At 45.4% G+C, this 68,108-nt stretch overlaps 2 protein-coding genes across 2 annotated transcripts; both read right to left on the bottom strand.

Moving 5' to 3' along the window:
• Positions 1–18,476: 18,476 nt before the first annotated feature.
• On the bottom strand, positions 18,477–21,254 carry LOC104299644 (relaxin-3). Its single transcript, XM_054178932.1, has 2 exons — positions 21,023–21,254; positions 18,477–18,844 (listed from the first exon to the last, which is right to left on the bottom strand). Exons 1-2 carry the CDS (start codon positions 21,252–21,254, stop codon positions 18,477–18,479), a joined length of 600 nt encoding a protein of 199 aa, XP_054034907.1.
• A 6,990-nt stretch (positions 21,255–28,244) lies between these two features.
• On the bottom strand, positions 28,245–66,200 carry PLGRKT (plasminogen receptor with a C-terminal lysine). Its single transcript, XM_054177773.1, is given in 5 exon segments — positions 28,245–28,366; positions 29,247–29,353; positions 34,519–34,553; positions 34,555–34,650; positions 66,120–66,200. Coding segments are annotated over 5 exon segments (441 nt in total).
• Between the last annotated feature and the right edge of the window lie 1,908 nt (positions 66,201–68,108).

Here is a 68,108-nt window from a genome sequence, read left to right as displayed (position 1 = left end):
ATCAGAGCTACCTGAGAAGACAACTTACGCTGCGTGACTCAGCTTTTTAAACAAGTCTAACAAAAATTTATGGACAAGACAACTTTTCGGTTTTGCCTCCAGGCATAAAACTTGGGGATAGTTTTCATATCAAAGCAGTAAGTTGCAGGGTTTGTTTATTTTTAGCTCAAATAATCTCTTTTGGTTGTTTTTACTTATTCCTAAGCATTATTGTTCGTAAAGTAGAATACTTGCTCCTCTTGGACTTTCTCTGAGAGGAGCTCAATTAAGGGGATATACAGCTTGACAAACTGACCTGACATCCAGACTTGTGTTTAAAATTAAATGCTAATTTTTTTCCTTTTTCTTTCTTTTTTTTTTTTGGGGTGGGGGTGGGGTTGGTTGTTTGTTTTTAACTTGTGGCAGTGAGTCAGTGAACAGAGGAGATACTTTCACTGTGGGGCCTCCTTAAGATTTGTGGTTGACCACGTCCAACTTGTCAAAAGTGGCCTCAAGCAAAATTTTTGAAGTCCTTAGTTCATGTAACATGGTGCCAGTACCGCAATGTTGTGTACCACTATGATGTCTCTGTCCCACAGTCACTTGTGTGAAATTGCAATGTTATAACGTGGGAGATTGCTTAAAGAAGGAGGTCAACATCAGCCCTCTTCCTGCCCGCTGCATTTAATAATATTTCTGTTGGTTTTCTTGCCGCCAAGAACTTGCATAGATAATACCTGTAACTAATTTCATAATCAGTTTTTAAGCTGCAAAGAACTTTAAAGTGCTTTGTTCAACTTCAGTGTCTGTTTCCTCCGTTTCTCTACATCACTTTGAAGATCTAAACTTTTGTGCAAAAAAATGTCTTTGCGTTTGTAGTCTCAGTTGTGTGTATGTGGGTTTTGTAACAAAAGAGGACAAAGCTTTAAAGCATTGAAACAGCATTTTTAGCTGGATCACATATGCAGGAACGATGTAAAATTTGCAGTGTATGACAGTAGCTAATTGGTTTCCGATCTGTAGTAGACTAAATATAATTTATGTAAAAAATCTCAGGGAAGTTTGTGAAATGCAATGAAGAAATCTTCCAGTCTGCTATTTTTTCAAGTGAATAAAATGTCTTTTTCTTGTTCTACTAGAGCATGACTGATTGCATAGTCTGTTTGATTGCGGAAATGTGGTGTTGAACGCAGGGATCACTCTTGAGTGTCTCGTGGATTTGATTTTACCTTTTCTGTTTTTAAATGTTGTTAACGTTAACACTTTATGATTTTTGGAGAGACACATATCTTTACACTGCAGTGTGATTTTGTGCTGTTGGTCAAGAACACACAGGGTCTTTTGCAACAAGTCTCTCTGTTTGTCAGGAATGTTCTTAGCTGGGTGAATAGGACCAAGTAATGCCTAGGACGCTCGCACAGTGATTGTCTGTAGCATCAAAGTTTACGTTTGGGAGCAGACCAAATGGTTTTCTCAAAAAGCTGTTGAGGATGCAAATGCAGTGACTTTGCTGAGTTTGCTGCTGCCAGTTTTAATATCCTTAAAAAAAAAAGGGAGGGGGTGGGGGGAGGCAAACACACAACAAACTAACAAGGCAAAAACAAAAAGACCCAAACAACTGCATTTCAGAAGCTCTCAGCAGCGTTGTATAATGCTACATTTTTATATAGCCTTTGTATTAACAGACTCAGTTCTTATACAAACTCTTCAGGTGGCATTGCATTTGTTAGTATTTCAGTGTAATCATTATGCTACCAAAATGTTGTTGGTATTTTTATATATATATAGATTTTATTTTTTTTAAGAAAAAGTGCTGGTTTATGCATTTGTGACTGCTGCTGCTGCTGCAACGTCGAACTCAGACAGTGACTACTGCTTTGCACTTACATTTGAAGTGAAAGAATCTTTCTGTAAGTGCACAATGTGTCTTACGGAACCCCTGTTAACAAGTGTTGTCTGCTATAGAACTGATTTGTTGTCTGTCAGTGTAAATATGTTGTTTCAGCATTAGTCTTTAAATACAGTCCCCAACCTTGCGACAGTCACATAATGAGCCAAAGGAGTAATGAATTTTCAGGAAAAGAAACCAATATTCTTGTCAAGTCCTAGTATTGATTAAAGGCTTCCATAGTTGAGATCATTGTTACTACATATACAGACTAATATAACTGTAAAAATATATTTAAATTATTTTACTTTTCCCAGAGTTGTTTGTAATTGTTGCATTTAGTTGAGATGTTGACCAACTGCCTTGAAGTGTATGGGGAAAATTACTTTATGTTACTTATATGAACTATGAAGAAATGTAACTCGTGTAACGAAGGCAAGCCTTTTAGGAGTGCATGATCAGAAAGACCTGGAGGATAAAGTTCTGAGAATGAAAGCAGAAGCACAGCAAAAGAGAAAGACTGATGAAAAAAAGGCTGATGTTCAACACTGAAGCAGCTTTCTGAAATGTGAAATGCAGAGTGATCTATGAAAAAACTGATGCCTACTGAGAAGGCCATAGCATGACAACTGTGTGCTAACATACTTCTAAACTGTGTATTGTCTGCCTTAAATCTAAAATACAGATACCTAACTTGACTGAAAAAATGTAACTATTACTATACCAAAAGAAACTCCTTCAGGTTGTGCCAGGCCAGGCAGCAGTTGTGAAAAGGTGTTTGGCTAACAAGTTTCTGAATTTTGCTTTTCGAATAAGAGGTTTGTAATACTTTATATTAAAGTAGAAAAAGTCTTTAGAGGGAAGGGTAGGGTAGAAGGCTCCAGCTGCTTATGCCTGGACTGTGAACACTTGAACACAGGGTTTACCGAAGAGAACGTGAATGGGATACTTTTCAGAAAACTGTGTATTGATACCTGGAACTTAACTGTGTGTTTACTTTGAGTTTGGACAGTGGAAATAAAATAACTGAATACAATGAATGGCACATGCCTGCCAAGATTTTGTTTCATACACCCCCTAAAATTAATTACTGCTGTTTAAAATTGCTACTGAAGGAAACTGCTCTGTTTTAAAGGGATAGAATACAGCACATGCAACTTCATGACCTACCCAGAATAGCCACGTGTCGTGTTTATCTTTTGGAAGGAATTTACACGTACCAAAGTAAGCAAAAATTGTTTATTCTCTATTAATTCCTGTGTTCATGCAGGACATAGCTGCCCTCAGAACGCCATACAAGCTGTTTTAACTACACATCTTTCTTGCACTGGTGTGAAGCACACAATATGGTGCACAGTGTTAACTGTAGCAAATAAAAGTTTGAAGGCCAATAGCAGCCTACAAAGCAAAAATTCTCATTTTAAAGCCAAACAACATTGCAAAGCTTGGGGAAACACAGGTTTAATATAACCTTGCACGTGGAATTCACAGACTCAGCTGTTGCTGATACAAGCAGGTCAAAAGAAACAGGACTGAAGATTTAGATCTGGAAAATGTTGCAGTAAGCAGTAGAATCTGGAAGATGTGACTCAATCATAAGCCAGGCCATTTTTTTCACTTTTCCTTCCCAGAGTAAGTGTAAAACCTTAGTGCTACTTAAACATCTTCAAAACTAGTGATAGGACAGCAAGAAATTACTTTAAGTTGTGCTGGGGAAGTTTAGATTGGACATTCAGAAAAACTTCTTTGCTGAGGGGGTGGTGAGGTTGTGCAACAGGATTTCGAGGGAAGTGGTGGAGTCACTATCCCTGGAGATGTTCAAGAAGTGTGTAGATGTGGCACTTCAGGATGTGGTTTAGTGGTTACAGTAGCTGGGCTAAGGTTGGACTTGATGCTCTTAAAGGTCTTTTCCAGCCTTAGTGGTTCTGTGATTTTAAGTGCTTGAACAACACTTGAATTAATGCACATACGGATCCCAAGGCACACAGAGTCTGGCCATGTGGGAGCAAAGCTTGCCGACTCTGACAGGCACAGCTAGGGCTGTAAAGGGGAGAGGATCCCTGAGTCCTTAAGTAGCTGTGTGACAACCAAGCAGGAGCATTGTGCAGGGGCGCTTTCTGCTAGACTTTTGTGAGCCCTGGGGTCATACTTCTGAAGTGCATACTTCTGTGTTATGACTGTGGTGAAGGTTGTGGCATAGATGATAATTTTTTTTAAATGCTATCTAATAACTCAGTAAATACTTGTGCTAAATTGTAATCGCTAAGGAGTTCTAGCAAAATATGTAGAAAGCATATCTGTACTTCTAACCCAAAAATGCATATTAATAGAGCATGAACTGGAGCATCTTCAGCTCATATTCAGGAGCATGAGGTTGTCTTTAGAATGTTTAGTAAATGGGTAGCTGGTATTGAGCCTGCTGCATTTCGCATCCATGAATCATAAATTGAAAGAGGAATGGTCTCTAATATTGCAAGGTCTCCATGAGATTAAATTTCAAACCTCTGGCCAAGATCTTAAAGAAGAGCACCTGTACATCAGCAAGCTCCTGTATGTACCCTGTTTCTCAGGACTAAGCAAGGTTTTACTGTTTTGCTGTAAGCTATATGACTCGAAAGCCACATTGAAGTTGAAATGGTAGTACTATGGCCTCTTCATGAAGGCTCATGTGCCATCCCATGTTACAAGTTTTCTGGACAACCACATGATTACAGGAACAATATGTTATCAAAGAAAGGCTGTCCTAGAGGATCTTCAGCTTCCTGTCTTGGGACTGCTTAGCCCTTAGGAACCTGTGGCTCCAGATCATCTCCCTCCAGCGTGCTTGCTCAATAAGCATGTGAAGATTTAGAGAAGGACAATCAGGACTGTGAATGTGCTGGTGAAGGTGAAGCCTGGCTTTAGCCTGGGAAGGGAGCAGTGCATGGACACACTGTGCTGCAGTGCAATGCAGCACAGAGGCATATGGAAGGGAATGTGAAAATCCAGCTCCCAACAGAGGCAGGGTGTAGCTAACAGGAAGCTGTTCCACATTTGAACTGAGCTGGCATTTAAAAGCTCGACAGCAAAGTAAGTGGGAGGGAATGAGCTGGTCCCCTGGGCTTAATTCTGCTGGCACCTAGGGATGAGAATTGAAGCTGGATGCAGATAACTGTGAAACAAGTGAGTGAAAATCCAGTCCCGTGCTTGGTTTTCTTAATGTCAATGTCAAATGGCTTGGTATTAGCTTCCCCCTCACAAACAGAAGTTTGCTGCTATTTCAGTTCATGTTTTCCATTGCCAGCCTTGTCCACCAGGCTAAGGGCCCACTAACGCAGACCCATCAGGTGCTGTGTAGAATAGCAAGCACTTTCCTGGCATTGAGTTGTGCTTTGCCTTCTGGAACAGCCACCAAGCCACAAACTGAATAAAAGGTTTGGAGCATCAACAAAAGCCACAGGAGTGCATAGACACTTAAGAAATAGGAATGTATATGATACCGAGAAGTCTCAAAAATTTAGATTCATCTAAAAAGGAGTTTTAAGGAGTTTTAATTTATATCATAACAATCTTTTCTAAGTACCTTTCTGAAAGCCATCTAGGTGAAAGTTTTGGATCGCCCCCCAAAAATGTTGGTCTCTTCTCCCAGGCAAGCAGTACCAGAACAAGAGGACACAGTCTCAGGCTGCGCCAGGGGAGATACAGGCTGGATGTTAGAAAAAAGTTCTATACAGAAAGAGTGATTGCACATTGGAATGGGCTGCCTGGGGAGGTGGTGGAGTCACCATCACTGGAGGTTTTTAGGAGAAGACTTGACGGGGTACTTGGTGCTGTGGGTTAGTTGCTTGGGCGGAGTTGGATTGGTTGATGGGTTGGACGCGATGATCTTGAAGGTCTCTTCCAACCTGGTTTATTCTATGTATTCTATGTATGTACCTTGCTTTATTTGTGTGTGTGTGTATTTTCAGAAGTTCAAATTGCATGGTTGAACAGAGAGGAAGATGTCAAATGTGCCCTGCTTGAAAAGCAACTGGTCTAGTAGAAAACAAAGTTTTCAGGCAGTCTTGGGTCTCTAACTAGTGGATCTGTGGAGGTAAAGCTGATTATAGACAAAGCATATCTCAAAGTGTTTCTTTGTAATAATGAGTAGCGAGAAGAATGTTATTATGTTAGATGACTTCAGTAAATACACCTGCCACCTCATAAAACACTCTCAGAACTGGAATTACAATGGTAGCCTGTCGATGATGGAGAACAGAATCAGTATGGATGACCAATATGATCTAGCATTGTTCGTTTATTAAAGCAACCTTTACAGCTTATATAGACTCGGGGAGCATCATTGGCACAGCTTCACTGGTTCCTCTTGAATGACCACACATTGCACTATTAGAGATTATTGGTCAAACTGCTAATAAGACGTGAGGCTGTTGATGGAGGTGTGCGTCCTGTTATTCCCAGTAACTGTGTTTATAGCTACCAGTGTCCTGCTTTAGTTACATGCTGCAGGCACAGCACTGTTTTGCTACACTGCTAGCCACTTCTGCACTTATGCTGAGCATGGCCTACCACCATGTCAGGCTCTAAGCCTATACTGCCAGATTGCTCACACTGCTTATTGCCACCATGGCCACAGTAGCCAAAACTGGATTAAATATGCCAGGAAAGAAAATAAATAAATCCAAGAGTGATATTGCAGAGTTCGATTGGAATTAATGCAAGTCAGACTGTCTTGGAAAAGGACAGGAAAACAAATAAACTCCTGAGTTCAAAGTGTGTGATCAATATATAACTTAGGTACATACAATCAATTTTAGATGGGTGATGTGTGATTGAATGCTGCACAGTGAGAGGAAAACTAACATATTTCATTCTGCTGTAATACTGATTTCTCAAGAAGAAAAAAAATATACTACAAATGTAATAGCTATTAGTAATTTTGCTTTGCCATTATGATCTTGTTTACTGTTTCACTGAACCTAGAAAACTTATTTTAACTTATGATTTTTTGTTACAGACCTTTTGTCAATTTTTATTAAGAAATTAAACATTAACAAACCACATATTTAAATTAGTTAACTATGGTGGAGTATGCAGCTCAAGTCTACTGCAATCCATTTAACAGTGCAGTAATTTCCCCCCAAACAGAAACTCCAGTTAGTGTACCATGAGCTGCATCTAACTTGAACGATGAAGCAACAGAAGCTTAACAATTGCATCAAGAGGAGATGAAAAGAACAGTAGTGATGTCCCATAGCCTCTACAGAAATCATTTACCAGTTGTTACTTTTCCTTGCTCTTCAAAATTCTTTTCAGATTCAAAATTACATTTCTACAGTCTAAACACACTGTGCACTGTCTTACACTAATTGTGTAAAATCCCCCCCCATGACTTCATTGCTGCTTTTATATAGTTGAAGGCTCCTGCAAGGTCTTGCCTCAGTTTTGTTTGGTCTGTATAAAACAACTGCCATTTATACAGTCTTTCTTTGTAAGCCATATTTTTTTATATCTTTAATAATTCTTGTTACAGTTTTACAGAATTCCTCTTTTGTCAATTGTAGTGTCCAAAACTGGGCCTGTCAAAAACTTTCTCCCTGAAGTGCAGCTCAATTTCATGCCTGGTAAATCCGCCTTGAGCAGGAACACTTCAAAAGGTTTGAGATTCCTTACCTGAGATGAAGGGATCTTTTCTTGCCCAGGGTGGAGAGATTCCCTTATCCATGACAGATCCTTAGTGAGCATGCTGAATTAACTCCAAGGAAAGGTTGCTAATTTATGTAGTTACTTATCATGATAAACATTGTGTAGATAATTCCAGGAATAAACCTTTACCCATGTCTGAGACTGAGATTGAATCTAGCCACATCTAGGCTCCACAAGGCCTTTAGAAAGCAAAGGGTTCCACCCTGAATCTCATGAGAAGGTCCTCTCTACTATTTGTGTCTCTTGTCTCTGTGTGAGACTTACACCTTGCCATCATTTGAGGTACTTAACTCTAGCTGTACCACATCTTAACATTGCTTAATGCTTTACGTAAAGAGTTCTGTCAGGTTTTAAACAACGTAATAGCAGGGCACAGAGCTGGAAAACCTATTGTCTATAGTGTTGTGGATTACTCTCATGTCTTTGGGAACTGCTCAGGAGTTCAGTCAGACCTCACTACATTCACAGTAGAAAAAAAAAAAATCCCCAACCCACTCAGAAAAGTCTTTCAGATGCAAGTAGCAGTGCTGGTAGGGGAATGTGCTGATATATCATTTCCTACTCATAAGCTCACACTTCTTAGTAAAATAACTTGGAAACTGGACACTTCCTGTGGGTTAAGACTGCGTCAGTGGGACCGCAATTTCTGTAAGTAGGAGTGCTAAAACAATGCTTTTCTTACCAGCTCATTGCCCTGTGAATGAAACAAGTTGGGGGGGAGGGGAAAGGCGGCTTATTTCTTGTGGGAAAAATACGGGGGTTTTCTGAACAGCTATGATGGTAAACACAGTACGTTGCTTTAAACTGCTGTGCTTATGTTTATGCTGCTGTATACAGATGGTAGGATCACACTACTGGTAGTACTCTTAGAGGAGATTTCAGCTGACAGTCTGGTCTGCTGTTTGGATCAATATGCCATCTTAGACATTTTGAGCTGTCTGCTCCAGTGTGTTTGCTTCCCTCATATAACTAGCTAGACACCTCATTTTATGTAAAATGTTTTCTTCTGGTCTCAAAAAAGTGTGTTTGAATACCGAGTCATGTGAGCAGGAGTAGATGGCATCCTGTAAACCTACGGCAATCAAGCCACACACAACTGTCTCCATAAATAGAACACTATAAAGTATGGCCTACCTACACAGGAAACCATAGAGGCCTTTGAAAACGCCGTCACACCCCACCCCCACCCCCCCCAACCCAAAACCAAACACCCAAAAAATCCCCACCACCTTTGTACAGCTGGTGCACGTGCAGAGTCAAATACTTGTTACCTTTAAACAATGAGTAAACTTCAGTCTGTGCCATGTATCTGTGCCATGGCTGATCTGCTAAAGCTGTTGCAGACTATGATGAGGCCTACTAAGCAGCCAGATGAAAAATACTTCACCATTTTTCTGGGTTATGCTCACTGACACATCATGGCTCATGCCTCTCAAAAATGTCTGTTTACATTAGATAAGGGCTCAGTTCTCTGTTCATAATTCTGTCTTGGCCAGTGTGGTCGTTTGAGGCTGTGCCTTTAAGAACAAACACTGCTGGAACACACTGGCTAATGTTTTTGGTACTAGAACCAAAACATTCTGATATTCTAAACGAATTTCATTGGTTGATAAACAAAAATTCAGCTTTAGATTGTGAAGCGGTTGGAAAATTTTTTCCTCAGTTCAGTTCGGTTTGGGAGTTGGGGGAGTTTGGTGTTTCAGCCTGTTCTCCCTGCCTGCTTCTTCTGCGAACTGCTGGACTTGGCCTTCAGATAAGCAAACACTAATCCTGCATGGGCTTTTGAAGCTTGCTAACAACTCTTTTCCTTAGTAACTTGCCTTTCTCTCTCTCTAACCCCTTTTTGGGGAAAAAGGGAGGTAAGGGGGGGAGAGAGAGGGGGTTCCAAAGAGGGGATCCCTCCTTAAGGGAGGGATTTTTGTTGTGTTATTTGTCTTTGCTGTGTATTTCTGTGTATATATTGTAAATACCTGTATATATTGTGTTATATATAACCTGCTTTCCATATATGCTTGTAAATATATAGCTTTTGCTCTTCGACTGAGTTAGCTGTGGTTTCTTACTCTGTGGAGGAGGGAGAGCTAAGCCCTCTCTCAACCCACCACATTTATTGGCGCCCAACGTGGGGCTTGCTGACAAATTAGTTTGATTTATTGCTTGCTTAAGTCGAACGAGCAAACATGAAGGTGTTTTGGCTTTTTGAGCGTCTGTTCTTCTCGGTCTTTGGTGTATTGATCTACAAGTATTGCCTGGGTATGATTATCGATAAGATAGGTAAATATATAATGCAAAAATTATATTTGTGGTTTAAGTACAAGATTCGGCTTCTGTATGATCAGTGCCTGGAATTCTTTTATGTTAAAAAGTACAGGAATGTTACATCTAGCACACTCCCTATTGAGATAAAAGAGTTTAAGATTCCGCTCGGTGAAAGGGTAATTTTAAGTGATGGCTGGGATCCAAAGCTGATTTTCTTGATGTGTGTAGTCCTGCTGATGATGATAATTAATGTGTATTTGTTGGTAGCACTGTACCGGGAGAAAAAAGTGTCCAAGGCATGTTTTGTTATAAAACGGAGGGTTAAGAGACGAAAACGCCACCCTAGCTCTGTTTCAGGAACATCCAGTGAGGATGATAATGGAGAATCTGTGTCAGTTAAAGATAAAGCTAAAAAGTCAATCGGCAAGGCAGCTCTGAATAGCACTGCTAATGATTCTGGCAAGCAGCCAGGGGCTACAGTAGCCCCAAACATGGCGGCTCCTGTGTCCCAGGCAGCCACCATTAACGAGGCAAAGTCATTTCCTCCTTCTTCCATGGCAGGAGCGGAAGCGTCCTCCAAAGCAACTAATCTGTCTCAAAGCTTATCAGCTTCTGATAATAAGGCAGCTGGAAACCCAAACACAGCTCCAGTAAAGCAAGTAGCAGTTTTAACAACAAGGAAGGGTAAGACTAAAGCTGATTCAGGAGCTGACGGGGATGCACAGCAAGGTTCTTCTGCTGGGGAGGAAGAGAAAATCTGTCTTAAAAATATAGCTGAGTTATTGAGATCATCAGAGGATCGAGATGCATCTCTTGGTAGGACAGCAGCTAGTGGTGGTGCCTCTCAGCTTAAAGGGATCCTTGAGAGAGTGACAGAAAGGTTGTTTGGACAACAAGTTGAGGAACAGGAGGCAGAGGAGCAAGAACAAGATGACATAACCGACTGCTCTTCACCACGGGAGGAGCTTAGAAATGTAAGAAAAGACTATCTCAGAGCAGATAAGGAGCCAGTTCTCGCTTGGCTTGGTAGATGCTATGATACAGGTGCTCCAGCTCTAATGGTTGGAGACAAGTCAGCAGCCCAGCTAGGAACTCTCTCGAAGGATAATGGAATAGATAGACATCTAGGCAAGGCTCTCGGTAAGGTTAATCTGTGGATACGCCTTCTAATGGCGGTTCTCATGAGATACCCTTCCCGAGATGATCTTCCATGGAATCCTAAGCCCTGGACTACCATAGATGAGGGAATCAAGCGTCTGAGAGAATTTGCTGTTAGAGAGGTACTCTATGGTGAACATGAATCTCTGAATCCTGATGATGTTCCTGTAGGAAATGGTCTTACTAAAAAGCTCATCAAGCTTGCTCCTTCTAATTATGCAAACATTCTGGCAAGCAGAATTGTAGCAAGAAATTATGGTGGAGCTCCTCTTACGGTTGGCCAATTCACTGATCAATTGAGACAATTGGATGATAGCATGACACGTGTTTCTTTGGTTTCAGCCATTGAAACTCTGTCTGGAAAACTGGAGAATTGCATGAAAGAGCTGAAGGATGAATTTAAAAACACCATCTCCCAATTGGCACAAAGAGATGATTCCAATTCTTCCTCCAGGTGGGTACAGGTTTCATCTGTGAGGAATAGACATCCTCCAAGGAGGTCATTCCAAAACAGATCAAACCAAAACAGACCACCAAGGCAGTCACGTAGGACTATTTGGATTACCCTGCGTGATCAGTTTGGTGAGAACATGAACAGGTGGGATGGTCAACCAACTTCTAATCTTTTCAGGAGACTGAGAGAACTGCAAAGTGGCAGAACCCGAGGTAGCAATACCAGAAGGGTAGCTGTTACTTCTACAGTTCCCCAGGACAACTCTAGTAGCTCCAACAGTGGCTCCGGTTCTAACACTGCACAGTGTGCTCGTTGCACCTGTGGACATGTTCCCCATAACTAGGGGTGCCCTGCCTCCCGCCAGGGGGAGGAGAGGGGTAATACAGATAACAGAATCTATTGGGATGTGTACATCCAGTGGCCTGGCACTTCACACTTTCAGAAGTACAGGGCCTTGGTTGACACAGGAGCTCAGTGCACCATATTGCCATCAAATTATCAGGGATCAGAGTCCATAACTATTCTGGGAGTCACTGGTGGATCTCAAGAGTTAAGTAAAGTGGAGGTTAATATAAGCTTAACTGGTAAACAATGGAAAAAGCATACAGTTGTGACCGGACCTGATGCACCTTGTATTTTGGGAATTGATTTTCTGAGAGAAGGGCGTTTCAAAGACCCTAAAGGTTACAAATGGGCTTTTGGAGTAGCTTCTGTAGAAATTGATGGACAAAAACTGAAGCTGTCTGCTAGACCTGAGCTTTCTGATGAATCTGCAGTTGTGGGACAACACAAGATTCAGGACGTTAAGTTGCCGGTTGCTTCTCGGACTGTGCATCACAGACAATACAGAACCAACCGTGACTCTTTGTTGCCCATTCAGAATCTGATTCGTCAGTTGGAGAGTCAGAAAGTCATCAGCAAAACTCATTCACCTTTCAACAGTCCAGTGTGGCCTGTGCGAAAGCCGAATGGAGACTGGCGTCTGACAGTGGACTACCGAGCCCTGAATGAAGTAACTCCGCCTATGAGTGCAGCAGTACCAGACATGATGGAACTCCAGTATGAGCTGGAATCCAAAGAGGCCAAATGGTATGCTACCATAGACATTGCTAATGCCTTCTTCTCTATTCCCATAGCAGAGGAATGCAGGCCTCAGTTTGCTTTCACCTGGAGAGGAATCCAGTACACTTTCAACAGACTGCCAATGGGCTGGATCCACAGCTCCAGCATCTGTCATGCAGTAATCCATGATGCTCTGGAGGAAGGTGGTGCTCCAGAACACATCCAGTTCATCGATGATATCATCGTCTGGGGTAAAACTGCTGAGGAAGTCTTTGAGAAAGGCAACAAAATCATGGACATTCTTCTGAATGCAGGTTTTGCCATCAAGAGAGACAAAGTGAAAGGTCCTACCACAGAGATCCAGTTTCTGGGAGTGCAGTGGCAGGATGGACGCCGACACATTCCAGTGGATGTGGTAAATAGAGTCTCTACCATGGCAAATCCCACGAACAAGCAAGAAACTCTACGTTTCTTGGGGATAGTGGGATTTTGGAGACTACACATTCCTGGATACAGTCAGATTGTGAAACCTCTGTATGATGTGACTCGAAAGAGGAACAGTTTCCACTGGGGACCTGAACAACAAGCAGCCTTTGACCAGATAAAGCAAGAAGTAGTCCAAGCAGTGGGTCTGGGACCTGTGCGAGATGGTCCAGACATTAAGAACATTTTGTACACGGCTGCAGGTGACAATGGTCCAACCTGGTGCTTGTGGCAAAAAGCTCCAGGTGAGACACGTGGACGACCTCTTGGTTTCTGGAGTCGAGGTTACAGAGGTTCAGAGGCTAATTACACTCCAACAGAGAAAGAGATTCTAGCTGCCTATGAAGGAGTGAAAGCAGCTTCTGAAGTAATTGGAACTGAGTCACAACTTCTCTTAGCTCCCAGATTGCCAGTTTTGAATTGGATGTTCAAAGGCAAAGGTTCCACACCACATCATGCCACAGATTCCACCTGGTCTAAGTGGATGGCCCTGATAACACAGAGAACCCGAATGGGAAATCTTGAAAGACCTGGTCTGGTGGAGGTGATCTCAAGTTGGCCTGAAGATACCAACTGTGCTAAACCTCCAGAGGAGAGAGTAACTCGTGCTGAGGAAGCTCCTCCTTACAATGACCTTTCAGATGATGAGAAGAAATATGCTTTGTTCACAGACGGTTCCTGTCGTCTCGTCGGGAACAAGCGAAGGTGGAAGTCTGCAGTGTGGAGTCCAACACGCCGAGTTGCAGAGGCGAAGGATGGAGAAGGAGAATCCAGTCAGTTTGCAGAGGTAAAAGCTGTCCAGCTAGCTCTCGACGTAGCTGAACGTGAGAGATGGCCAAAGCTTTATCTCTACACCGACTCATGGATGGTAGCCAATGCTCTATGGGGTTGGCTAAAGAACTGGAAAAAGAATGGCTGGCAGAGGAAAGGAAAACCCATCTGGGCAGCTGAACTGTGGCAAGACATTGCTGATCGAATCGAGAGAATTCCAGTGAAAGTGAGACACATTGATGCTCACATTCCCAAGAGCAAAGCTACTGAGGAACAGCAGCACAACCATCAGGCAGATCTAGCTGCAAGAGTTTCTCAAGTAGACAAGGACTCTGAACTTGATCTCGACTGGAAACACCGAGGTGAGATATTCTTAGCTCGGTGGGCTCACGATTCGTCAGGACATCAAGGCAGAGATGCAACATACCAATGGGCTCGTGACAGATCCATAGACATTTCCATGGATGCCATCACACAAGTCATCCATGACTGTGACATTTGTGCTGCTATTAAGCAGGCAAAGAGAATTAAGCCCTTGTGGTATGGTGACAGATGGTCCAAATACAGGTATGGTGAAGCTTGGCAGATTGACTACATCACTCTACCACGTTCTCGTTCTGGTAAGCAGTACGTGCTTACTATGGTAGAGGCGAACACTGGATGGCTGGAAACTTACGCAGTCCCACATGCAACTGCACGCAACACCATTCTCGGTCTGGAGAGACAGATCCTGTGGAGACACGGAACTCCAGAGAGGATTGAGTCAGACAACGGAACTCACTTCAAGAACAACCTTGTAAAGAGCTGGGCAAAAGAGCACGGTATTGAGTGGATTTTCCATATTCCTTACTATGCACCAGCTGCAGGGAAGATTGAACGCTACAACGGTTTGTTGAAGACCACTCTCAAAGCCATGGGAGGTGGATCTTTGAAAAACTGGGAGAAACATTTAGCACAAGCAACCTGGCTGGTGAACAGTAGAGGTTCAGTGAACCGAGCTGGACCTGCACATTCTGATCTGCTACAGAAAGTAGAAGGTGATAGAGTTCCTGTTGTTAGGGAAAAGAATCTGTTAGGTAAAACTGTTTGGGTATTTTCGCCCTCAGGAGAGGCTAAACCTGTCCGAGGGGTGGTTTCAGCAGAAGGTCCGGGTCACACTTATTGGGTAATGCAAGAGAATGGTGAAATTCAGTGTATTCCACAAAGAGATTTAACTTTAGCTGAGAGAGTTTAATTTCAGAATGTTGTACAGCTACAGCGCGTCCAAAGGAAAGAGTCCCTGAGGAATCTACGGTGCACGAACCCTGAGAACCCTGAGAGCCCTGAGTCAACTGAGAGTCCCTGAGTCCCTGTTTCCCTTTTTCTTCGCTTCGTCTGCGGAGAGACAAACTGTTTTCCATTTTCTTGATTTTGGATTTTCTTGGACTTCTGAATCATCTACATCTGAGTATAGCCGGAATGGACGATGAACTTAACTTACGAACTGTAAATATTGTTCTGGATTGGATGGACAGTACGAACAGCCAATGAAATTGTTTAGAAAGGGGTGGACTGTGGTCGTTTGAGGCTGTGCCTTTAAGAACAAACACTGCTGGAACACACTGGCTAATGTTTTTGGTACTAGAACCAAAACATTCTGATATTCTAAACGAATTTCATTGGTTGATAAACAAAAATTCAGCTTTAGATTGTGAAGCGGTTGGAAAATTTTTTCCTCAGTTCAGTTCGGTTTGGGAGTTGGGGGAGTTTGGTGTTTCAGCCTGTTCTCCCTGCCTGCTTCTTCTGCGAACTGCTGGACTTGGCCTTCAGATAAGCAAACACTAATCCTGCATGGGCTTTTGAAGCTTGCTAACAACTCTTTTCCTTAGTAACTTGCCTTTCTCTCTCTCTAACCCCTTTTTGGGGAAAAAGGGAGGTAAGGGGGGGAGAGAGAGGGGGTTCCAAAGAGGGGATCCCTCCTTAAGGGAGGGATTTTTGTTGTGTTATTTGTCTTTGCTGTGTATTTCTGTGTATATATTGTAAATACCTGTATATATTGTGTTATATATAACCTGCTTTCCATATATGCTTGTAAATATATAGCTTTTGCTCTTCGACTGAGTTAGCTGTGGTTTCTTACTCTGTGGAGGAGGGAGAGCTAAGCCCTCTCTCAACCCACCACAGCCAGTAACAGTTAATCTTGAACAGTAATTTCCACTTAAAGGTGTAGTTAAACCTAATTTGTGATCTTAAATTTTGAACAGAACAACTGGGATTTTCACTTGCCAGGTTACTCCTAGCCTCTTAGTGAAATTGTAAGTAGTCTGTTCCACTCAGGATACTACCCATGCAGACTGGGTACCTGGACAGACCAGTACTACTGGAGCAAGAAAGGAGAACAAACAGCATATTCACTTTTCTCACTATTCCTTTTTAAAAGCTTGGCAGAAGGTTTTCTAGCAAAATTAATGAAGCATAGAGACTAATTTTCTGTTTCATGAAGCATGGTGCTTTTACATTTTCCCTTTTCTTATAGACTCTATGCAGTATTTAGTCTTCACCTTACTAAGGAATTTTAACTCCTAGAGCCCTATATCCTACTCCAAAATATGGAATATTTCCCCTCCTCCTGTGTTCTTCTAGGAAATTCTAATCTAAATTAGGACTCTCTACACCCAAAACTATTTGTGAGGTGAAGTGGTTGGAAGCTAAGTGTCAAAACCCCATCTGAGAGGAAGAGTTTGCAGAATATTGTTTAGAGACACCTTGGGAGTGAGGTAAGGCAAACTGACACCAAAATGGCTGGAATGATTGTAGATTTATTACTTACATGTTCATGCAGTTCACTTTGACCATACAAGTGGCTCTTGGAGCAGGTGAAGCAACTACCTAATATGTGAAAGAGAAAGGAGATAAAACCAGATGTAAGAGGAGGTAAGTATTACCATTTAAAGTTTGAGCTGTATCCTGTGTGGTCAATGTTTTCTTGGTGGTGGGTGCACACTTCATGGTACTGCCTTTTATTCCTACATTTCTCTTCACTCTGTGCCTAGGGGGGTTTGGTAGAGGTGGTCCCACAGCAGGGTGGATGACGCACTGCCTGTGTGAAGGCATAGGTGTATTAGGATCCCAGCTTTAGTTGAGTCACTCTTGGGGCACCTGCACGTCACATTAGGGGGCTGTCACCCCAGTACGCCAGCTGACCACTGCTTCACCTTTGTGCAGGTTCAGTTGTACTGGAAGCAGCAGCTACCTTGAGCTAGCACAGCTGTAGGCACCTGAGCAGTGCCTGAAACACAATGTCCTGTTTCAGGAACAGATGGTCACATTTGCTTGAATCTAAAGAAAAGGGAGCAGAGAAGCAGCCTGAGACAAACCTTTATGGCAACACAGCTTCCACACTAAGCTGCGCAAGTTCAGATGGCTTGTTGCAAAGAAAAGTATAGCAGAACTTCACAGTTACCCTCCAGATTGACAAAAGGCATCTTACAGTCACTGCAACAATGGTGTGGAAGAACAATCAATTCTTGCTAAACATTGTAACAATGACGGAAGAGACGGTGATTTTCCCCAGGAAGATAGCAGCAGTCATAGTGAATGCCCATTCTGCCCCAGCTCTACCAAATAAAATGGTTTAGAAAAAATTAAAAGGATTGGTAAATGCCCAAGTACTGAAATAACAATATCATCTTAGGAAAAGAAATAAACAAGTGATGCAATAATTTCACTAAGCAATATTTAGACTAAAGAACACTTTTTGAAGAATGGAGCCAAAGGTACCAGCTGTGCACTCTGAACTACTAAGTATATTCTGAATCATCTACTACTAGAAAGGTATGCTACTGTAAGCATCATAAAGGGCAGAAAGACAAAAATCTCATGCCACTGACAACGTAGTTAGAACTACAATTTGTTACAGCTGATTAAAACAGCCAGGATGGCAAAATTTTATCTTAGCAACTACAAATATTAAATTACCTATTTATAAACACCGTAGCAATTAGCAGCTTAGAGAAACATCTGAAGCAGAGCAGACCAGCATGCCGTAAAAACCACACAGGACAGTGTCTGAGTATCTGCAGAATAAGCTGAAGCACATCTACTCTTACTTAGCAGTAGTACAAAGAAAGGAAAAAAAAGGTAAGGTAAATTAAGAATAATTACAGTGTTACTACTTCACCCACTAACTATATTAGCCCATCTGTGAGCATGAAGAAATATTTTGGCTGCAAGCGTTGTATTGTGACAAAGTTTCTAGAGAAATGACATTGCACAAAACCATTCTGCTATTACAGGCAAATGGGAAAAGTATGTTCAAAATAATCAAGCTGAGTCAGTGATGAGTGGAGTTTTAAATGGCAAACTATTTCCTCTACTGCTTTGTACGGTGAGTCCTGTTTCAAGCACACGAGTGGATGTTCTTTCTGTTGACAGAAAAAGAACAAGTCAGTAATGGTTACTATAATCACAGTTTAATGAAACAGTGACGTTCTTTCTAAAGACAAAGAGATGGTGCTTTTGTAACGCAAGTGTAAAGGATTGACAGCAAAATTAAGAGACTTAGTAAAAAAACACAGATTAAAAGTTTCTACAGCAAAACAAAGTCATGACAATTACACTGGTGGATTTTATTTTATTTTTAAATAAAACCAGCAGTATTGACTGGCACATATAGAGAAAATATAGAGAGAGCTTTCTTCCTCCACAGAAGTAGCATTGGAACAAACACCAATTTCATGCATAAGTACAGACAGGATTTTAAACTCTGCATATAGTACTAATTTCAGCTTTTGTACAGCCCCATTTGCAACACATTCCTGCCAAACCCAGAGATTCACGTTTTCTTCTGGGATACCCGGCCCAAAGATAACTGTTCGATCCCATGGGATTTGCAATTCCCGTTCCTCCTCTGTCCTTCTCAACAGTTTCTTCTAGCTGTCGAACAAGTTCTTTGAAGTCATCTGCCACAGGTAGATATTCATTATAGTCATTTAAACTATACAAGTCCTTAAGAGTCTCCCATCCAAGAAAGGGACTGCTTCTCTGCAGCTGCTCCAGTTCAGGACCCAAAATTGATTGCAGCTTGAAGTTTCCCCATAGCTTGTTATTTGCTGTTCGTACAGAATCTGTTTAAAAAGAAGACTTTTTTAAGTTCAGACTGTAGGAGTACCAAAGGGAGAGCACAGCTCTTACAATAGCAGTAAACCCCATTCACTTGCTACTAAGAAAAGCTCTGTTATATAGGAGAACTGTCCATACTCCACTCAGATTTACTTATAGCTTACTTTTAGGAGGATCTTTAATTTTTGAAGGCTATCTTGCCTGTTAAACATGGAGAATGCATGGCTACAACTGTGGCTGAGGTATAGACATCCTGTCAGAACCTTCACGCTACTGATACCGAAGTCTCAATAATTTAACACAAACAAAATTTTGTTGTAAAGGCACACACATAGCTATGTCATGTAGCTCATGAATTCAGTGAGACCACTACTCACACAAACTAGCATCCTATGAAGAACAAAGGACTAAAACAAAAGTTGTATGTAAACCGCTTTTCACAGATTGTATTTTTCTACAGCTATTTTCAGCCAATGCTTTCCACTCAATCCTTTCATTTCTCAAGGTATAGCAGAGGCTTGCAGATTTTACTTAAAACCAGACTTTGTGTCAGTGACTGCAGTATTCTCAAAATACAAGCTCTACTTCTTCTCACCTGATACTGTTTCTCTTGGGTTTTCTTCTGCAAGGCAGAATTGCTTACTTCAGTTAACACAGAAAAACACAGCTCCTTCCATTCTTAAGTTTAAAAATCCAAACCAAGTGGTCTTAATGCTGTTCACACGGTTTTTGTTTCAGCAAGATCAAAGAACGTGAGAGCATCCAACGAATGTTGTGTTTACTTTAAGATGTGTCGGTAATTTATAGTAGCTAACCTTCAAATAGAACAGCTGCCTGAATATATACAAAACAAGTAGTTGTAGCTACTTTGCTAATTAATCGATTATTCCTCTTTAGGAGTCTTTTGGGGGAGTTAAGAGTTTAGTTAGTGTGCAGCACAGTCAGGGCTCCTTAGTGACTGATACTCATGTTAATAAAAAGGAAAACAAAGTTCGCTGGAAAAGAACAAACAGAACAGACGTTACACATGTCATTTGCTATAATGACAAAGGTAACTTATTTTCTATTCAAACTGTTAGGGGGGGAAAAAAACCACAAACAAAAAACAACTTCCAAGAAACCAAAAATACTGGTTTTATTAACTGCCTGAGGCAGCTAAGCCTTATTTAAGGCTGTTTATGCCAAGAAAAAAAGAACCTCTTCCACTGCACACCTTAGCCATAATTCCAATTACTGTCCTTTTAAAAATGTGATTTTCACTAATCAAAACACCAACACAGAGTCATCACTTCAAATTTCTCTCGTGCATTACCGTAGTTGAGAACACAGCCTAAGCCCCATCTGCTTACACGTTCTTCAAATATTGGGCTTGGAACACGTGAGGGTAAAATTGTATGAGGAATATTTTACTCAACCATTTCACCAAACATCCCTAAAGTTCTTGCCCTTATTCAATTATAACCTGACAGTCCCGTCCAGCCTTCAAGATGCAAACTCTTTTGTTATAACAGCACAAAAGAGTCCATATTCAGTAATGCCCCTAGCAAAGCCCAAGAAGAAGGCTGTGTCTATCTTCAATGCTCCTGGGGAGGGGGAAAGCGGAGCATGGTTTCCACAGCACGAAGAGTTACCGAGCTTTGCCAAGGGAGCAAAGCCATAGCGGGAGGTACCGCCTACCGCTTCTGAGGTGCATTACACCACCCTGCATGACCGAGAAGCAAAAAATTGAGTTACTGTTTGTAGTTTCTTTAAATAAAGAGAGTCCTGTGAGCTTCGGCCGCCGTGGGGCTTTTCGGCCCTCAGCCGATGTCTTCTGAAAGGACCTAAAACTTAGCCGGCTATCGCGGCCCAGGGCTTGTCGTGTCTTTCCCTCCAAATCTGCGTGTTTCCTTTCAGAAACCACGGGCCATGCTAACCGGCATCGGGAAGGAGAGAGAAAGAGAGGGATGGGGAGGCGGGCAGCTCAGGCAGGAGGAGACAGTAGCTCCGTGGGGCTCTCGCGCTTTCCCACTCCCTCCTGTTTGCTCTCCATTTCTCCTCACAGGACCTCTGCCGAGACAGGCGAGCCGCCCCGAGAGCCGTCTCTGCCCGCCGTAGCCACGGGACCGTCTGAAAGCGCCGCTCCGTCGGGCGCGGTCGCCGGCCTCGCCCCGCCCACACCCCTCTGCTCGTGGCACACTCACCGGCCGCGGTCGCCGGTTCCATCGCTAGCAGGGAGAGCCGCTTCCAGCGGGACCCGCCGCAGGTGAAGATGACGGCGCGGATAAACTCCCGTCCGCACAGCTTCACCCCGTAACCGTCGCCCTCGCCCGCGGGGAGCACAGCGGCTGTCGCGCCCCGGCTACTGGGCCGCCCTGGCGGCGCCGCGCAGAGCAACGCCGCCGCGGCACAGAGGAGTCGCAGCTTGGTGCCCATAGCGCCAGCCGCCCGCCCCGTCCCGGTCCTTCCCGACCCACTCCCGCGGGCGCGCTCCCAAGAGGAGCCGCCGGCCGCCCAGCCGCCCGCGCTCGCGACCTCGAGCCCAACTGCCGCACCGCCGCGTGCCGCGCGCCGGTAGCCGCCGGCCGGCCGCCTCCCGCCTTTTATGGGCTGAGGGCGGTACTGAGTCACCGCCCCGGCCCCGGCCCCGGCCCGGGCCCTAGCCGTGGCCCCGCCGCTGCCGCGGGCAGCTGCGTCGCCGGGCGGTCTCTGCTGCTGAAGACAGTATCGAGACTCCCTCGAACCGGACTCACTCCTCTCTCTGCCTCTTGCTTGCTGTCGCGGCTCCTCGCGCCTCGGTGAAGGTGCCCCTGATTCCAGCCCCTTAGGGCTCCTGGCTCCCCACCGGCCGGGGGACAATGCGCAATCCACTCCTCCGGGCACTCCGTCTCAGATTTTCCTGGACCAGTTGCCGATGCCCTCTCGAATGATTCTTCCAACGTGAAAAACCGCAGCTCATGAGTTTCATCCCTTGCAAGTGTGAAATCTGCGTGCATTTGCCAACGTAAAGATGGGAGCAAGTAAAGTAAACTGCAGGTACTTCTGCAGAACTACTTAAACTGTGGACACCTGAGGTGGGATTTAAAAGCCTGACTGCCTCTCAGGTTTGTCACTCCCCAGACCTGCGTTCAGTGGCATCAGTGGCCAACCAAGTGTCAGAGACCTCAGCTTCCACACAGGTGTCCTGGAACCTGGAGTTCCACACATGTATGTTGCAGCAGCAGCCCCTAGCAGGTTCTCGCTGAAAGGAGGATGCTCTTTGGACTCACCAAGCACAACTACCTGTCCTGGGAAGTATAGCCTGCTTCTGGGTGTTGGGGTTCTTTTTCAGTACAATAGGACCAGAAGTGGTTCATTTATAAACAGTCATACTGTAGGAAAGCAGAAGGTGAAAACACAAGATATTTCTAAAAGGTTATGCTTTCTAACCCATGAGTATCATTGATGAATGCAGAAAAACTGTTGAAACTTAGTCTAGAATGAGAACACAAACAGGACATACATCCACAGCCTAGAGTACAAAAAGGGATGATTCACCCGCATTGGTGGAGGCGTAGACTCAAATCACCTTTTAAAGGAGGATTTGGATGTTTTACCTTGAACTGGATCTGGAAAGAGGCCACAGTGTGCAACCTGCAAAGCTGTTTATACTTGGGCTTTCTTTTTGGTCCAATCTTACATGTTTCAGACAGTGGTACCATTTCAACAGTAGGCAATATCATTCAGGCTGCTACTAAGATGCAATCTGCAGATATGGAGTCTGCCGACCCAAAAATCCTGAAAAAGAAAACCTTTATCTGTTTCTCCCACAAATCTTAACTGCTATTCTTTTACAGACAATTTCTGCAGGTGTAATCAGCAGCTTGATTTTGTTCATGTTGTGGGCTTTTTTCTGCAAATACTTGTCCAATCAGGTCCACATCATGAAGTAGTCTTCTGGGCAAGGGAATTGTTTTCACTGACTGCAGAGCTGTAGTCATGTGCAAGAACACTACCAGGACTTCCAGGGCAGTAAGGATGGAACTGTCAAAGTCAGGCAGTGACTGACCTGGTGACTTAGCTTGTAAACTAACACAAGGTATTTCATACCCTGCTCTGATACACATGCCAAATATTGGTTCCAGTCCTTTAAAGCACCAAAATGTCAGCTATGCCTTTCTCAGAGCTTTTATCAGGGAATTTTTGAGAGGTGTCCCCAAACACCAGGGTAATATGTCACTCTAGCTGGAAAAATCCTGTCTCTCCACATGCTTTAATTTCAATTTAACTGGACCATCAGTTACTGAGGCATCTAACTGCAAAGGTAGGCATTGTGGTGGCCACTTTTAGTTTTGGTTGGTTTGGGTTTTTTTTCTTCTTCTTTTTTTTTTCTTTTTTTTTTCCCCTAAGAACTTAATTTTTGCTTTTTGAAGAATGTAACCTATGACTACAGCTGCTAAGTGCAAGGGCTCGAGAGAGTGGGAAACCAGTAGTTTTTCTGATCTCACCTGCTTCTTCATCACAGCTACTGAATGTGAAAGACAATGCTTTCTGTGCTTCCCATCATGCTTGTTGGTAGGTTATAGAGAAAAAGCTGTAAAAAGGGCCCTGGCGGGCCATAATCACAGGATTGTGATGTTTGGGGTTGGAAGGGACTTCCAGAGACCATCTAATCCAAACTCCTTGCCAAAGCAGGACCATAGAATCTAGCACAGGTCACACAGGAACACATCCAGATGGGTCTTCAAATTCTCCAGAGAAGAAGATTCCACAGCCTTTCTGGGGAGCCTGTTCCAGTGCTTTGCAACCCTCACAGTGAAGTTCCTTTTCATGTTGAGGTGGAACCTCCTGTGCTATAGTTTATATCCCTTACCCCTTGTCTTATCACAGGGTGCAATGGAGAAGAGCCTGCCCCCTCCCTCTTGACACCCAGCCCTCAGATATTTATAAACATTTATCAATTCCCCTCTCATTCTTCCCTTCTCCAGACTAAAAGGCCCCAGGGCTCTCAGCCTTTCCTCCAGTCCCTTCATCATCCTGGTAGCCCTCCATTGGACTCTTTCCAGTAGATCCCTGTTCCCCTGGAACTGGGGAGCCCAAAACTGGATGCAGTATTCCAGGTGAGGTCTCACCAGGGCAGAGAGGAGGGGGAGGAGAACATCCCTTGATCTGCTGTACACACTCTTCTTAATGCACTCCAGGATACCATTGGCCCTCTTGGCCACAAGGCCACATTGCTGTCCCATGGATAACTTGTTAGCCACCAGGACTCCCAGGTCCTTCTCCACGGGGCTGCTATCCAGCAGATCACCTCCTAACCTGTACAATGCAGGACTCAAAAGCACATGCTATGAATGCTCTCTTTCTAGGACCAAAGGCTGCAACAACAGGGAGTGAGTGAGTTAATGAGTTTTATTAAGGATCACATCTGGATGAGCTGGCAGGATTTTGACATTGCTTAATGTCACTATGCTTAATGCACTTTCACTAGTAGGTTGTATTGCTCAGCATTTTTCCTCAAGCCATATTTTAGCAACACTGGCTTTGCATCTAGGCATTTCAATTCCCTCTACTGTTACCTGAATAGCAGGTTATGAAGAAACTTACTGTTAGTTGTATAACTTTATAACTTTAAATCATACAGGATTTGACAAAGAAAAGCCTAACTGGCAACCCCTTAATAATTTGCCATGAATCTACGTGAAGTCAGAGGCTAGGTTTATCTGTTCATCATCGCTAGAAAACTTCTATTCAATGCAAGTAGAAGAAAATAGATAGTTTAAATATAACTTTTCTGAAGTAACTATCCACCTTCTTACTCTTTCTGTTTTAAAGAATAATCCTGACTAGTCTTGCCTTCCTGGCTTGTATCTGGAAGAATGTAGCTAGCAGGTCTAGCAATGTGATTGTCTCACTCTACTCACCACTGGTAAGTATTAGTTTGCATGTTAGAAAAATTTATTCACAGAAAGGGTTACCAAGTGTTGGAACAGGCTGCTTAGGAAAGTAGTGGAGACACTAATCCTGCAGGTATTTAAACGATGTGTGGATGTGGTGTTTAGGGACATGATTTAGGGGTAGTGGCTTAGCAGCAGAAGTGGGACTGTGAGCTCCAGGCAAGTGGTTGGATTTGATCTCAAAGGTCTCTTCCAACCTCAATGGTTCTATGATTCTATGGAGAGCAGGACAAAGAAATTAAATTCCATTTGTGATCTGTAAGACATTGCAAGATAGGAACATCTATTGTATGGTCTTAATGCAAGTATTTTGTATTTTTCAGTTTCCTAAAGTAAGGTAAGAATGATTGTACCATTTTTCCCCTTTGCACTAAATTCTGAATCTGTTGGCCAACAGCAAAGTTTATAGAGGGAAGGGAATGTTTCATGAAAATAGGTGGGTAAATAGAGAAGAAACCCTTTAACGATGCCTTGATAGCTGTGAATTTCTTGAATGAGAGGCTTATTTGTATATTATTAATTTGAAGACTGATTAAGCAATTAAATAATAATGCAGAAATTATCTCATTTGTGTATGCCCAAATAACCACTTTGCCATTCTACTTTTAAAGGCAGCGATAGCAATAAAAGAACTTAAAAACATTTAGGAAGGAATTGTGACAATCAACTTTCCCTATCATAAGGAAGCTTTCGGAGAAGTTAAATCATTCATCTGGAGAATAAAGGAAGGGGCCCCAAAATGGACCCCCAGTGTGACGTTTCTTGGTTCTCAGTACTCATGCCTCCTACTGAAAAGCATATTAACAGGAGAAGGGGCAGGCAGTTGTGGCTCACAGGAAGTGTGCACTTTTATGTCTTGCAAATGAAACATACAGATAATGAGAACATAAAGAATTTAATGCTGACATCCTAATTATGACTGACTTCTTACTTTCCCAGAAGAATCCTGCTCCAAGTGACACTGATTCAGGATACATGTCTCTCAGACACTACCACCAGAAAAAAACCAACAGAATTAAGGCAGTAATAGTATCCCCCCTCAGGTCAGAACAAGTTTCCCTTGCAATTACTCCCCATCTCTTTCCCAGTGATTCATGAAAAAAAGACAGTTGTTGTGACATATTAAAGTAAATCCTACACTGAAGCCAGTTGAACCCAAATGACAGAAGGGAGCAGGATGGTTTAGATGGTTATTTATTTATTTGTACGAGTACAACTGTGGTATGATGATGTGCTGCAACATCAATCTTCCTGAAGTAGGCCCTGTCAAAAGTAAAGCTTTCTCACTTTCATCATCCTTTGAAGGAAGTCATACTGTTCAGCCATGCTGCAGCTGAATATCTATGTGGCAGGTATAACTGGACTTAGTATGTGCGAGTGGTTTTGATTAACACACTAGCAGCAGAATTAATACTCTGTAACAAAGAATGAGCATCTTCAAAACAAAAGCAGGTATCTGTCAAGAAAAAAGTACAGTGAAAAATAAAGGCAGTAAAGGTGACTAACCATTAATGATCTTTGGCACATTCTATGCAGCCCACTTTATCTATTTCTGGGTTTGCTTTAGACCATCTTTCTTAGAACCTGTTGCTTTTTCCTTATAAATTGAGTAACTTTCACTGATACTGAGTTAAACTTAACCCACTCCATCCCTTTTTAGTGTGGAGTCTTGCAATTGATTAATACTATTCATCTCAGTTTAACTTTTAGAAAGAAAAAATTCAAATAGCTAGGATGGAATAGTAAATAGCTATTTAATTACCTCCCAAAACTTCTGTCTGGGTCATTATTTTGCTTAGCCTGCTTGTTTCCTTTAACACCACCTTTGATCCAACACCATAGAAATCTATAGCAAACACACAGATGTTAATTCTTATTTCACAGTAACCAGCATTACAGTATTTCCTAATTTTCTAAGATTTGTACATAAAACTGCTGTGTGGACTATGAAAACTGCTCTCTTGTAAAAATGTCTTTCACGGGATTAAAAGGTGGGTTAAAAGGCACAGGTTGAGGTATTTCAATACCAAACCAAGGCAACAGATTTTTCTTTTCCTTTTTCTTTTTCTTTTCTTTTTTTTAAAGAATGAGTATAATAGACAACAGAAATCAAAGCATAAAAGGCTGTTATAACTTCTTCAAAATTAAAGCAAGGTAAGATTCAGAACCTGAAGGTAGTAGGTCATGTGTTATTCAAAGCAAAACAAGTAAGCAGGGATACATGTGTCCTAGGAACAGCACATAATACAGCAGTAAGTGTTGAGGGACATGAACAAAACATGAGGTGGCACTGGGCTGCATTTTGTCAGTTCGTAGAACATGAGTAACACGATAGGCTGAGCTGAGGCAAAAATACTCTTGTTTTCTTTAAAAACAGATTCAGAGCATTAACTCTAGCTGGAGTTTAATTCTTCACTTAATAAACCTTAGTACAGATTTAGGTTTAATTCATTATTGGATGCTTTTTTGAGCTTTTATATTTTCATTCCACACTTGGAAACACTTCTAGATTTAGTCTATCTCAAACACAAAATAATCTGTTTTTAAACAAGATTTCAAATATAGAAATTTATTTTTTTTTCCTCCCAAGTATAACACCAGAACACTAATGTGTGCTATAATTATATTCTCAGAGCAAAAGCACAGGAAAAAAAAAAATCCCTTTTTTGTTACTTGTAAGGCTGCTTGGATCTACCCATTACAAAACCCAAAACCAACCAATCAACCAAAAAAAACCCCAAACCACCCACATTAGTAATTTTGGTTGCTAATAGCCTGAGTTAATACTCATTGTAGTAGTGAAACCTCTGATTTCATGTAAACAAATTATCCTGAGTTTCAGCATGTCGAACAAGCACAAGAAAGATTCAGGAAATAGCTACATAATTTGATGTCTCCTTGAGAAATTATCTCTGCTCATATTTTAATACTTTTTTTTTTCCTAAGAGTAAAACACAATTAACACATGTTTAGCTCCGAACTTATTTATGATAAAAGCTGTTTGTTCCAGAATTTGAAGCAGAGATGGTAAGTTCACTGCCTAAAGAACAGCAAACAAAGTGTCTTATTTTTCAAAGAAGCTGACTTTCTGTGCCTGACCTCTAATTGAGCTCTGGATCCTTAAATACATTTGAAAATTATAATGATATTTATACACATTTGTAACTATCAATTTAACTTATTTGTGTTGATTATAATGTGTTTGGTCAGCAGCAGAATTTTTTTGACATGTGAAAGTAATTTTCAGACTCTAAGTAGGCAATGGAAATTCAGTATTTAATTTCTAAACAAGAAAAATACACTACAGCAACAACAGGTATTTCAAGAGATACATAATATAATAAATCATTGCTTTAGAAAGTACTGATGTAAATAAAATGTATTTTGCTTTTTTAAAAGCTTGTGATTTTCTCATCTTTTTAATGATTGATTTATGTCCAAACCCAGTATTACAATCACATTTCAGATATTAAGCTTCAGTATTATCTTCCTATTTTTCTCTGAAGAACTTTCTCTGAGATCTTCTGATTTTCTCCAGGTCTTCATAAGCAAACGGTCCTTTCGGCAACTGTAGCAAAACTCCCTGTGTGTCCAGTACATTTTCTGCTTCCCCTTAAGGAAAAAAAACCAAGATTACTGTGTGAAAGCAAACAAAGTGAAAAACAGACAAACCCCACGAACTCAAACCCAACCAACCAAACAAAATAACCAAACCAAACAAACACCACCACCACCACCACACCAAAGAAACTATTTAGCTATTTGCTTGGGCCAAATTAACAAAACACCAGGTCACAGCTACATCTTTCACAAATGAGATGTCAATGTAGCATTAAAGTTATCTTTAAGGTATTTTGGATTGGTGGGATAACTGCACTTTGAAAGTCTTTGGTTTGATCTGACTGAGAGAGATTGACTGAGAGTCATTTGTCATTGGAATGGGCTGCCCAGGGATGTGGTGGAGTCACCATCCCTGGAGGTGTTCAAGAGGGGATTGGATGTGGCACTTGGTGCCATGGTCTAGTCATGAGGTCTGTGGTGACAGGTTGGACTTGATGATCTTTGAGGTCTCTTCCAGCCTTGATGATAGTGTAATACTGTGATCTCATATGTACCTCAGGCTACATTTGTTTGAAAGAACTTCAGATATAACAACCAACTGTGTCGCTGCTGTTGCCATTTCTGTTAGCCTCTTTCTCCTAAAAGCTATGCTGAATTACAGTAATGTTTTGTTTAGATGTATTGCATATGCGCTTTGGAATGGAGGCATCAGATGCAGCAAGGACTTGGTGTTACCGTGTACTTTGTACCAACCTCATACTCCCATCTGAGAAGGGGGTGGATCAGACATAGACATAAAAGTGTACATAAACTTCAACAAGTAAATCCCTGTACACAGAATCCTAGATATATTTGGGCACCTTCATGTGTTAGGCCTAGGATAAAAGATGTCAGACTACAGAGAGAAAGTGGGTAGCACTTCAAAGCGTACTGTTCAGAGATTTTCTAAGGCAGTTACCAAAACATGCAGTCTTAACAGCATTGCAGGGAAAAGCTGTAGGGTGCAGAACACTCTGGGTAAGGTTGGAATGAAAACATCTAGGACAGAGAATGCGAAAAACAGATAGAGAACCCCACACATACATTGTAGTGGTCTGATTGCGACATAAGAAAAGATGAAGATTAGGCAAAGAATATGCTTGTTTTGGCTAATGACACTTGGTACAATGCCAACAATACTGTTTACTTATACCCTAATTCCTAGCTTAATGATCATTATTACAATGATTTGAAGCTGTATTTAGGTGTAATAAATGTGACTGAATATTGTAATGCAGTTAATATTGTGCTCATTCTTTAAAACACTTCCAAATGCTGAAATCTCCAACTGTAGTTCTGGTAGTATTACAGTGTTTGGGATCTCCATACAGCAGTACTATTTTACAGGATAACACTGGTCACCATTCCCAGTAACTGCTACTAACAACATGTCAATTAGTTGCATATAACATCTGGTTATGGAATAGTAGGAGAGATATCAGAGTATCAGAGAGATGTTATACCTAGTTAAACCTCTATGCCTGTCACTCACAGGCACCGCAGCAGACTGCCCAGTCACCAACCATCCTTCTCAGATGGCTCAGCATACAAAGAACAAGCTATCTAAATCTTGGAAAAGATAGCCAGAGTTTCATTGCTCAGTGGAGAAGCTCTGTGCAGTTGGAGGCTGGCTGTATAATCCTTCTCTTCCTCTAATAATTTGTACTCAGCCACTCAGAAAATACAGTGCACCTGGGGGGCTGTTCTGTAACGCTGCCATACTCAAGAGAGTCAGTTCTGGTACACGTCCCTGGCACATTTACAGCTTTTCAACAGAACAAGCAGAACTCAGAACATGTATTTCCCACTGCATACTCATTTTTTGCTTTAACTATCCCAAGATAGAAAGCAGGGAAGAAAACCACTCCAATTTCAATGTGGGAGAATAAGCAAATAATGAGAAAACATTTGGACAAGTAGGCTAGAGACAGAAGGAAAAAAAATGTAAGCAAGATCAGAGACAAAATGCCTAGTATAAACTGATTCCAAGGAAAGAGAGACAGCAGATGTAGAGCTATTTCATCAAGGTGATTCAGATAAAAGGAAGATTGTGTAGCATAGAAATATCTGCAGATTAGGTTAGGAGAGAGAATTTGCTGTGAGGCTGAAGACAAGCATACCCTGGAGGAAGGAGACCAGTTAAAGAGGGAACGCTAAAGGGAATGGTGTATACATCTGTTCTTACACCACAGAGATTAAGCATGGCATGCATCAACAGTATAATACATTGGCAAGCAGAGAAGTAGTTGAGGAAGTAGTATGGCAGTGGATACATGGAGCAGATGAGTAATAAAATTAGGTTTTGTGGCTGCAGGTCAAATATGTCATAAAACCTTCAACTACTGAAATTTAATCTTAAAATAAAAACGAACTCCTGAACCAGATTTCCATATAATACAAACCTTCTTCTGATTTCCAGCTCAGATTCATTCAGGCTGGTTCACTTCCTTTTATTCTAGTGCTGATATTAGCAATTAGTTTAATTTCCTTCTGCACTCTTCTTTATCCTGTCCTGCAAGTAGACCCAAATCTCTCACATCTTTTTATGGGGCTAAACAAACAAATCACTTCGTGTTCTTTCACAAGGCAGCTCATCATTCCCTAATAATTTTAACTCTTCAGTAATTCTAGATTTCCTTATATGGAAGTGATCAAACCATGTATAAATTTCCAAGAAAGGTATTACTGTTTTCTTGCATCAGTACCTTCCTCTCTGTATTTGTACTACAGCTGTAAAATATCCACCTCTGTTGGCTCTAGGTGATCCTGCCTGAGCAACAGAGATTGGACTAGAGGGCCTCCAGAGATCCCTTCCAACCTCAATCATACTGTGACACTAGGAAACCTCAACTTGATGTTTCTAGATTTTGTTAGACTCAATTTCAGCACATTACCACAGTATACTCACTCTGTGATCACTTCATGCATTCATGTCTTTCTCCTGATGCTAGAAATCCCTTCTCACTGACCTTCATATCCAGCTGAATTCTATTTTATTATCACAGCTTATCAGGTCATCAGTTCTTGTACTCCAGTTTACATATTCTTTGATGATGACATCAGTTAAATTTGTCATCTACAGATCTGATTCGTAATTTGACTCAATTTCTAACACAAAATAAAAGCATACCCAGACCAAATTGTGAGGAATATTGTTAACAACATTGCTAAAGCCTAGCCTTCCTCTCCAAGCCAAACCTTTAACATCTCTTTACTCCAGTGCTTCTGTGTCTACTTATGTGCATGTTTTTCATGCAAACTAGATCTTCCCATGTTACTATATTAAATGCTTCCATGAGTTTATAGCAGATCTATTACACTTCCAGGAAATTATTTTCCAGGAAAATGCTTTTTTTTTTTACATTACATTTTAAATTACAATTTCCAGGAAATTATTTTCCTGGAAAAGACAGGGTTAGTCTGGCAAAGTTTCTTTTATCCTATTGACCATATAGCTCCATAGCTTCTTTTCTCCAAAACATTTTAACAAGCCTTGCATACTGCTGAAGTTGCCCTAGTGGATAACACAGATTACAGAACGGTCCAGGCTTGAAGGAACCTCCAAAGGTCATCTAGTCTGACCTCCCTGCAGTCAAGCCTCACCTTGAATATCTCCAGGGAAGGAGCCTCAACCACCTCCCTGGGCAACCTGTTCCAGTGTTCCACTACCCTCATAGTAAAGAACTTGTTCCTGATATCCAATCTAAATCTGCCCTTCTCCAGTTTGAAGCCATTGTCCCTCATCCTGTCACTGCAGGCCTTTGTAAACAGTCTCTCTCCATCCTTCCTGCAGACCATCTTCAGGTACTGGAAGGCTGCTATTAGGTCTCTCTGGTGCCTCCTCTTCGCCAGGCTGAACAACCCCAGCTCCCTCAGCCTGTCCTTGTAGCAATAGAACACCCCATTGCCCCTTCTCAACCATGTGGTCCTCAGTAAACACATTACACACTCTTGCCATGGGTTATGATACGCTCACTTTTTCAAAGTACTGGAATGAAAACAACCTCATTAAAAAACCAAACCAACCAACCAACAAAAAGCCACCCAAACCCAACAAATGCTGAATTCCATTTGTTTCTTCTGCATTTTAGGTACTAATCTCTTTTCAATGCTGTGGTTTCCAAGAGCCACCACACAGTTTTACTCCCTGTGTGTAGCTGCCTCTTCATCCAAAAAAAGAAATAGAATCAATAAGTAAAAATCAATTAAAAAAAAATCCAGTTAGTGCAGGGTTTAGGAAATGCTCATAGATAGACTTTGCAGCACCATCTAAACACATCGGCACCTGCATGCAGCAGGCAGTATCTAAGAGTTTCTCTAATTAATGCATCATTATTTTCAATGAAGTACATGGAGTTAGGAAACCCAGCTCTCACATCTGGACACTAAGAACAAGGGCTGAAACAGTCTGTTTGTGTCAGTAGCACAGATGAAAATCAAGCTGACCAAGATGATTTGGAAAGGTAACAACTCACAGCCCAAAGCTGTCTTCACTTGCTGTGAAGACTCCTGCACCTCTGTGATCCTCAGCACCTACCAACTTAATCACGTCTGCCACTGGCAACTCTGAGCCAAGATCTCATCTTCTGTGACTCACCTTTCTATTTTCCATCCTAAGCAGGGCACTGAGGCAAGATGATCAGATGACAAGCTGTGAAGGTATAAGGGCATGATTCCTGTCTGCATCTCTTGAACTGCTGCATCCCTCCTCCTTGCCAAACCAGTAGCATCAAACTGGCATACAGAAGAAAATGAGTCACTTATCCTAAGTGTGTAATACTTAAATTATCTGTATTTATAGCCTTAGAATTCACATTTTTTTAAAATTACATAAGAAATGAACAGTCTTAACTGGAGGAAAAGGCTGTAAAAGCAGAGTGAGTACTGAAAAGAGAAGGGGGGGGAAGAGAAAGGGGGGGGAAGAGAAAGGGGGGGAAGAGAAAGGTGGGGGAGAGAAAGGGGGGAGAAGAGAAAGGGAGGGAAAAGAGAAAGGGGGGAAAGAGAAAGGGGGGGAAGAGAAAGGGGGGGGAAGAGACAGGGGGGGAAGATAAAAGGGGGGAAAGAAGGGGGGGAAAGAGAAGGGGGGGAAAGAGAATGGGGGGAAAGAGAAAGGGGGGAAAAAGAGAAAGGGGGGGAAAAGAGAAAGGGGGGGAGAAGGGGGAAAAGAGAAAGGGGGGGAAGAGAAAGGGGGGAAAGAGAAAGGGGGGAGAAAGAGAAGGGGGGGGAAGAGAAGGGGGGGAAGAGAAAGGGGGGGGGAAAGAGAAATAGGGGAAAAGAGAAAGGGGGGTGGAAAGGAAAAAAAATATTTAGGACCTTCAGCACACCAGCTACATTAGCTTATGTTGACCTTGACTGTCTGGGACTGTGTATCCTTGTACACTCTCTAATCAAAGAATAATAAGTCTAAATTTCCCAAGAGGCATTTGTCTTCTGGTTGCCTTCTTTCTCATCTATCAGCCCAGTGACATTAAAAAAAAATCTACTTCAAATGAGTTTTGAATATATCTAACAAAACCAGAATTATCTGACTCATATAGCATGCATGTGCTTATGCATATACCCACCAGTCACATGCAACATGTAGCAATAAAGATACTAAGCTCAGTTCCAAATGCATCTGAGTCCACAAACAATAAATAATGCACGAAGTGCATTTAATCTGTGCTATGTACACAACCCTACATTCACATTACATTAGAGCACAAGAAAAACACGATGCCAAAGAGAAGACCTGTAAGTCAAGGTCTTCCCCATCCAATACAGCTTCAATAGCTAGGGTTTCCCCCCACTCCTGGGGTGTTTCTTGATTCAAATTTTAAATGAACCCTTCTCAGAATACTTCCACATGTTCACTGACATTATAAACTCCAGATGGTGGAAGATTCAGTTCATCCCATCACCATACAGATAAAAAATAGTACGAATTTTAAGCACGTAACTTCTATTTTATGCTGAACTTTTGGTACCTCAGGTATCACCTCACATGTCTCTGCTTTCATGCAAGTCTGCATTACAGACATAACCAAATACATCCAGAAGCAGACAGAAATGAGATACACTTTGGCATTTGATGAGCCTCTCAGCAATTACTGGATACTGGCAACATAGAGCTATACTATAGAAGGAACATATTTGTGCGTTCTACTAGGAAATAAACTTCATACGCAGCTGTTAAGCCCACAGCAGCAAGTCCAAAAAAATGTCCCAAAATATTGGAGAACTTCCTGTGCCCAAGCAATCTGCATAGCTGTTTGTCTCTCTCTCATCTCGTTCTGCATCGGTAGTTGCCTTTCCAGCTAAAGAAGGGAAAAGACAAAATTGTCATCCAGTTATTTTAAAGACTGAGTCAATCTCTCGCTGGTCTATAAATCCAAAGTACTGAGATGTTTCTTTTATGTCCTTTTACTTCAGTCAGTCATAGCTTTTGACTGAGGATGGTCGTCTTCAGTAATAACTCAGAACAGTTTATACCAAGAAAGCATTTAGGTCAATTAGCAAATGCTTCAATGCAGAGTCTTTCTAATGCTGATTCTCAAGGTAAAGAAACCCCCAAATACCAGCTTTAGATTTTGAGAGCTCCCCAGCTTTCAGCAGCATTAGTAAGTTAAGGTTCTCTAACCTCTGCATTTCTGTGGTGATCCAAATGGTACTATCCAGCTGCTTTCCAACGGATTCTGTTTGATTTTTATGTAGCTGGTAGTGTCTTTAGCTGGTAGTATATCAGATGTCAATCTCAATACCTCTTTGTCCTTAGAGCATTTCTGTTCTTCACAAACAAGCTAATAACTCTTTTGAAACACAATCTTTTACCAACACATGCACATATATATAAAGCAAACACACCCCCCCACCCCAAAAAACAAACACCAAAAAAACCAAACCCCAAAAGCCACACTGCGAAGATACCAGATGTTTTAAAGACACTAGAATACATATCAAAAGTCCTTGAGAAAATAATTGTGACACTAGAATTAAAGGCAAAAAGTATTCATGCATCAAGGTAGAGTTTTCTATGGTGCCTAAGAATAAAAAAATGGACTACTACATTTTATGTATGTATTTTTTTAACTCCATGCCCCGTCTTATCATGGTGGTACGTTTCTGTGAAACAACCTTAGTATTTGTTAAAAGTTCCTCTCCACTTTACAGAACACCAAAATCTCAAGGTCTTTCCTCCTGACAGTGATGAAAAAATATGAACTGTGCCAAACCCAAGCAGTCTGCAACCACAACACAGAAGCCAATTGCTCATTACCGTTTGTAACACTTTTTGGGGGGGGTGTTGAAAAACGAGGATTGGTATGTCTAACTTAGCTAGCTGAGTTGCATAAAATGTCCAGCCAGGTACAGGAAACTGAGTAGCAGTTGCCTAAAAAAGCATGTTCTAGAAAAGAAAGAACAAAAAGCAAATTCATAAAGTTCTCTTCTCATGCATCTATAAAAGTAATTAAATCTGCTCCTTCCTTGTGCTTTCTAATTCAAGAATAATTTAAAGGATTTGTAATTACTTAAGGTTTCCACCCCTTTATTCCTCTCCATTACTATTGCTTCAGCCTAAACACAAAAAATTCTGTTTAATTGTTAGTAATTATTTCTTCAGACTGTGTTGGTCTTGATACAAGCCCATTCAGTACCTATATAGGCAGAGTTCATTTTTTTAGACAGCATAATAAAAAAGGACAGATCTAATTACATATAATTGTACACAGTAGGAAAACCAACATGCACCGTAGTCTCACAACACCGTTTCATCTGTTTCTCTTACCTCAAGATTTATATTGCAACTGTTATTCTCACAAAAAACCCCCCCATAAACAGGCTCTACCTTCCTGATACCCACAACTTTCAGAAGTAATTATATAATGGCTATAAATTATATAATAGCTGACAAACTATATCAAATGGCTGACAATAAAATATCAAAATAATTAGATTTGATTTTGTCACCTACAAGACACCTGGAAATTCTGAAGTAAACAAGCACACTACCCATTAATTAGCCTTACTGCAGTCCCCAATACCCTAAGCCTGTTAAATTACTGAGGGTTGATGTGACAAGACAAAATAATGACACCCAGTATCAATTTAATCACCTCTATTTTCCCCTTCAATTTGATTATGTGTATAGTTTGTACATGTGTGAAAAGGGATCCTTTGTTTTCTGGCCCGCATAGATAAGGAGCCTGCACTTCCAAGATGCACAGTACTACCTTAAATGAGTTTCAATCTAAAGAAATATATGGGGAGGAAGTGGGACAAGGATATGCTGATGAAATGTAGGTCTTGCTAAAAGAAGATGCAATGATGAAGAACAAAACCAGACAGTTTAACATGTACTCAGTGTAGAAAAAAGTGAGAATGGAATAAAAAGAAATCTGTAATTTCAAATCTGCAAGAGCAAACTAAAGGATCTAACATTATTTCTTTTACAAAAATCCAACAAAACACAAGATAAACGCACACAAGTTATAGTTTGATAGCTTTTTAAAACACAAGGACTAAAAGAGGAATATTTTACTAAATCACACACACTAAGGTCAAACTCACTCATTTCTATAGGAGCCTGTTATATCCCATTTCAGAAGCTCAAGGATACTTTCATGCTTATCTACAAGCAATTTATACAAATAACTTACTATAAATGAAGGGGGGGGGGGGGGGGGGGGGAAGTTTGGGTATTATATACAGTACCCGGATAACAAAATAAAAACAATATTATCAGACAGAATTTTTTTTCACCCCACTTAAAATAAAACAACATTCAGCTTCCTACATGGAACTAAAGCAGAGCAGGGGTTGGGCAAGAAAAGCACACTAAAAAAAAGGCTCATAATTACTTTCCATTGAGGAAACTTCTTCCATGTGAGTATAAAATCTTACCTAGATGGAACAAAATACTGTACTTAAAATTAATTTATTTTTAAAAGCTGTATTGGAGGAAAGCTTTAGACTGATTAGTCTTAAGAGGAGCATGTTCTGTGTATATGGGGAAATGTGTTACAGCTAAGAAGGAAAGCTTTCAAAGGACTCTTGATGCACAGTAATAAGCAGAATCATTGGACTGGATTGGAAGGGACTTTTAAAGGTCATCCAGTCCAGCCTCACTTCATGCTCAGGAACATCTCTGACTAGCAGGTTGCCCAGAGCTTCATCCATCCTGACATTGGATGTTTCCAAGTACAGGGTATCAACATTTCTCTGGGCAACCTGTTCCAGCGTTTCAGCACTCTTATAAAAAGTAAAGAAAAATTGATTTTTATTTAGTCATAAGTTATATGGAGAAAATCGAATAACAACACACAAACACCACCAAACGTGCTCCAAAATCTCTCTGAACCTATGCAATTTTATGCTGAACCCAGGAATACCTCTCCCAAATGCCAGAAATGCCCTTTGTTCTGTTCTCCTTTATTCTCAGAAAATCTTCATTCTTGCTTTCCATTTCCAAGACAGTTTCATCACTTGGCATAGTTTAATCTTGCCCAAACAAAAGACTGTAGTGCCATAGCTGTAGGACTGAAATGGGATTCTGTGTAACAAAAATTTAGTCAGCGTTCCTGGGCAATTCCACACTGACTTCAATGGATTTCAGGTTTTCCTCAAGTACAAGTAAAGGGAAATCTGAGCAACAATTACAGCCAGAGTTGTCGCAGAACATAGTGTTACAATGCACAACTTGAACTTACTGGAATAACCACAGACAAAACAGTCTGGAGTACGCTAAAGCTCTTTTCAAGAGAGCACTGTAGCCATTGTGGTGTTGTATGATGTGGGTCAGTGCTGCTGTCATGTTCCACATGTGGGCTCCAGCACACGTGTTGATCATAGCAAGGAACATAACATACCATACCAGATTCTAACGGAGCAGACATGAGGCAGGGCACCTACCTATCCAGTCATCAAAGATTGCTGTAACATGTCCAGACCAGGCGTCTGAGTAGCTAAATAGTTTATGAACAACTTTTGATACAAAAATAGCATAAGCATTGAAATGAATTTTGGTTGCTTTAACTTTCAAAGTTATGCACCTGCATGGCCATTCAAGCAACCCCAACCTCCCTTGATCTTTCAAAATTAAAAAATAAAAAAAAGATTACCATCAATATCCTCAAGCTTACCCATTTAACATGCCAAGCTGAACTGAACATCTTCAGCTCTGACAGATTTGAATGACCAAGATACTCTGACACCATGACTTTACACTGGCGACACAACTATTGGTGGACTGTAAGTTGAAACTTTCATATAACAACTGCTAACCTTAAGCAAGCCAGGATGTAAAAGCAGACCTATATATAGGGAAAGACCTAGGAGTCCACCACAAAAGATGATTCTATATTAAAAAAAGAGAGAAAAGCAAATCATGTTTGACTGCAGTTCAAATCAATATCCCATTTTCAGCTGTTAATTTCTTAGTAATTGCATCTTACTTTCCTCCACATGTGTTCTATTGGAAATGTCAGTCACAGTGGGCTAGTGAAAGGGTGGAGAAGACTTCTGACCAATTAACATGCAGATTTTATGACAAAGGCCAAGTTCTGCTCCCTCAGGACTTAATTTGCAATGATGCTTAAGATAACTTTTTCAGAAATGAGAACTAAGAACAGTAGGTATTCATTTTAGTGCAAACTATAATTTCACATACATAACTTTATACATGACAGAAAAATGTGTGTCATTCAAATTTAGCAGAGGTGTGCTGCTGTTTATTTAGAATAATCTCACTGATGGGAGAAGTTGATTACTGCAGAAACAAGCCACAGATGTACATCATACACATTGAGTGAAAAACAGTTCACCATTCAAACGCCGTGTCTTACAGAACACATACTATGTTCATTTAAAATTACTTAAGTCTCTTTGCAACTCTAACAACTTCGACAGGGACTATTTACACAGCTATACTGGCATGAAAACTATAGGTAAATGGTCTCCAGTGCAGATTTACCATGGCAGGAACAGAGATGCTGTGTTTTTCCCAGACAGGGTGCTGTGTGTGGCACAAGAAAGCCGAAGCTGTGATGTAGATGTATGGGTACTGGTCCAAGCACGCATTTCTTAAGCATGCTTTCATTGTTAGGAAATCATGTCTTTTACAACCATCAGATCACATTTTACACATACAAGTACATTTAACAGAATATCCTAAAGCCCCCCACCTATTTAAAATTTCTGCAAGTTTAATTCCATAATGAGCACATTTTCATAAATGTCAGTAGCAGCTTTACCAGCAATAAATATTGATGGCATCATTTTAAAATTTAAGCTCAGTGCTACCAGCAAGTAACATTTCGTATTTTATAACACTCTCAAGAAGACCCAGTTAGGAATAACTCTCCCATTTTTCTTCAAATACAGTTAGTTTCTCAGCGTCATGTGAGAAAGTGTAAGGGCTGATTAGCATTTTGTGTCTGCCACATACCAACTGTTGTAGTAAAAGGAAATCAATCTGACAAAATGAAACATGACAGTTGAAGAGAAGTGAGGCGAAGAAGGAAAAGGTCAGTTACTATGAAACTGATAATGCTAATTAACTAGTCAGAGGTAACCATCTTTTTCATTTCTATTGATTATTCTTCAGACTGTCACAATGATGTCAAACCACAGAAAAGAGCATTCATGACATCATGTCATTGATTAAAATCCAGTAGGAGAAAATTCTCATCTGAAATAATTTAATCAATTCGACAACTTGCAAAAAAAACCCCCAACACAACAACAACCAAAAAAAACCCCCAAACCCAACAGTCCTCTCTGGTTTACAAGCCACACCAGAAATAGTAGACAGATTGGAAATTAATGGTATTTTAGGCTCTTAGCTTGTTTTCTCTCTCTTTCTGCCATTCTGTTTCATGTTCAGATGCTGTGAGAAGGAACAGTGGCTACTTCAGTTTTGTATTAAGGTGAAGCACAAAGCAAGCAAATGGGGTGCAAGGTGGTATGCAAAGGCTCAAGAGAAAAGGAAAGCAGAGTTAGTGCAAAATGCTGTCCCTTCACATCCCAGGTGCCTTAAACACAATTTCTTTGATGTATTTTGTGCAGGTCAAATGTATCAGGAGAGAGGACATCACGGTAAGCATCCCCTGGATATAGGGGTTATTATGATATATTTAATGGCTCTCCTGGCAGGTACACTGTTTTCCTCAACCCCTCTGAAACAGTGGGCAAAACAAATAATTCACTTGAGAGCCGTCATGGCCGTAAACCTATTCAAGTATAGTAAAACTATACTTCATGTCACTATTTTTAAGACATAATTATGCCAATAGTCAGACAGCCTTATATTCATACAGAAAATTAACCTACCTTAAAAGGAATGATCATCCAGATAAACACATACCATCTGCTTACGTTCTGAAACTCACTATCTAAATCTAAGAAAACAGAAACGTGAAGAAACTCTGGAATATCCTTAAACTCGTATTTAAAAAAGCTCCAGTTCTATCACAGGCTAACCACCAAACTGTTACAGGCCACACCTACTGTGATTTTAGTAGGTTATTTTCACTTACAGTTTTTCAGTGAGACTCTGAAAGCATTCTTTAAGCAACCAGTAACTTCTAACTTCAGAGTACTCAGAAGCACAGTGACTATGACTTAATTAAAAAAAAAAAATAAAATAGCCACATAGAAATATCTGCAAATCAATTACAAAACATATAAAAGTTGTTGTACAGACTCTGTAGGTAAGAAACTGCACAAGCCCCTTAGAGTAGCAGTGCATGTGGCATTTCATAATCAGACAAAAGATTATAGGCTTATGTGACTCATCCGAGGTGTCATCTTTCCTAATCATTGTGCAAAACCTCGACCTGCTGCAAACTGTTGTTTGGCACAAAAAAAGTGGAAGAGAGAATAGTGATACCTACGTCTACACCTCCATTGCAAGCCACCAGAGTGCAATACAGAGATGGTAACTCGCAGTAATTGTGCCGTGTCTGCTTGGTTTCTACAACTAGCATGCACATAATGGGCCTCCAGACCAAACAGTAAAATTAGACATTTTATTGTGCCGCTTCAAAGCTCGTTTTTCATATTGAGTACACAGAAGAATTAAAATTATTAGCACTGCAGGAAACAGAACTCCCTAAAAAACTCAATTGTTAAAGCTCCCAAGTGCAAAGACACATTAAAACATATTTAGAAGCTAAGAGCTATCACAAAAATAAAAGGGTCTCAAAGTATAAGCCATGAGCCAGAATGTAAAATGTCAAAGTTGTCCATAAATTACTGGATTCACATACCATATAAAGCAACATCAAAAGCACCTACATGCATTTGATATTGTAAGCTGTGCAAAGGAGAGGCTCAATCCAATGGACTGTGGTGTGAAAGTAAGATTTCTTGCCAGTAATCTAGCTTTTCCATGCTTCTGCCATGTGGCCTTCAAGCAGTGAGCATGTAGCAGAGTGAAGAACGGTCTCCTCCACCTGCATTTAATAATCTTATCCACAGAGTAAGGAAAGCTTTAAAGTATTGTTGAGAGTGTCTAAAATTCTCAGGAATCATAGAATTGTTTTGACTGGAAAAGACCCTTAGGACTATCAAGCCCAACCACTACCTACCTCTACAAAGTCTGGTGTTAAAGCACACTCCTTAGCATCACATCTAAACACCTCCAGGGTGAAGCACAAAGCAAAATACCTCCCTCGAAAGCCTCTTCCAGTGTTTGAAAACCCTTTCAGTGAGGAATTTTCTTCTTCTGTCCAAACTAAACATGCCCTGGCATAACTGGAGGATGTTTCATAGATTAATATTCATAGAATGGTTTAGGTTGGAAGGAACCTTAAATATCATCTAGTTACAACCTCTCTGACACTGACAGGGCCACCCTTCACTAGACCAGATTGCTCAAGGCTTCATCCAACCTGGCCTTGAACAATGTAGGCTGAACATGAACCTGCAGAGTGCCCAGGCAGCCAAGAGGACCAACGGCATCCTGGCCTGTACCAGGAATAGTGTGGCCAGCAGGAGCAGGGAGGTCATTCTGCCCCTGTACACTGCACTGGTTAGGCCACACCTTGACTACTGTGTCCAGTTCTGGAACTCCCCATTTAGGAAAGATGTTGACTTGCTGGAACCTGTCCAGAAAAGGGCAACACAGTTGGTGAGGGGCTTGGAACACAAGCCCTATGAGGAGAGGCTGAGGGAGCTGGGGTTGCTTAGCCTGGAGAAGAGGAAACTCAGGGGAGACCTTCTTGCTCTCTCCAACTCCCTGAAGGGAGGTTGTAGCCAGGTGGGGGTTGGTCTCTTCTCCCAGGCAACCAGCACCAGAACAAGTGGACACAGTCTCAAGCTGAGCCAGGGGAGGTTCAGACTGGATGTCAGGAAGAAATTCTTCATACAGATAGTGATTGCCCATTGGAATGGGCTGCCCAGGGAGGTGGTGGAGTCACCATCATTGGAGGTGTTTAGGAGGAGACTTGATAGGGTGCTTGGTTGCATGGTTTAGTTGATTAGGTGGTGTTGGATGATAGGTTGGATGCGATGATCTTGAGGGTCTCTTCCCACTTGGTCTGGTCTGGTCTGGTTTGGTCTGGTCTGGTCTATTCTACTCTACTCTATCCTAACTTCAGGGAGAGGGCATCCACAACCTCCCTGGACAACCTGTTCCAGTGTCTCACCAACCTCACTATAAAGAATTTCTCATATCCAGTCTCAATCTCCCCTCCTGAAGCATCATTCCATTCCCTCTCATCCTATAACAATAATAACTTGTAAAAAGTCCCTTACTGGCTTTCTGGTAACCCCCTTCAGGTACTCAAAGGCCACTGTGAGGACTCCCCAGAGCCTTCCTTCCTCCAGGCCAAACAGCCCCAATGCTCACAGCCTGTCCTCACAGGGGAGGTGCTCCAGTCCTCTGATCATCTCTGTGGCTCTCCTCTGGGCCTGCTCTAGCAGTTCAATCTCACTCTTGTGTGAGGGTAACAGAACTGGACACAATAGTACAGGCAGGAGTCTCATGAGATCAGAGTAGAGGGGAGAATCAGCTTCCTCATCCTGCTGGTCACACTTGTTTTGGTGCAGACCAGGACACAACTGGCTTTCTACACCGCACATGCACATTTCTGGCTCATGCTCAGCTGACAGTCCCTAGACCTTCTCCTCAAGACTGCTCTCAAGCCACTTCTCACCGACCCTGTATTTGTGCTTGGGTTTGTCTCAAGCCAGGTTTAGGACCTTGCACTTGGCCTTGTTGTACTTCATGAGGCTGGTTTGGGCCCGCTTCTCAACCCTATCCAGATCCCTCTGGACAGCACCTCTTTCCTGCAGCGTGTAAACTCTCCTCTTGTTCTGTCACTTGTTACTAGGAAGAGGCGACCAACGCTCACATTGATACAGCCTTCTTCCAAGTCGCTGGTAGAGAATGAGGATGTCTCCCTTTAGCCTCCTTTTCTCCAAAACCCCAGTTCCCTCAGACCCTCCTCATCAAACCTGTCTTCAGACTGTCCACAAGCCTCACTGCCCTTCTCTGGACCTACTCCAGAACCTCAATGTCTTTCTTGTAGTGAGGGTCCCAAAACTGAGCATTATACTCAAAGTGTGGCCCCTTCAGTACTGCGTACAGGGGCACAAACTCTTCCCCAGTCCTGTTTGTCACAGTTTTCCTGATACAGACCAGGATGCTGTTGGCCCTCTGAGTTTTACACAAGCTCTATAAAGGTAAATCAAAGTTACTGCACAGTCAGTTATGTTAAAAAAAAGCATCTACACTGTTGGAATAGTAAAACATATCAAGCAGTGCAGAACAAAAGAGCTAACACTAGAATACCAAGTCATCTTGAATTCTGATTAGTAATTGAATAAGTAAGAAGTATTCACTGTTATTTCCAACCCTCAGTAATGCCTCTAAGTATGCTCCTTATATGCCTCAGAAGCCTGTTTTTCAAAAAGGAAATACAGACTCAGAGCATTTAATCCAAAATTAAATTCTTAAGTAATAAAATGGCACTGGGGTACAACCCACAGATATGATATTTCTTCCTCTCCATTTCAGATTCTGACTTGCAGAATTACTGTGGCTTTCTTTTCTTTCTTTCTTTCTTTCTTTCCTTCTTTCTTTCTTTCTTTCTTTCTTTCTTTCTTTCTTTCTTTCTTTCTTTTTTTCTTTCTTTCTTTTTTTTTTTTTTTTAATGGAATGAGAATAGGCATAATAAATAAAAAGTTATCAATTGCACCTCCTGGGCTTTTATGATTTCTGCTCAATGTAGGGCTCCTGCTCCATCCCTCCCTGCCTCCCCCTCTCCCCACTCCCTCCCACCTCCCTTTTTTTTTTAAGTTAGAATTCAGGAAATCATATTGCATAGTAAAAAAAAAAAAATAATAATTGCAGATGTGACTTCAGTGACTTAAATTGCAGATGTGACTTACCAGCCAAAGATAAAAATGGTAGGTTTGTTCTCTTGAGGAAGGAACTATGTAAAATTCATGAAGGAGGGAGCTTCAGAAGGCAATTTTTCTTTGGCCAATTAAATCCCACCCCCAAAAATGAAGCCTGCACATTTAAGGACATAGGTACACCTCCAGGCAAGACAACAGTTATATCCAGGCAAGCTGCATTCACAATGATATGTACTACTCAGTTTAGGAAGGATGTTGACTTGCTGGAGCGTGTCCAGAGAAGGGCAACAAAGTTGGTGAGGGGCTTGGAACACAAGCCCTATGAGGAGAGATTGAGGGAGCTGGGGTTGCTTAGCCTGGAGAGGAGGAGACTCAGGGGTGACCTTATTGCTGTCTACAACTACCTGAAGGGGGGTTGTAGGCAGGCAGAGGTTAGTCTCTTCTCCCAGGCAACCAGTACCAGAACAAGAGGACACAGTCTCAGGCTGCACCAGGGGAGGTTTAGGCTGGAAGTTAGGAGGAAGTTTTACACATAGAGAGTGATTGCCCATTGGAATGGGCTGCCCGAGGAGGTGGTGGGGTCGCCGTTGCTGGGGGTGTTTAGGAGGAGACTTGATAGGGTGCTTGGTTGCATGGTTTAGTTGATTAGGTGGTATCACAGTATCACAATATCACAGTATAACCAAGGTTGGAAGAGACCCCAAGGATCATTAAGTCCAACCTGTCCCAACAGACCTCACGACTAGACCATGGCACCAAGTGCCACGTCCAATCTCCTCTTGAACACCTCCAGGGACGGTGACTCCACCACCTCCCTGGGCAGCACATTCCAATGACTCGCTCAGTGAAGAACTTTCTCCTCACTTTGAGTCTAAACCTCCCCTGGCGCAGCTTGAGGCTGTGTCCCCTTGTTCTGGTGCTGGTTGCCTGGGAGAAGAGACCAACCCCTTCCTGTCTACAATCACTTTTCAGGTAGTTGTAGAGGGCAATGAGGTCACCCCTGAGCCTCCTCTTCTCCAGACTAAACAATCCCAGCTGCCTCAGCCTCTCCTCATAGGGCTTGTGCTCAAGGCCTCTCACCAGCCTTGTTGCCCTTCTCTGGACACGTTCAAGTGTCTCGATGTCCTTCCTAAACTGAGGGGCCCAGAACTGGACACAGGACTCAAGGTGTGGCCTAACCAATGCAGAGTACAGGGGCACAATGACCTCCCTGCTCCTGCTGGCCACACTATTCCTAATACAGGCCAGGATGCCATTGGCCCTCTTGGCCACCTGGGCACACTGCTGGCTCATGTTTTGGCAGCTGTCAATCATCACCCCCAGGTCCCTCTCTGTTTGGCAGCTCTCCAGCCACTCTGACCCCAGCCTGTAGCTCTGCATGGGGTTGCTGTGGCCAAAGTGCAGCACCCGGCACTTGGACTTGTTAAATGCCATGCCATTAGACTCTGCCCATCTGTCCAGTCAGTCGAGGTCCCTCTGCAGAGCCTTTCTACCCTATAACTGACCAACATCTGCTCCTAACTTGGTGTCATCTGCAAACTTGCTGATGACTGACTCAACCCCCTCATCCATATCATCAATGAAGATGTTAAAGAGGATGGGGCCCAGCACCGATCCCTGGGGGATGCCACTGGTGACTGGCCGCCAGCTGGATGTGGCACCATTCACCACCACTCTCTGGGCTTGGCCCTCCAGCCAGTTCCTAACCCAGCACAGAGTGTTGTGGTCCAAGCCATGAGCTGACAGCTTAGACAGCAGTTTACTGTGGGGGACGGTGTCAAAGGCCTTGCTGAAGTCCAGGTAGACCACATCCACAGGCCTCCCCACGTCCACCAGACGGGTCACCTGATCATAGAAGATCAGGTTGGAGAGGCAGGACCTGCCCTTCCTAAATCCATGTTGGCTGGACCTGAGCCCTTGGCCATCCTTCAGGTGTGCAGTTATTGCCACCAGGATAATCTGCTCCATCACTTTCCCTGGCACTGAGGTCAGGCTGACTGGCCTGGAGTTTCCAGGTTCCTCCATCTGACCCTTCTTGTGGATGGGGACCACACTGGCCAGTTTCCAGTCATCTGGGACTCTCCAGTGAGCCAGGACTGGAGGAAAATGATGGAGAGCGGCTTGGCCAGCACATCTGCCAGCTCTCTCAGCACCCTAGGATGGATCCCATCCGGTCCCATGGACTTGTGAGTGTCCAAGTGGTTCAGCAGGTCCCAAACTAATTCCTCATGGATTTCTGGGGCATCACACTGCTCCCTGACCCTATTACCCAGCTCAGGAGGCCACTCGTCCTGAACTCCTGCCTTACTGTTAAACATTGAGGCAAAGAAGGTGTTCAGGACCTCAGCCTTTTCCTCGTCTTCAGTCACCGTGTTCCCCTCCAGGTCCAATAAGGAGTGGAGGTTCTTCTTGCCCTTCTTTTTAGCATTGATATATTTGTAAAATTGCTTTTTATTATCTTTCACAGAGGTGGCCAGCTTCAGTTCCAGCTGGGCCTTTGCCTCTCTAATTTTATTCCTACATAACCTAACCACTTCCTTAAACATACCTCGAGAAGCCTTCCCCTCCTTCCAAAGGTGATACAGCCTCTTTTTTTCCCTTAAATCCTTCAGGAGCTGCTTGCTCATCCAGGCCGGTCGCCTTCCCCGCCGGCTCATCTTTCGGCACATGGGGACCGCCAGTTCCTGTGCCTTCAAGAGCTCCTGTTTGAAGTAGGTCCAACCCTCCTGGACCCCTCGGTTCATGAGGGTTGGTACCCAGGGAACTTTACAAATAAGTTTCTTAAACAGGCTGAAGTTTGCCCTCCGGCAGTCCAAGGTGAAGGTTCTGTTGGTGCTCCTCCCTATCTCCCTGCATATTGAAAACTTCACTATCTCGTGGTCACTGCACCCTAGGCAGCCTCCCACGGTCACATCTCCCACTAGCCCTTCCCTATTGGAGAGCAGCAGGTCAAACAGAGCCTGTCCCCTGGTAGGCTCACTTAACAGCTGCGTCAGGAAGCAGTCCTCCATTCGCTCCAGGAATCTTCTGGACTGCTTCCTCTCTGATGAATTAAGTTCCCAGCAGATATCAAGCAGGTTGAAGTCGCCCACAAGGACAAGATCTGATGATCTTGAGACAGCCTCCAGTTGTTTGTAGAATAATTCATCAACCTCCTCATCCTGGTTGTGTGGTCTGGAACAGACTCCAACCAGGATGTCAGATTTGTTGGGCTGCCCTCTGATTTTAACCCACAGGCTCTCAATTCCCTCATCATCCACCTCAAGTTCTGAGGCAGAAAATGTCTCCCTAATATACAAAGCACCCCTCCTCCTCCTCTTCTCCCTCGCCTATCCCTCCTAAAGAGCCTGTAACCCCCCAGTGTAGCACTCCAATCGTGCCTGTTGTCCCACCATGTTTCTGAGATGGCGACTATATCATAGTTGCCCTGGTGGATTAGGACCTCCAGCTCCTCTTGCTTATTGCCCAGGCTGCGTGCATTGGTGTACATGCACTGCAGCTGGGCTCCCGACCTCTCAACTGACCCTACCTTGTGCCCTACTCTTTCCTCTGCAGTGGTGTTGGATGATAGGTTGGACACCATGATCTTGAAGGTCTCTTCCAACCTGGTTTATTCTATTCTATTCTATTCTACTCTAAAAGATTCCCCATCAAAAAGGTTGGTAGGACCAATTCCACTAAACAGATTTAATTAACATTTATCCCATTACTTGTAAAGCAATCAGTCTGTTTTGCTTCTTTACAGGTAGAGCTTGAATGTGTGAAATAACTATTAAAATCTGCTCTTTGTAAACCACTGATTTACTTTGTTACAGTGATCAGGCAGAGAATACAATTTCCCAGCTAAGACAAACCAAACTGGATTATTTTTGTTTTCCTGTGAGATAGATTGCTCTAATCTTTTTCAGTACAGGTACCATTCATCTTGTTCTGTTCCATTTGATGCACACAAACTAATAAGGATATAGAATTGTTAGCAGAGAGCATTTATTTCCTGAATTAAGCCCAGATCACCTAAGGGGCAAACCAATTTTTCCAATGCTTCAAGACAAATGCATTAGAAATGTCATAGACTTTACTGGTATCTTGTCAATAGAAAACAAATGTAGCTACTTTCCATCCCAAAGGAAAAGCAATGGTAGTAGTCAGGAAAGAGAAAGCTTGCTTATAGTTTCCTTCACAGAAGAAAAAAAAGGTAGTAATTGTTTCTATTACTATTTTATTGTAACAGAATTTTAGACAGAAACACCTTCTTTTGACTAATTCTCAGCCAAAACTTCAGAGAGGAAAAGGTGAGGGACTTACAAAACCTTGCAGAAAATTACTTGGGGTCTAAGATGTTTGGAAATTTCTGGTTTTCAGGTATCATCATGGAGCTGGCTGATCTTTTACTAACAAAAATAAGTTGTTAAAACTGTAGATGGAAAGGATGTCGTCACACACAATTCTACTAGGCACAGGAAGGATTCTACAGAAATCAACCTATGCAGAAGGGTTTTTGGTTTGGTTTGGTTTTTTGGTGGGTTAGGGTTTTGGGCGGGAGGGGGGTGTGTGTGTTTGTGTGGGGGGTGTTTGTTGTTATTGTTTCGGTTTTGGTGGTTTTTTTCCCTTAAATCAGTGACAGTAATAGTGCATGAAAAGAAGTTTTATTGCTCAGAAGCTCACTGGCATTTTAACACTAGCAATGATTCCTGCCAAAAGTTAAAATACAGTGCATGTTTCAACAGCCACCTCACTTATGATCAGCTAGTAACTCATCAATAGTATCTTGACCAAGTAATGGCTTCATTGAATTGAATCAGAAAGAAACCCACCACAAAATCTCACAACAGTATTTGCAAATATACTTCATCTTCAAATAAAACAGACAGCATCTCCCCTGTCCTTACACACACTTTCTTAAATTGTCTTCCATTTCTCCTTTTAGCTCATTACTCAAAAAGCATCCTAGGAACATATAAAAGAAGCGTGTTCCTACTAAGAACAAAATGATAGGCTTATTAGGTCAAATTGTCTTACCTGTCTAAGACAGAGCACTCTTTACTATATATTGACTTGACATTAATATTTTCCTTTTCAAAAATTTTGTTTTCTTCTATGGGTTTCATTAACATTTTAGTGTGTGTTTTTCTGTCATTTTGTTTTGGGTTGTTGTTTGTTTTTCTGGGGGGTTACTTGTTTTTTACAGTTGAATTACTACAACTGAATGAGGCTCAGTGCCTAGTTTCTCATAAAATTCCTATTGACCTATCTTGTAGCAGCATATAACAAATCTTCACCACAAATTCTTTCCCAGTTTAAAACTAACTGGAGAGAGGAGGGTAGTAGTCAGGAGGGAGTTGGTCTCTTCTCTCAAGCAACCAGCACCAGAACAAGGGGACACAGTCTCAAGCTGTGTCAGGGGAAGTTTAGGCTTGAGGTGAGAAGAAAGTTTTTCACTGAGAGAGTCATTCGCCATTGGAATGGGCTGCCCAGGGAGGCGGTGGAGTCACCATCCCTGAAGGTGTTGAAGGTGTTCAAGAGGGGATTGGATGTGGCACTTGGTGCCATGGTTTATTCATGGGGTCTGTGGTGACAGGTTTGACTTGATGATCTTTGAGGTCTCTTCCAGCCTTGGTGATTCTGTGACATCTAGATGCCTGCTAAGTTGCCTGATGAGTCAGGTCACCCTCATCTTTTCCTCACAAAATTCTCAGTATGTGCAGTAGTAAAGGAAGTTCAGCTAAGTGTTACGTATTGATGTATCCTAAGAACAGTAGAATACATTATTCAATCAAAATTCCAGAAAAACAACTCAAGAATTGTGTACCTATATGTGTAAAAAAACATTTATCATCTTAACTATGCAGGTACAAATACTGCCGGTACTTTATCTATGCTAACAGAGTAATCTCACTTTTTACTTGAACAAATGCTTTAAATGCTTCAGCTGCCATCTTCCACTGTATCCTGTTACATGTTACCATAGAAACTTCTGTTTCTCAAAAAGTAAAAACCCCCAAAATCATTAGGATAACTTGATTATCAGATACCTTCCAGTAAGTAACAAACTTAAAACTCCTGTTGAAAGTTTTAACTTTATAAACCTTACATTGTTGTATCCATTTTCAAAAAGGCATTGAGAGGAAAACAACCAACCAACCCCCACACCAAAACCAAACCCAACTGCAAACAGCTCTGTCATCAAAGTTACATTTTGCAATCTATGCTAGATAAAAATCTCACTGATAACACAATATAATACTATTCTCACAGAAATCAGGGTTAAGTCCTGGAAAACAGGTATTTTATGTATTTGGGAAAAATGAATTATCACATTTGTGTATGAGCTGGTTAAAAACTGTAAGGTTTGAAATGAGATGTTCCTAAGGAAGAGATCATATTAAGTGCAAAATAAATCTAGGAGAAAGAGTTGTTATGTATTAGCCAGTCCTTGGTTAAATGGACTGCTATTCTGGTCAGGAACTTCAGGCTTCTGCGTTTGAATCGTCAGAATGGTAACGGTAGAAAGCTTACTCAGGGGTCCTTTAAAGTTAGCCTAGAAGAAGCTGAAATGGACTTTCATTTGCCCCAATCAAGACTATCAGTAATAGATTTTACTTAGCATTGGTTACTAATTCATATAATGGCAATTAAGCACTTCAATCTCCTAAGATTTATCCAAATTCTCCCTTGCTCGCTTTTGCAATGGAAAAGACTCAGTTATCTCTAGAGAGATGTATGAGAAAAATGAGTAGATTAAAAAACAAAAACCAAGAAACCACCACCACACACAACATACGGGACTTTTGTCTTCCTTTACTCATAGGTTCTCATGCTTTATTATTCTTACTACCTTTCTCTGAACTTTTCAAAGCTTGTCTGCTCATTAAAAGAAGTATCAAAATCTTTTTATCAGCAGAGTCATCACCAGTACAAACTGAGTAATTTTATCCCCTGGTTAATAAATCCACAAATGCATTTGCTTTTTGCAAGAACCTGTTCTGTTGATCCAGCTTATACATCAGTATATATAAATTACTTATGCAGAAGTATATAAAACCTAGGTGCATTGTTAGCTTCTGAACTCTATATAACCTAGATATATCTATATCTATCCTATAGTCACTATATTTGGTTAACCTATTTAACTTTTCCTTCTTGAATACAATGCTCTAGGCTCATATTTATTCTATTACCTATTATATCATTGCTTATTTTTACAAGACATCTTCCAATTCATCAAGGCAATCAGAACACTAAACCAATCCTCCAATCTGAAATGTTACACAAACCACATTTCATTGAATTATGGCCAGATTTTGAGGAAATGCTGAGTGTCTGTGCACAAATTATTATGTTCTGGTCCTTTTCTATCATTTATAATGGATCCAACTTTTATGTTTTTACTGTTGTTATCACTTTAATTCAGAAAAAATAATCCAATTTGGTTGTAAGACCTGGGCTGTTAAGAAGCTTGCTACAGGGTTCTTCTATACTTTTGTTTCAGATTTAAAGATAAATTATTGAACCTGAAGGAAAACCAACCTCATTCTTTTCATTTATTGCCATTCAGTGAAAACCTCTTAAGGTAATGCAACCCTGGCAGGAAAGTAACACAATCACACTATGTTTTGCCTCTAACCAAGTGCTGACAGTGTAGAGAAAAAAAAAAAAAAGTTAAAAAAAAGAAAAGTTGCATTTATCTATGTTTCACTGAGTGTATTTGTACTTTTCCAAACACAAACACTTCTGACACGTCTTTTACAACACCGACGTTGTATGATGAAATAATGTTCCAAAGCATATTCTTCTCGTGAGACTGAGCGCGTAAGAGCCATTTGCAGATATGGAATATACTCAACTGCAGTTTCACTTCAAGCTGAATCAGGAATTCATGTGGCATACCTCATATGCACAGTGTGAAAAGCACGCATCATTCCACAGAGGCAAGAGCCGAATGGATGAAAGCACAGAAAACTTCAGAGTAATTTTCACAAGTTTATCTCTGGTGATTTATAATTTCAATGAATTAATCAAGTTACTTCTACAGTTTCAGAATCTGCCAAGAGTCAAACATGCTGCGTCTGAAAGAACGGTTTACTCACAGATGAAACTACTATGCACTTTGTCATCTTTAAAAAAGTCAGACTAGGCATTATTTCACTGAAGGATGAGTTTCCCTAGCAACGTTTCATACTATTCAATCTATCAGTTTCTACTAACTTTTTTTACACCCCCCCCCCCCCCACCTTACTCTTTCCCACTCTCATTATTTTGAATCAACGCCAAAGCTTCAAAATGAGCTGTTAAAAGAGAGCAGGAAACGATAAAACAAAAAGAAACAAAAGAAAAGGCACAGAAATGTATCCAATTAGGTAAAAAAACTGCAGAGGAACTTCAATACCATAGACCTGCCCTCTGCATAGTAAGATACTGCAGTCTTCCCATTGTCCAAAACAAACCCATACGATGCTGGGAACCCCAAAAGAGGGAAAGAATTTTAAAAGAAAAAGCTAGCACGGATTTTCAGGAAAGATGACATCATTTCACTGCATTGTCAGAAGGAAAAATCAGACCTCTACTTTTACAGCTTGACTTGGTATTACTATTTTTTTTTTCCACTAAGGCACACGGAACCTTTCCTATGCCCACACAGGAAGCAAGTCTATAACCTCCCAAAGACTTACTGCCATGAAAGCAGAACTACAGCTGTTTCCTGGCTATCCAATATTACCTGGGGAGAAGAATGCACTTTACAGTTTGACGTAATAAAACAGGACGAGAAGAAGGATGGCAGGAAAAGGGGAGTGAGACTATCCAGAGATTCATATTGCAGACAGGAGGTTATAATCAAACATTTTTATTATAGGTAAACAGAAGATTTGTCAGTATATTGTTTTCCTAGCCTGTTTATTTTCTTAAAGGTTATGTGTCTCCTGTCAAAGATTCATTTGGAGGATTATCTCTGACTCCTGAATGCAATCACGCTTTCCCACAAAGGAGGTTATCTTTCCATTTGATAAGGAATTCTCTTGCTGAGATGAAACAAACAAACCCCAACTGAACAAACTCCGAACTGCTGCTCCAAAACAAAACAAATCTGTTAGCCACAGAAACGAAGATGCACCCTGAACACTAGTCTATTTTCTTTCCAGAACTTTCAGTGATGTTTTGGCTACTTTCTCCTAAAACTTATGTTTTTCAAGACTTCATATCCTCTCGTTTTCCACTCCTGTGAGTCTGATCTGCCCCTGAAAGTCTGGCAGAGCCAGCCTGCTGTAATCTTAAAGCAAGACTTTCGTTGCAAGTTCTGCTTAAATAGTAGTTAATAGATTTTAATTAGAATTTTTGATTTTGACCAATCTGTGCATGTGCTATTGCTGGAAATGCACTATTAAGCACCACTGGAGAAACCTATCTGTGGATACAAAGATTTCAGGAGACTGTACAATTGTTTTTCAAGTAAAGTATTCCCAGCCAGATTTTTGTTTAGTTTTTGAGCCTGACATGCTGGCACAGTGAGGCTTTAAGTCTGAATCCTCCTTCTTGTGAGGTTACTTCTGCATCAGTATCACACGTACCTAAAGTATGTGTGTGACTTTTAACTTAGTTAAAGATTAGACCAAGTCATAGACTGTTTCAACAGACTCTTGCTCTGCATGTGGTGCTCAACAGCAGTGCAGACATGACGAGGCAGCTCATCTCAATTCTCAGTCCGGGAAGCAGCAGATACGAGGGTATCCTACTTCATGGGTTCTACAAAGTACAGTGGGCCAGAGTCTGTGCCTGCTTGCATGATGGTCAGAGAAGCATAGAATAACTCGGGTTGGATGGGGCCTCAGTATGTCCTGCTCAGAGTAAGATTGGCTGTGTGATCAGACCAAGCTCTTAAGTGCTTTATCCAATCAGGTCTTGAAAACCTACGTGAATGGAGGTTGCACAGCTTCTTTGGGTCTCTGCTCCACTGCTGGGTTGTCCTTGTGGAGAAAAAAGTTTCTCCTTACCTTCAGTCTGAACTGCTCCCTTTCCACCAACTTCAAGGGCAAATTTCAAAGCGGGGGGGGGTGTGGACACACAAGGGGAGGTGCAAGCGCAGGCAAGGGGAGGGCAATGGGGGGGCAAGGGGGGATCAAAGGGCGGAGATCAAAGGGGCAGCAGAAGGAGGGGGTGCCCAAGAGGGGCGTCGTTGGGGGGGGGCATTGTCAAATGGGGGGGGAGGTGTTAAAAGGAGGGGGGGCGTCAAAGGGGGGGCAGGGCCAAGGGGGGGCAAGGGAGGGGAAAATGGAGGGTTAAAAGGGGGGGATTAAAGGGGGTGGTTAAAGGGGGGGAGAGGGCATCAAGGGGGGGAGGGAGTGTTAAGGGGGGGTACAGAGGAGCGACAAAGGGGGAATCAAGGGAAGGGTTAAAGGGGGGGCAGGGCAAAAGGGGGGGCCCAAGGGGGGGCACTGAAGGGGAGGAAAAAAGGGGGGGCTGCTTCAAAGGTGTGGGCAGGGCCCAAGAGGGGGGCCAAAGAGGGGGGTGTCAAAGGGGGGGGAGGGGCAAAAGGAGGGGGCAAAGAGGGGTGGGGCCCCAAGGCGGGGGTGGGGCCCCAAGGCGGGGTCAAATGGGGGTACGGGGCCCCAAGGGGGAGGCCAGAGGGTGGTGTGTCAGAAGGGGGAGGGGTTAAAAGGGGGAGGGGTTAAAGGGGGCGGGGGGGCTGGTGGGCGGGGCTGGTGGGCGGGGGTAAGGGGGGCTAAGGGAGGGGCTAAGGGGGGGCGGGGTGGGGGGGCTGGGGACAGAGCTAAGGGGGTCTGGGTAAGGGGTGGGGCTGGGGGCGGGGCTAAGGGGGGCGGGGCTGGGGAGGGGTGGGGCTGGAGGGCGGAGCTGAGGGGGGCGCGGGGCTAAGGGAGGGGTTGGGGGGGCGTAGCCGAGGGGCAGGGCTAAAGGGGCGGGTCTAAAAGGGGCGAGTCTAAGTGGGCGGAGCGGGCTGGGGCAGGGCTAAGGGGGGCGGGGCTAAGGGAAGGGCGGGGCGGGGCTAAAGGGGGGTGGGCTAAGGGGTTTGCGGCCGGGGCTAAAGGGGGGGGCAAGGTAGGGGCGGGGCTAAGGTTGGGGCGGAGCTAAGGGACGGGCGGAGCCAAGGGGCGGGGCAAAGCGGGAATAAGGGGGCGTGGCTGGAGGGGACAAGGCTGGAGGGCGGGGGTAGGGGGCGGGGCTAAGAGACAGGAGGTAAGGGGGGTGCTGCTAACTGGGGTAGGGCTAAGGGGGCGGGGCTTAGGGAGGGGGCGGGGCCGAGGGGGCAAGGCTAAGATAAGGGGCGGGGCTGGGGGTGGGCTTAGGGAGGCTCGGGGCTAAGGGGGCGGGGCTAGGGGCGGGGCTGGGCTAAAGGGACAGTGCTGGGGCCAGGGCTTATGGAGGGGCAGGGCTAGGGGGCGGGACTTAGGAAGGTGTTGGGCTAGGGGTGGGGCTACAGGAGGGGTGGAGCTAAGGGGTCGGGGCTTAGGGAGGGAGTGGGGCTAAGGGGCAGTGCAAAGGGAAAGAGTGGTGCTAAGAGGGCGGGGCTAGGGTGGGGCCACGGGGCGGGGCTATGGGGGTGGGGCTTAGGGAGGGGGCGGGGCTAGGGGGTTGGACTTAGGGTGTGGGCGGGGCTAAGGGGACAGGGCTCATGGAGGGGGCGGAGCTATGGGGCGGGGCTAGGGGTGGGGCTTAGGGAGTGGGCATGGCTAAGTGGGTGGGACAAGGGCGTGGCTAAGGGGCGTGGCTTAGGGAGGGGGTGGGGCTATGGGGGTAGGGTGTGGGTGGGCAGGGCTAGGAGAGGAGCTGGGGCGGGGCAATGGGGGTGGGGCTTGGGGGGCGGGGCTACGGTTGGGGCTTAGGAAGTAGGCAGGGCTAACTGGGCAGGGCTGGGGGGGAGCTTGGGGGGCGGGGCTAGGGGCGGAACTAGGGGCGGGGCTAAGGGGGCCGGGCTTAGGAAGTGGGCGAGGCCAAGGAGGCGGGGCTTGGAGAAGGTCAGGGCTATGGGAGTGGGGCTTAGGGAGTGGGCGGGGCTAAGGGCGGGACTTAGGGAGGGGCAGGAATAGAGGGCGGGGCTTAGGGAGGGGGTGTGGCTAAAGGGGGCGGGGCTAAGGGAGAGGCGGGTCGAGAGGGTGGGGCATGGGGAGTGGGCAGGGCTACGGGGGCGGGACTTAGGGTGGGGCGGGGCTAGGGATGGAGCTAAGGAAGGGGCGGGGCTGGGCTAGGGGTGGGGTTAAGGGAGCGGGACTAGGGGGTGGGGCTAAATGAGGAGCAGGGCTTAGGGAGGCAGAGCTAGGGGCGGGGCTAAGTAGAGGCGAGGGGCAGGGGGCGGGGGCTTAAGGGTGTGAATAAAGGGGCGGGGCCAAGGGGGCGGGGCGTACGGCGTGATCACAGCTGAGGGGGCGGGGCTGGGGCGGGACTAAGGGGATGGGACTTAGGGAGTGGGCGGGGCTAAGGGGGCGGGGCTTAGGAAGGGGAGGGTTTAGGATTGGGGTTAAGGGGTGGGGTTTGGGGAGTGGGTGGGGCTAGGGGCGGAGCTAAGGGAGGCGTGTGGTTAAAGAGCAGGGCTAAGGGGTGGGTCTAAGGATGGGGTTAATGGGCGGGGCTTGGGGATGGGCGGGGCTAGGGCGGAACTAAGAGGCAGGGCTTATGGAGGGGCAGGGCTAAGGGGCGGGGCTGAGGGAGGGGCGGGCAAGGGGCGGGACATAAGAGGGGCTGGGGCGGTGCGGGGCTGGGGTGGAGCTTATGAAGGGCGGGGCTGGGGCGGGGCTAGGAGAGGGGTGTGGTTAAGTGGGCGGGGCTTAGGGAGGGGCGAGGTTAGGGCGGGACCAAGGGGTGGGCGGAGCTAAGGGAGTGGCTAACGGGCAGAACTTAGGGGCCGGGATCGGAAGTCGGCGGGGCTATGGGCGGGGCATAGAGGGGCGGGACGAAGGGGGCGTGGTTTAGGGAGTAGGCAGGGCTAGGGGGGCGGAGCTTAGTGAGGGGGCAAGGGGCGTGGATAAGTGGGCGGGAGTTTATGGAGCGGGTGGGGCTATGGGCGGCGCTTGGAGGAGCGGGGCAAAGGGGGCGGAGCTTAGAGAATGGGCGGGGTTAAGGGAGGGGATAAGGGGGTGGGGTTTGGGGAGGGGGCGGGGCTAACGGGGCAGGGCGTGGAGAGGGGCGGAATTAAGAGGGTGGAGCTTAGGCAGTGGGCGGGGCTAGAGGCGGAGCTATGGGGTGGAGCTTGGGGGCGGGGTTAAGGGGCGGGGCTTAGAGTGGGCGGTGCTGGGGTGGGGATTGGAGAGGGGCAGAGCTAAGGGGGTAGCGCTTATGGAGTGGGAGGGGCTAAGGGCGGGGCTAGGGGGTGGGGCTTAAGGGAGTGGGCGGGGCTTGGAGAGGGCGGGGCTAAGGGCGGAGCTTAGGGAGTGGGCGGGGCTAGGGGGTGGAGTTTATGGAGTGGGCGGGGCTATGGGGCGGGGCTTAGTGAATGGGCGGGGGTTAAGGGGTGGAGCTTAGGGACTGGGCGGGACTAGGGGGCGGGGCTTAGAGTGGGCGGGACTAAGGTGGCGGAGTTTATGGAGTGGGCGGGGCTTTGAGGGGGCGGGACTAAGGGGCGGAGCTTAGAGAGTGGGCGGGACTAAGGGGGCGGGGTTTATGGGGGGCGGGGCTTTGAGAGGGGCGGGACCAAGGGGCGGAGCTTAGAGTGGGCGGGGCCAAGGGGCGGGCTTTTGAGGGGGCGGGGCTAAGGGGGCAGGGTTTGTGGAGTGGGCGGGGCTTGGAAAGGGGCGGGGCTAGGGGGGCGGAGTTTATGGAGTGGGCGGGGCTTGGAGAGGGGCGGGACTAAGGGGCGGAGCTTAGAGTGGGCGGGGCCATGGGCGGGGTTTATGGAGTGGGCGGGACTAAGGGGCGGAGCTTAGAGTGGGCGGGACTAAGGGGCGGGGTTTATGGAGTGGGCGGGGCTTGGATGGGCGGGACTAGGGGGGCGGAGCTTAGAGTGGGCGGGGCTAAGGGGGTGTGATTTTAGGGGCGGGGCTAAGGGGCGGAGCTTAGAGGGGCGGGGTTAAGGGACGGGGTCTATGGAGTGGGCGGGGCTTGGAGAGGGGCGGGAGCGAGGGGCGGAGCTTAGAGTGGGCGGGGCCATGGGCGGGGTTTATGGAGTGGGCGGGGCTTGGAGGGGCGGGACTAGGGGGCGGAGCTTAGAGTGGGCCGGGGCTAAGGGGGTGTGGTTTTTGAGGGGGCGGAGCTAAGGGGCGGAGCTTAGAGTGGGCGGGACTAAGGGGCGGGGTTTATGGAGTGGGAGGGGTTTGGAGAGGGGCGGGACAGAGGGGCGGAGCTTAGAGAGTGGGCAGGGCTAAGGGGCGGAGCTTAGAGTGGGCGGGGCTGGGGTTTTTGAGGGGGCGGAGCTAAGGGGCGGAGCTTAGAGTGGGCGGGGCTAAGGGGGCGGGGTTTACGGCGTGGGCGGGGCTTGGAGAGGGGCGGGTCTAAGGGGCGGGGCTTAGAGAATGGGCGGGTCTAAGGGGGCGGGGCTTAGACTGGGCGGGGCTGGGACGGGAACTCCGCCCACTCTAAGCCCCGCCCCCTTAGACCCGCCCATTCTCTAAGCCCCGCCCCTTAGACCCGCCCTCTCCATAAACCCCGCCCCCTTAGTCCCGCCCACTCCAAGCTCCGCCCCTTAGCCCCGCCCCCTCAAAACCTCCACCCCCTTAGCCCCGCCCACTCCATAAGCCCCACCTGCATAGGCCCGCCCCTCCCTAAGCTCCACCCCTTGTCTCCGCCCCTAGCCCCGCCCTCTCCAAGCTCCGCCCACTCCATAAGCCCCACCCCATCCAAGCTCCGCCCCCCTTAGCCCCGCCCAGTCCATAAGCCCCACCCCTTGGCCCCGCCCCTCTCCAAACCCCGCCCCCTTAGCAACGCCCACTCTATGCCCCTCCCCCTCCACAAGCCCCGCCTCCAGCCCCGCCCACTCACCAAACCCCACCCCTTAGCCCCGCCCCTCCCTAAGACCCACCCGCATGGCCCCGCCCCTCCAGCCCCGCCCCCTCGCCAGCGACAGCGGGGCAAAGGGGGGGAGGGGGCGAGAGGGGGCGAGAGCGAGCGAGAGAGGGGCAAAGGGCGGGGAGGGGGCGAGAGCGAGAGAGGGGCAAAGGTGGGGAGGGGGCGAGAGGGGGCGAGAGGGGGCGAGAGCGAGCGAGAGAGGGGCAAAGGGCAGGGAGGGGGCGAGAGCGAGAGAGGGGCAAAGGTGGGGAGGGGGCGACAGGGGGCGAGAGGGGGCGAGAGCGAGCGAGAGAGGGGCAAAGGGCGGGGAGGGGGCGAGAGCGAGCGAGAGCGGGGCAAAGGGGGGGAGGGGGCGAGAGCGAGAGAGGGGCAAAGGGGGGGAGGGGGCGAGAGCGAGCGAGAGCGGGGCAAAAGGGGGGAGGGGGCGAGAGCGAGAGAGGGGCAAAGGGCGGGGAGGGGGCGAGAGCGAGAGCGGGGCAAAGGGGGGGAGGGGTCGAGAGCGAGCGAGAGCGGGGCAAAGGGGGGGAGGGGGCGAGAGGGGGCGAGAGCGGGGCAAAGGGGGGGAGGGGGCGAGAGCGAGAGAGGGGCAAAGGGGGGAGGGGGCGAGAGCGAGAGAGGGGCAAAGGGGGGGGAGGGGGCGAGAGCGAGCGAGAGAGGGGCCAGGGGCGGGGGGCGAGAGCGAGCGAGAGCGGGACAAGGGGCGGGGGCGAGGGCGAGAGCGAGCGAGAGCGGGGCAAAGGGGGGGGAGGAGGCGAGAGCGAGCGAGAGCGGGGCCAGGGGCGGGGGGCGAGAGCGAGCGAGAGAGGGGCCAGGGGCGGGGAGCGAGGGCGAGAGCGAGCGAGAGCGGGGCAAAGGGGGGGGAGGAGGCGAGAGCGAGCGAGAGCGGGGCCAGGGGCGGGGGGCGAGAGCGAGCGAGAGAGGGGCCAGGGGCGGGGAGCGAGGGCGAGAGCGAGCGAGAGCGGGGCAAAGGGCGGGGAGGAGGCGAGAGCGAGCGAGAGCGGGGCCAGGGGCGGGGGGCGAGAGCGAGCGAGAGCGGGGCCAGGGGCGGGGAGCGAGAGCGAGCGAGAGCGGGGCCAGGGGCGGGGGGCGAGATCGAGCGAGAGCGGGTCCAGGGGCGGGGAGCGAGGGCGAGAGAGAGCGAGAGAGGGGCCAGGGGCGGGGAGCGAGGGCGAAAGCGAGCGAGAGCGGGGCAAAGGGGGGGGAGGAGGCGAGAGCGAGCGAGAGCGGGGCCAGGGGCGGGGGGCGAGAGCGAGCGAGAGAGGGGCCAGGGGCGGGGAGCGAGGGCGAGAGCGAGCGAGAGCGGGTGTTGCAGTTTGTGCTGGCTGCCCCCTGATGTGTTCACTTCCTGTGTCCAGAAGTCCAGCCCAGGGGGATGGACGCAGGAAATTGTGTGTATTTCCTACCATAATTCTTTGCACCACTATAAGACCCAGTGCAGGGCCTAATACTTCCTCTTTTCTTCCTCCTCCGTCAGCCGGTAGCTAGGGCAGATGTCTGCTGGCTTTGGGCCTGGCTAGGCCCAATGCCACAGGGGGATGGGCAGTCTCAGGCCTGGCCAGCTGAGACTAGCCCAGCAGAGGGAGGGGGAAGAAGGATCCCTGAGGGTCTCGGGTGTACCCTCAGGTGGGAATGGGATGCTTCTGGGTTTGTTTTGGGATCTTTCTTTGTCACTGCGCTTTGGGTTTTCTGTAAACATTCACCGCTTTCTATTTAAACTTTCATCACTTTCGCAATCCGTTTGAGTGCTTTATTCCTGCCTGTGGTGGGGAGAGGGGGCTGCCTCAAACCCAGCACAGCGGGGCAAGGGGTGGGGCGAGGGCGAGAGCGAGCGAGAGCGGGGCAAGGGGGGGGCGAGGGCGAGAGCGAGTGGGGCGAGGGGGGGGCGAGGGCGAGAGCGAGCGAGAGCGGGGCAAGGGGGGGGCGAGGGCGAGAGTGAGCGAGAGCGGGGCAAGGGGGGGGAGAGAGCGGGGCAAGGGGGGGGCGAGAGCGAGCGAGAGCGGGGCAAGGGGGGGGGGCAAGGGCGAGAGTGAGCGAGAGCGGGGCAAAGGCGGGGCGAGAGCGAGCGAGAGCGAGCGAGAGCGGGGCAAGGGCGGGGCGAGAGCGAGCGAGAGCGGGGCAAGGGCGGGGCGAGAGCGAGCGAGAGCGGGGCAAGGGCGGGGCGAGGGCGAGCGAGAGCGGGGCAAGGGGGGGGCGAGGGCGAGAGCGGGGCAAGGGCGGGGCGAGGGCGAGCGAGAGCGGGGCAAGGGGGGGGGGAGGGCGAGCGAGAGCGGGGCAAGGGGGGGGCGAGGGGGGGCGAGAGCGAGAGCGAGCGAGAGCGGGGCAAAGGCGGGGGCTGACTTGGAGAAAGGTACACAAGAGACTCAGTAAGTTTCTTGTATTATGCTTCTATTTCAGCGCCGGACACAGGCAGAATCATTTCAAAAGGCCTGTGTGTCTTCAGACAGTTTTGGGCAAACCTTTATACAAAAAGTTGTCTATTTGTCATGACAGAGGTATGTCAGTATTTTGCAGAAAAGTCCAGGTGTCCATTATCTAATACAAAAACCATCTTGTCTAGGGCTAACAGAAGTAAATCACTAAAAAATCCTGCTATTCCTTATCTATGCAGAGGCTGTCTGCCAACTCCTCTCCCCCTCCCTGCATTCCAGCATTCAGTTAACGAGGACAATTCTTATCTACTTGGTTATTCTGTTAATGAGAATTTTCTGTTCATCAGGGCGAGGGCGAGGCAAAGGGGGGGCGAGGGCGAGAGCGAGGCAAAGGGGGGGGCGAGGGCGAGGCAAAGGGGGGGGCGAGGGCGAGGGCAACGGCGAGGCAAAGGGGGGGGGCGAGGGCAACGGCGAGGCAAAGGGGGGGGCGAGGGCGAGGCAAAGGTGGGGCGGGGGCGAGGCAAAGGTGGGGCGGGGGCGAGAGCGAGGCGCGGGGGGGGCGGGGGCGAGAGCGAGGCGCGGGGGGGGCGGGGGCGAGAGCGAGGCGCGGGGGGGCGGGGCGAGGGCGAGGCAAAGGGAGGGCGGGGCGGGGGCGAGGCAAGGGGGGGCGGGGCGGGGGCGAGGCAAGGGGGGGCGGGGCGGGGGCGAGGCAAAGGGGGGCGGGGCGGGGGCGAGGCAAGGGGGGGCGGGGCGGGGGCGAGGCAAGGGGGGGCGGGGCGGGGGCGAGGCAAGGGGGGGCGGGGGCGAGGCAAGGGGGGGCGGGGCGGGGGGGCGGCGAGGGCGAGGCAAGGGGGGGCGGGGCGGGGGGGCGGCGAGGGCGAGGCAAAGGGGGGGGCGGCGAGGGCGAGGCAAAGGGGGGGGCGGCGAGGGCGAGGCAAAGGGGGGGGCGGCGAGGGCGAGGCAAAGGGGGGGCGGGGCGGGGGCGAGGCAAAGGGGGGGCGGGGCGGGGGCGAGGCAAAGGGGGGGCGGGGCGGGGGCGAGGCAAAGGGGGGGGCGGCGAGGGCGAGGCAAAGGGGGGGGGCGGCGAGGGCGAGGCAAAGGGGGGGGGGGCGGCGAGGGCGAGAGCGTTTGGAAGAAATTTTTTAAGTTACTCTTTAAGGAGCAAGCTCATGATAAAAATGAAGCCTCAACAAACTTCTACCATAATCAGTCCCCACGTGATACAGACTGGTATTTCATTCTGAAGCTGTAGCAAGACAATACAAACAACTGGCAAGTTCTTCAAAATCGAGGCAAACTTAACAGCTGAGTTTTTGTTATTCTTCCAAAAAGCACCAAGATAACATTTACAATGCCACAATCCCTTCTTTTCAGGATTACTCCAAGAAGACTATAAACGACAAATATGCACACACATTAAAACTTATTTTAAGCTTCCCTTTTTGTGAAGTAGTCAAGCTGGCTTGTGTGACCAGCACGTATCAAAGCAGCTAAAACTGACTCGGTTTTAGAGCGCAACAAGGCTTGGTATTTGGGAGGGATCTTTATCAAGTTATGTCATATTACTCAACTTCCTAGTTTTACAACAGCCTCTTTCCAACATACAAAGCTTTAGAGAGCGTAAGTAAACAACTGAGCAGCACCTTCTCTCCATTCAGAGAGGAACATACACTTAAACTTTTGGGTTTTTTTTTTCTGTGGTGTTGTTTGTTCCTCCCCCTCCCCCCCCCTCCCCCCCTTGGGATCTGATAGCACAAAAATCCTGTTTAATAAAATCCTGTTTCAAACACTTTATGTAATGACACCTCCTTATCTACAGGGAGCAGGAGAAGCTTTCACAGATTGTGTCATCAACACCTGCTGTGGTTTTTTACAGGTAAACCCAAGGCCTTAACAGTTGATTTCAGAGCAGTGTCAGATCATTATTGCTAGAAGACAAGGCATTCGAGAGGAAACAATTTTGATGACTTCTTGATCCAATTGGCTTGGAATAACAAGAGCACCCTATTCCCTCAACACTGTTATCATGGAGCACTCCTAAATTCACTCAGTAGCTAAGAAAAGCTGCAAGAGTTTTCAATCCCATGTTGTTTTGGGATAGTTTCATGTTTAAAACAAATCAGCATTTTTCAATCTCTCATAGAAAAGATGGAAGTTGCTATTTTCTTAACAAGTATGATCATTTTCAGTGGAAGATGTGAGAACTGATAGTATCCACTATTTCACCACAAGGGTGCTCTGCCTTAACCTAATTTGTTCCAATTCTAGAACAATTTAACTTTTCCAAGTATTTTTAGTTACCATTTTTGTCTAAAAGCAAATAAATCAGGCTACACAATTGGCCTGAAAGCAGTTTGTCTGGCACCAGACTCCAGACATATCATGCGTTTTATCCATGTATGGGAAAGACAACTGGCAGTCTTTTCCTCTCCCCTACACTCTCCCTAAGTATAGAAGGGCTATTCTCTTCCATTCCCTTACGATAACATTTAATTATCCACTTGCATCTACTACATCTTTCACACCTGACCTAACTTCCAACTCTGCATTTGTAAAAGATGCAGATTTTCTAACACAGCTGATATGTCTGCAAGCACAGTACAAGTCAAATGTGATCAGGCATTTGCAGCGTCAGAAACAAATCTACTCTGCTGACTATTACTACTGTCAAAAAGAACAACACAGAGTTCCTAAAGAGCAGCTTGCAAAAATTTTGTATGCAAGCTTTAAAAAGCTTTGAGTTAACTGACCTCAAAGAAGTTTATTTTTTATGTTAGCCTGTGGATTTGGGTAGAACTAGAGTTGTTAGCCATCTGGGTTCAAGAGACCAAAGACTTTGCTGTTCAAGCCTACAGCATCCTACAAACACTAGAACTCAGGCTGTTTCCTCAACTCTGTCTTTCATTCTGCACAAGAAAGCAGCAGATTGTGAAGGAAGCTTCCACTTTAATTTCATTGTCATTCTCTCAAACTGAAAACGGTCCCCTCATTTACAGTTCCACAAATTTTGTGGGTGAGAAAAGACCCTCTCTATAGGGCAAAAAATCAATTGTTTGTACATGAAACTCGTGGGTTCATCTCAAAAATATATAGCCCAGCAGAGAATTGTTTACAAATATTGCAAAAAGGTGATTTTATTTAACCAGTTAAGAGCTATCTAGTATTTCATGATATCATCTTTTCCCTTCCTAATTATGTTTCCAGGATCGCCTCCAGAGTTCAATTTAGTCGTGACTACAAAACCTACCCTCCGTGCTTTGAAAACGCGAATATGCCATCTGCTGGCAGCTAGATAAATTGGAAGTTCATGCACCACCAACTTGAAGCATTTAAAGTGAAATGCAAAACTAAAGGGACAAACTCCAGCTAAATTCTTCAGACTGCAATCTGGCATTTAGTACATATACCAGTTACGGAGTGCAAAGTAACTAACAACAAACAAGACAGCTATAATTAGTTCTGTTCCATACAGTTCTCCAAACCTTAGTCCTGGGTTTAAACTTCGCCTGGGTTTACTTCTATCTGCTATTTTACTGAGAGGGGACAAACAACGTCCTACACCCTATTTAGTGTGAGGTTTCTAAATAAACAGCCGTGTATGCCTTCCTAGCAATATGGAGTAACAGCAGTTACATAACTGAACCTAGAGTTGCTTGAAAGAGTGTGTACAGTGGAAGATCCAAAACATATTTAATTCATCCTTTAAGAGAATAGCATCCACGTTTTAGCAACTTTGCTGATACCAATTCACTTTAACATGTACATGCTGCTTAACACTGGCATAGCCCAGTTGAGATGCAGGCAATTGCCCAAGGTAAATATCCAAAACTGTGTATTCCTAAGGTCTGGCTACTATAAGCACAGCTGCCAGCTATACAACTTGTAAGCACAGACTTCCGAGGAAGTGGTTAGATCCAGAGAATAGGGGCTTCACACCTCCGAACTTACTATGTCAGACGACCACACTGCAATTGGCAGAGTGTGTACATGGAGCACCTTTAACCCTGAAAGGAGAGCAAACCTCTGCAGGTGAAGCCACAAGCCCAGTTCCGTGTGGACAGCTGGCCGCGGGTGTCCTTCCTCCAAAAGGCAGCTGGCGGGTGTGCTACCTGGAGGCGTGAATTCATGAGCATAAAATCCTGCTGAGCTGTCAGGCTGTCTCTCATGTGTTTCGAGAAGACGAACCCCATCGTGCCCTGGAGAGCAGAGCACAGCATAGCACAGAAGAGAGCACAGGTGAGGCCGGCGCGGTGGGCAGGGCGGGCGGGCCGCTCCCCTAGAGCCTTTCCTCGGCTTCGCCCACCCTCGGGCGGAGGTTGCGACGGGGCAGGACGGACGGGGCAGGGCCGGCCTGACGCCTGGGAGCCCGAACGCGTTCCGGAGCCTTGGTGCCCATTTCGGCTGCGTGGGCTGCCCCCTCGCGCCCACCTTCCTCCCAGCGAAGGGCACTGGCCAGAGTTACCTTCCGCTCCGGGAAAGTCGCCCACCGACCACGGGCAGCGAGAGCAGCGGCCCAAGCCGCACAGCAGCCACCAGCCTGTGCTCTCCGCGGCCAACGATTGGCCGGGGCCGGCGTTTAATGAGCTGGCTCCCGGCTCCGCCAGGTGCGCGAAGTTCGCGGCTGCCCGGGGCCATGTGTTCTGTAACCAGTTTACCATTTTAACTCTTTTTGTAAAGCTAATTCCAAGCAAGCGCGCTGGATCCTCCGTCAGCCGGAAAGAAACGCCCGTTCGTTCAAATGGGACTGGTGCCACTTTAAATTAATACACAGGCCCTGGCATGTTTCCAACTTCGGCATGATGCATCCAGATGCTAAGTATAAATTAGTAAATAAAGGAATTAAATGCCTTTGACACGTGATCTTCTTGTCTTACTGTGCCTTTATTTACATATCTGAATTCTTCTCATGGCATCATCATTCGTAAATCAAGACTGACTGTGAAATACAAAGAAAATTTCATCGCTAAAAGAAGTGTTTGGACAAAAATTGTGCACTGCAGGTTGGCTTTTTATACAGTGAAACAATATGCAATATTGGATAGAATTCTTTTGGCACTGAAGAGTGTCTCATTAAAGTTTCCACCACCAGTCCATGACAGTATACAGCACCTCAGCTGACACCTCACTTTACAGCAAGAACTAAATAATCTTTTTCCAGAAAGCATCTTGTAGTTCAAGATGCAGATGTAGTAAGTGTCATCTTCAAATATTTCCACCTGCTAATGTCTTGACCTGCAAGTGATTCTTGCTGCTAGTATTAATTAACTCTCTAAATGCCTACACTTTTTGCAAGTGTTGTGGTTTTGGGGGAAAAAAAAAAAAAAACAGAGAAAGCAGCTGCCCTTCCATTTTTATTTTTATTTTTTTAACAGCACAGCAAAAATAAGGGGAAAGTAAGGGGGGAAGAAATCTATTGTAGAAAATTGTTTAACAGTTTTACTTGTGGGAGAAGGCTCTGCAGATCTCCCCTGCTGAGGGACGGGCCCCTGAAAACGGAGAGGGATGGACACAGGTCCCTGCCAAGGGCGTCAAGAGAAATCCACCCCGGCCCTCTCCTCCTCCTCCGCTGCCCTTGCATAATAAGTATGAGGCCCTGCAGGCTGAGGGCGGTGGGGATGAGAGGGCTGAGGAGCAGCCATCCAGAGGGGAGATCAAGGCCAAGCGGTCCCCGCCAGCTGTAACAACCAGCTCCAGGGAGCAGCCTAAGGCCAAGCCTAAGGCCAAGCGGCCACCACCAGCTGTAACGAGCAGCTCCACAAAGAAAAGGAGAAGGGTTATAGTTGTTGGGGACTCTCTCCTGGGGGGTACTGAGGGACCCATATGTCGTCCCGACCCATCCCACAGGGTGGTCTGCTCTCTACCCGGGGTGCGGGTAAGGGACATTGCAAGGGGAATCCCCAAGCTCATCAGTCCCTCTGACTATTACCCTCTACTGGTAATACAGGCTGGGAGTGATGAGATCGACAGGAAGGGCACCAGGGCAATTAAGAAGGAGTTCAGGGCCCTTGGACAATTGATTGATGGGGCAGGCGCACAAGTGGTGTTCTGCTCAGTTCCCTCAGTGGCAGGGGAGTACACTGAGAGGAACGGGAGAACCC

This window comes from Dryobates pubescens, chromosome Z, assembly GCF_014839835.1.
Source record: "Dryobates pubescens isolate bDryPub1 chromosome Z, bDryPub1.pri, whole genome shotgun sequence".
NCBI classification, from domain to species: Eukaryota; Metazoa; Chordata; class Aves; order Piciformes; family Picidae; genus Dryobates; species Dryobates pubescens.
Note: the sequence above shows the minus strand (reverse complement) of the source record. Positions and strands in the feature narration are given on the sequence as shown.

Excerpts from the sequence above, each read along its gene's own strand:
- LOC104299644 (XM_054178932.1), bottom strand. The coding sequence starts at position 21,254 with ATGGGCACCAAGCTGCGACTCCTCTGTGCCGCGGCGGCGTTGCTCTGC. Across the intron at positions 18,845-21,022 it reads GGAACCGGCGACCGCGGCCG|ATTCTGTACGAACAGCAAAT; the intron begins GTGAGTGTGCCA and ends CTTTTTAAACAG.